Raw genomic sequence first — 70596 nt, 5'->3', positions numbered from 1 at the left:
ACAAATAAATGCCTCAGGAGAACAGGGTGTCACGTGGGCCAGGAGTGGGTCGGAGCAGGGGGTGTTGGAGGCAGGAGTTTGTGCAAGTGGAGCTGTGAGGAGAAAACTAAACAGATGTAGGGCAAAGATGGGGTGGAGGCGGGGAGAAGAGGGTCTGAGGGCTTGGGGGCTCTCATTTTTGGGGTGCTAAAAGCAGAGCCACTGGCAGGTGGGTTGATGTGGGAGGAGTTGTTGGTGGGCGCCTGGGGGTTGTCAAGGTGGGGAACAAAGGAACAAACATCCTCTGGCAGATGGATGACTCGGTGCATGTCCCTCTCACTCGTAAAAACGTTATTATCAGAGATAGGGACACTCCATTTGGTCCCCCACCTGACATCTTCGCTGACCTAGGAAGGGCCTCTCTTCCACATCTTTACAGCATTTGCTTTCTTTCTTTCAGATAACACTGCCCCCAACTTTCAACTCACAAGCACTAGGAATTTAGTTGCTTTTGCCTCTTCCTCTTTCTCTAGAATCTAAATAGATCCTTCTGGACTGATTCTGGCCATCCCATCCATTCTTCCTCAGGTGAAACTGAGCAAAGATGGGTTAGATAGAGGGCAATCATACTGTTCATTGTTTGAATGGGGATACTATTGAGGGTGAAAGATAAGATACTGGGACAAGAAGAGTAAACCAGGATTGTCCTGACAAACCAGGACACATGGCCACTCCAGTTAAAGGTGCTCAGAGGGAGTTTCTGAGACCAGAGCCATTCACGGAATGGGAAGCACTAAAGCGATTCCTCACTGGCCTGGGCCTGTTGACCTATCCCAATCACAAGGCTAATCTAAGATTCATCCCATTAAGGAAATCTGTGGGCAGAATGTAGCCTAGGGGCAAACTCCGCAAGCAACAAACAGTGCAAGGGGCAAAGCATGCTTACTGACTGAAGAGACGTAGAAGCCAGGCATCTCTAAAAGGATGCTGTGGTCCCCCAAGTTCTCGCCATTCCAAGGGGCACAGCTGGATTCATGAGTAGCTCTCCAGGAGAGGAACCTCAACCCTGTGACCTTTAGAGTCTTATTTGGAAATTAGGAGGGGAAAGGAAGCATTCAGGTGGTCATGTTGGGTGAAGTCCTAGTGAGAGAATGGGACTCCTGTGGGGAAGGGCTGCTCCAGTCACTGTCACTTGCCTGGAAGAAGAATGTTTCAATGATCATCAATATCCATTAAAGACTTGCAAACTTTCCTACTGCACAGCTCGTGGCCAGGCTACGTAAGGTTGGGTGATGGAGATGAGGGTGGGCAGCAGAGAATGTTGAGACCATCCGAGAGACAAAGACTTTTCCTCTCTTAACTAAGTGATTATGAAAGAGCAAGGGAACGAACAATGGGGCGGGGGGATGGATTTTAGAATAAGAGAGGTTGGCATTAGAGCAATGGCTCTTGATAGATACTATCTCCATTTCCTGCTCTGAGTGATTTCCCTGTTTTTCTTCTTTCCCAATGACCCAGAGAAGGGCATTAACTTGGTTGACATCAGCCCCTAACAGTGTGTGTGACACACAGTCCCCTATAGGAGATGCTGTGTGAGGCTGATCTGCTTAAGGATGGGTGTAGGAATGAAGGATTGGTACTTGAGATCGCTCTTGAAGCTATACGTGTACAACAAAAAGATGCTCACACCTAGATGTATCTCGTATAGGGATGTTAGGAGAAGCTGGTGTAGATCAAGGAGTGGCTGAAGACTCCAGATCAGTTCTTAGCATTGCCACTGACCTGTGGCCAATTCTGTCATCTGCAATCCCGCTGACCTCTTCTTAAACTCTCATCACCAAGTTCCCTTTTTCTGTGTCCGTGGGAATTACTCTATGGCCATCTAAGAAGACTCACAGTACAGAAGGCCACCAAGCCTGGACAACAATTGTTAACTCTAGTTCATTGTCGTCACTGATGGGAGACTCCCACAGGTGATCTCCAGGCCTTGAGACCCCATAATGTGAGACGTCACCCATCCCATCCTGGCCCCAAACAAAAAAGCATTTCGGGCCTCGGTCTAGGGTTGGATATCCTCCCCTCCCGTCCTGAGGACTTTCTGCCCTTTCTCTGTGTCTGTGGATCTGAAACCACTGGGCTCATAGCACCCGTGCCACTCTGCCTCTGCTGGGGATTTGCTGTGACGTGCTTGGCTGCGCCCTGAATCACCTCCCTCCAACAGATGACGTAGTCTCTGCTCACCACATCCTCCCCTTTGGTCCCAGCTGCATGTCTTTCTCCTCCATTGCCATCCATCGTTACGCCTGGACTCCTAGGAGGGCTTCTTGGAGGACATGGTGTCCCAGAGATGAGTGGATGGATCAGTAGTACTTCCGTAAAAAAAAAAAAAAAAGAGCTGAAAACAAGCCAACAACTGTGACTATTTCCATAGAAGTTTCATCTCACTTATCTCTGCTGTAACTCATCTCAACTGTCCTCACTCAGTATGAGGGGTGGTCTTGACAGGCAGACTGCATCCCAGGGCTTCCGTGGACCCAGTCCCCTACTGCATTCTGACCAGATTCTCTGAAATAAGGAAGTGGGTTTTAAAATAGTGACTTGATGGTGATCCTGCATGACCCCTCCTGGCCAAGTTCAAGGCCACTCCAGCAGTTACAACTCAGCTGCCTGTACCCTCACTCCCACAGTGGGATTTGACCTTGACTGGATCTTGGAAACCTAGACACTCTAGGTGGTAAGGCAGCATAATTTGCAAAATCTTGAATTCCCCCATAACTAGGGTCTGTCCTGAGACAAGAGTAAACTCTTGACTTGTCTGGGTAGGCCATTTCATCCCTGGACAGCACTGTGAAGAATCTTGTCCTCTTTCGATATCCATAAATCACATCCTAGTGCCCCACATTGGTCCTAATTCTACTCCTGAGAGCCAGTCTTAAGACAGTTAATGTGCCCACCTCCAGCCCAGGGTCCACAAATCTATGAGAGATAGATTGTTCTACAAGCAGAACCTTTAAAAGCTCAACTTTGCAGAATAGAAAAAGCATGCCATAGATAGATGAGAACATTATGGTAACAAAGAACATGGACTTAAAGGCAAAGAGATCTGTTTCAAGCCTTAGATCGACCCTTCTCGCCTAAGGGACCTTGGGCAAGTGACCGCCTCTGACACCCTGCTTTCCTTGCTGAAAAACAGCCTCAGTCACAACCTCGACTTCATAGTGGTTTCATCTTATTTAACCCACACAACATATAAAGCTGTTATCATAGCGTCAGGAGATATCAGCTGCTCTAATAATCATTATTATTCACCTACAGATTTGTTTTCAGGCTAAACATTTCTGGTTCTCTCAACTGCTGTCTCACGTAGCACTGTTCTGAGCACTTCCTGCTCTCCACAGCCCAGCCACTCTCTTCTGAACATTTGTGTCAGTTTTTACCTTGCTACTTTTCTAAAAGTGTGCTGTTCAGAATAGGACAGGGCACCGGGTGGGTTCTGACCTGGAAGAGGGAGCTTTGGCCCCTGTTCTCAGCACCTTCTACACTGGTCTCATGAGGACAACTTTCCAGTGTCTGCACCCACATCACCCCATTGACTCATTGAGGTCACTTTTGACTCAAACCCTGGGTCTTTTTCATATGCATCGCTTGGGAGCCAAGAAGTCCTCTTCCTGTGTTCATACAGTTGGTTTTCTCTCTTTTCTGGGGCGTAGGGTAGGTGTTGGGGAGTACTTGTTTAATTTTATCATGGCTCTTCAGCTCATCTCTCCAACTCTCTAGATTCTGCAGAATTCTAATTCTGGGGTTCTTCCTAGTTACCCCTCCATCCTCTGCCACCTCAGATCTGATCCTTGTGACTTGTTTATTCTTATACAAGTGGTTCATACAATTCATAGCAAAATCGCAACTCAACCTACAGCCCACGTTGCCCTCAGCTTTGCCTGAGATTCCAGGAGCTGCTAAAACACAGAGAATTGGCTTCTGGTCCTCCTCTATCCACAGCTGCATAGCCCTGGGCAACTCACTTTTCTTCTCTGGTGCTATATCCTCTTCTGTGAAGTGAAGGGACTGGGTAAAGTGGTGTCTAAGGAATGGTCAGTCTCTGCTCTTCTGATTCAGTAATTCAAATCCTGCAGGCCCCAAATCACCATGAGGAAGGTAACTCGGGAAATCTAAACTCTTTCCAGATGCAAACAATTCACCCCTGTGGTGTAGCCTCAAAGGCTGTCTATGGTGTAAGGGGGATGGTGCTGAGCCCAAATCCTACAGTTAACAAGAGGCATCTGGAGCCCTGGCACCTGGAAAGAGGTCCAGGGCCTTGAATGAGGAGAAGAAAATAGTGTTTAAAGGAGCGTGGCCTTGACTCAAAGGCCAAGAAGTAAAGAGAAGCAGGTTGCAGTCTTTTAGAAGACAATTAGGAAAGAGATGGGGGTGTCTGAGCCCCGTGCTGGCTCTCAGCTGTTTATCTCTGAGTAACATCAGCACAAGTAGCAACAGCCACGCACCTGCCCCCTGCACCATCTCGGAGTCTCACAACAGGATGTGGTTTGACATTTACTAGGTCTTGCATCTGGGGCGACTGTGAAAGTCCCTCCCCCCTACCCATCTTCTGAGCTCCGCGAACACCACGTTCACCACATCCTGCCCATCCTCTTCCCATGCTGTTCTTTCTATCTGGGCCTCTGGTGAGCACCCTGGCAGTGGAAATAGAACCACAGCGGGAGAGGAGAAGGTCTCTGGAGGGGGATCCAGGCACCCTAGCTGCAGGTGCAGAGCTCGCCACCCCCAACATAACTCCTACACCTGCTGGAGTTTACGCCCAAGATCAGAGGCTGCAGGGAGCACCTTGGAGATAGAGAAGAATGCAGAACATCTGCTCTAACTGCTATGACCCCATTAGGGTCCCTTCTCACCCCACATCACTCAGGCAACTCCCTCCCCCAACCTGCCCCTAAAAGCCCTCCCCCCCACCTTCCACTGTCTCCCACTTCCTTCCACTCATCTAATGAGTGGGTGCTAATGAGTCACAGTAAAGTGAGCCCTAGATAATCAACAGGCTGAGAAACGGACAGTCCCCAGATGTCGGAGCTGGTGTCTGTGTGCTGCACTGACTGGGTTTCTGTAAGCGTCGTCCCTGCCACTGAGGCCTGTGAGGTCCATGTGCTGGGTATCTTCTATCCCACCTGGGCAAGAGGAGGTGGGAGAACACAATGCAAAGAGAATAGAAAAGCAGAGAGCCAGGATAAACACCTCCAAGGAGGGAGCAGAAGATAACAGGACAGATAACAGGGCAAGTCTGCTTTGCAGCCACTCAAAGGGCTGTAGCATCCTCAACCCAAAGCACATAAGCCCGGGCACAACTATGAGGTCGTGCAAATTCAGTGTCCCCGGCTTCCTCAAGCCACCTAGAGGCCCCAGCTTCTCTCCCTATAAATCCCTTGAGTGGCTAAGATCCCGGCCTGAAGGGAGTTCTGGCCACCAGCATGTGGCCCTGGATCTACCACGTGCCAGTGGCCAGGGAATGACAGGTATGGTAGGGAAGAGTTGTCCGAGCACACCTACAAAGCCAGAGCCAGGAATCGGGTCCTGGAAGGTCTCCTAGAGAAGAGATGGCCGCATCTCTCCAAAGAGGTGAGTGAGATTGATGAATTCCTGGCAAGAGACAGCCCATCTGAGCAGTATCTGCCATCCTGATTACGATGATTGTAGATTTTCGATTCCTAGACACTGTGGAAGCAGTCATGAGAATAGGACCCTTATTTATAAATAGGCAGATATCATGGAGGGTATTAATTTGTTCTGATGAATTTAGACGGCTTTCAAGCCTTTCCTTAACTATCCTCTCCTCACCTAGTAATGGCCCCTGGCTCTCTACTGCCCTGTGCAATGATCAAGAACTGTTTCCTCACTGCTTTTCTGGAACTCCCAACAGAAAAGATTAATATCTGAACAAGCACAACATAGGGGACAAGATTCATGGGTTTGTCATCCAAGTATATTTAGTGTTTTAAAATATTGACTACATAGTTTAAATTTTAATATTTTTTAAAAAATAAGTCTTTCTTTTGGGGAAGTTGTAATCAAAATACCTTGGGAACTTAGGAAAATAATATCTGTTGAAAATTAGACCCCGTAATAGGGCTTTATAACATAAACACCATCTAATTGAATACATTTAACGATCCAGTAAGGGAAGTTCCATAGGTGAGGAAAATGAGTTCTAGAGAGATTAGGTAATTAACCCGAGGTCGCAACAGCTAGTAAGTTTGGGCTCAAAAAAGCAAATGCCTTAGATATACAGAGGCAGTAAGATATCAGTTGTTGGCCAGGTTTGCAGGGAAAGAGGAGAGAAATTCATAGGTAAAGAACTGGGCATCTGTAGGGCAGTGAAATTCTGCATGACATTGTAATAGTTAATATAAGACATGGTACATTTGTCAGAAACTAGAGAAATGTACAACACAAAGAGTAAATTTTAATGTGACTCATAGACTTTAGTTAATAATAATATATCAATAATAGTTCAAAAATAAACATACCACACCCAAGTAAGATGTTAATAATAGGGAAGGCTGGGGAGGAGACATGCATGAGAGCATTATTATCTGCTCACTTTTTATATTAATCTGAAACTGTTCTAAATACTGAAGTCTATTGACTAAAAATAGCCTGACAGTACTGCATCAGGGAGAAATCTATTTCTGCTTATGTTCAATAACCAGCTAACATCTAAACATTAGCTTGAGACGTTGCTTACTGTTAAATGTGAACCAAACTTGAGTTGTAAAGCCATCTTTACTTCTATGGTTGTAACACTGCTGATTGTCTTAGTAAATCTAAACTTTCACACCTGGAACAAAACCAAGTGCCTTGATTAAACCGTGTTGGGACTGTGCCCAGAAATGTCTTGTGTATACTTCATTTTTCTTTTTAGCCCTGTGATGGCCCAGAATGCCCAGCACGTAATAGCTGCTTAATAAACAGTCAACGTTAAGGTGCAACAGGGACCCTGCGGCTTTATTCAGTACTGTCTTGATTGCTTTGTGTCTCCATCTCAGATTTTCCTCTGCAGATTAAATGATACTGAAAATAAACAAATGTCTGAATTGTCCTAAATGAAATGATGCCAGGAACAGAGTATTTTAAGACTTCTTGTGCCCCCTCGTGGAACAGAAGGGACATTAGAAAAGAAAATCTTTTTAGGAATAAGGAGGAGGAGGGAGGGATGAGGGCCTGAGGGATGAAGAAGGAAGCCTGGTTGCCAAGGTAACTGAGGCATCCCTTCCCAGCCATCCCCATAAGTCTCTTTCTCTCCTTCGTTCCCATCCAAGTACTTCCTCTTTTTTAGGGTTTTCCCATTACGTATGCATGCCCTCTTTATCCTGTCTCTTGTATCTCTTTGATCACCATCTGTTTCTCTGCTCCCTCTGTTGCTACAAAGGAAGAGAGGAGACACAGTAGAAGAGGAATAAAAAAAATCTAAAACCCAAAACAATAATCAACTTTCCTAAGTGCATGTTTCTGATACTAACAAAGCCATATTTGTAGCCCCTACGAGAACAGCCCACTTTGCCCCTTCCCTAGCTCAAAGCCTCATCCAAACCTCCACGAGATGTCTAGTTTCTGCAGAAAGATCAATGACAGGAGACTTTCCAGGTGATCAGTAGTAACCCGGGTTGACGTCCTCATATTTGCTCACCAGTCCACCACCCCACCGCATCCCCCTGCAGGTGCACCCTGCCCCTCTCGCCAGCATGTGCATAACCCCACTCTCCAATGTAGACCCACAAGAATGCGGGAGAAAGGGTTAGACCAGGTATAGAACACTTGGGGGGCTGAAGTACGACAGCCTAGGACTAGACATCCACATGTCGGGAGCTTGACTGGGTGTATGCAGTACAGATTCTACACACATATCTTTTTTGTTCTTCCTGAGAGCCTAGTAAAGTTCTTTTGGAGACCCTGGCTTGATTCAGTTGCCCTCACATTGGCTGACAGTCAGAAACCCGATGACAGTCATCCTTCACCCAGCCCCTGAGCCTGGGCTCCTGGAGAGGGCGGCGAGGACTCCGGAGAGGGTGGGGTTTTTGCACATTTGCCTGCCCCAGCCGGCTCAGTGTGAGGCTCCAGGCGCAGAGGTAGAAGCCAGAGTTATTGAGCAGGAGCTTCTTAGAACTCAGGATGAACGAGCCATCCTGGGATACGGAGGCTTCGAAGTTCTGGGGCTCCTCAGAGTCTACCTGGTCAGCACTAAAGGAGTAGAAGAGCAGCTGGAGGGCCCCTCCTGCCGCCTGCCGGTACCAGTACAGGCTGGGGTTTGATGTCCCCTTCACGGTGCACTCCAGGGAGAGTGAGCTGCCCATAGGCTGCACCATGGTAGGCGGCCTTTGATGGATGGTCTGAGCTCTGACACCTGCAGGGAGTGTAAAAGGCCATTTAGAGGGAAGAACCCCAGCCCAGCCCATCTTCCATCCTGAGAGAGGGATGGCTCAAGCCCGCCCGTGGCTCAGGCATGTAAGAACCAACACATGGCAGGTAGCCTGGGGACGGCCAAGGGCGCAGAGGGTCAATGGGCAAGGGGAGACCAAGAGAGCAGACTCCTTCCTGGGGATGGAGAAAACCAGCTCAACGGCCACTAAGATTAAACTCCCATGTTCATTCCTGACAACTGAGGAAGTGTACCAAAGAGAGTCAAACTGACGGCTGAGGCTCTAGATTCAGAGGGTGGTGGTGAGAGTGAGGACTTGAGAGGAGGACCCACCTAAGAAAGTGCCCAGGAGAAGAGCAAGGAGACAGCAGGGCATGGTTCCAGCCAGGCTTCAGTTCAGCTAGTGTGGGTGACACCGCCTCATTTGGGCCGGAGAGGTGGCCAGGCTCCGCCCTCTTGGAGATCCGCCGTCAGTAAAGCCATGTATCTATCCCCTCAAGCTGGGGAGGAAATGAGGCTTGTCTTTTCTTAAGTGTGTGATGAATCACACCCGTCCTCCCTGGGAACCAGCTTTACCAGCACTAGTTATCTTTATTGAAATCCTGCTGAAGTCCTGGTATGTAAATCTATTTAATGATTCATTATTTACCTGTAAACAAGAGAGGGAGCTCTGGCTCCCCCAGGAGACCATCTCTGTAACCGTCAGAGAAACTGATACTGGCAGGATGATGAAAAGGGATTTTAGTCTGTCTGAAGCTGGAAACCAGCTATAGGACCTGTCACCTGGGTAGCTGAAAAGGAGATCAGAGCACATCAAGGCTCAAGCGATTTAGGTCTTCCGGGGATTCAAAGCAAAAAATCTCAGTTCTCAGACAACATAGCTGTCCTGACAGCCAGTCAAGGGACCTGCACCCTCTTCATCCCTGGCAGACAGGATCTGAGACCGGGACAGGCAGAACCAACCACTGAACTGATCAAAGTTGCCCTCTGTGTCCATGTGCCTCTAACTAGATCTAATTTATCCTCTAAATGCAACCTAGGGTAAAGGAAACTTGGATCCTTGGAATCAAACAGATCTGTGTTCTTAACACAGCTCTGCTTCTTAGGAACCCTTAGCAAACTCTCATCCTCAACTTTTTCACCTGTAAAATGAAAAGAAGGATTGTAATACCTACAGATGGTTGAAGATGCATTTTGCCTTGTGCATTACATTTGTAAGTGTTGACTGTTTGGGGGGCCCTAGGGAAAGCCTGTACCTGGAGTAAAGGGTGGAAGATGTACCATGGGATGGGAAGGAGGGTGAGGCTGGGGGATGACAGAGGCACAGGAAGCATTGCCAAGCCATCAATTCGTAATTGCTAAGGATAAGAATCTGCTAGGCAGCTGGTATAACCTCATTTTGTTGAAATGAGACAGAAGACCCCAAGATGTCTGGAGGATGGCCAGTGGGTTCCTGGGAACCTTTCCTTCTCTCTGCCTTTGTCAAGCCCTGTCCTCTGAAGGATTCATTTTCAAGACAATTATTCGGTTGGGGTTGGATGTGGTGAGTGCTTTAAGGTGAGTACCTGGGAAAGGAAGCAGTAGGAGTGGCCGAACAGGGAGAATGAGCCTGAAGCAAATGCGGCATTTGCAATGCTTTCCCATTTCATCAAGGTCTGGCGATGTAAGATCTTTGTCATTGTTGCTGACGCTGCAGGAACACAATTCAAAGTTAAGGCTGGGGTTCTTGCTCCTAAGAGAGGTTTGGCGGCAGCACGAGTTTTTTGTTTGCATGTGAGCGCACTGTGTTTGGGGGAGAGTGCTTTGATTTTTGATCCTTTCCAAATTTAATGAATTCCTTTTATGCTATTGACTTAAATGATGAATCAAGTGGTAAGCATAGTGTGCATTCCATGAACATTTCGAACATATGATGAAAAATAGCTATAGCCAACTACTGCTATTCAATCTGTTTTTATGAACCTGTTAATAGGACTCAATATGCCTCTGTCTCGTCAGATTGGAGGGATTGAACCCAAGATGGATACGTGCCCACACGCACACACACCGCCTCTTTTCTCCTTTTCTTTCCCTTTCTGTCCTCCATCTTTGCTCTTAGAATTTTTAGCAAGTTAGCCCTGAGTGGGGATGCGGGCGGAGGGAGGGTAGACGGACGGTGGCAGCAGAGGGAGGAGGGCATTGCTCTTGCTCTTGATGGGAACACGTCACGCTCTCATCCGACTGGCAGGCTCTCACACCGGCCAACAGCCGTGTGGGTCCTGCAGGACGCATGAGAGCAGATGTAACTCATGGCTGTGTTGGCCCAGCGCCACCACCAAGCTTAGAAAGTGATGTGGTCTTCCTCCCTGGCGATGGCACAGCAGATTGGAGAGTGAAGAGACTTATCAGTTGGATCAGAGTAGCCAGCTGGCTTCTGACTCTCTAATCATTGTCACAGCTCAGTAGCTTGGAGCTCCTTCCATATGGCTGATGCCACAGAAAAATATCTCCTCACTCTCCACTCCCATCTGCAATATCGCTTATTCATTCAGTTCATTCGAGTCATTCATATACTGGGATGTGGATGAGGATACGTCCCTCTAGTCTGTGACAGCCGATCTCCAAGAGCGGGGAGCTGTATCTCTGGCCCAGATGAGGAGGTGTCAACGAGACAGGATGGGCGGCAGGCCAGGATGAACCATGTCAGCTCTCTCCTTGCCCTTCTCCTGGGCGCCCTCTTAGGTGGGTGCTCCCCTCTCTGGCAAGCCTCCCTCAAATCCTTTGGTTACCATGTTGAGTTTCTCTCTCCACACTGAATTCTTAATGATTCACTACTGACAAGAGAAAGCTTTATACATGAAGGGAGTGGTGATAAATTTAACTCTTCTCTTTTTAATTTAAAAACTGAAATCTGTCCCTTAACAATAGACTCAGAAGATAATTTCAGGGTCTATTTGTTCCTCTGCAGAAGAGTTAAAAATTACCTGGACTGATAGGAAGAGAGGTGAGTCCATCAAGGAGATGTTTCTGAATTTCCCCAGTCTCTGCCCTCTCTGTGTCCTGCCCCAGCCTGGGTACATATTGATCAGGGGAAGAGATGAGAGAGAGGTAGAGAGGGCAGAATCAAAAGCTCAGATGTTTGGAGGGTAGAGAATTGTGCTAACTTCCAAGATGGTAAGAACAAAACTCTGGGTCCCTATGTGCCACCCCAGAGACCACTAAATAGCAATGGCTTGTTTTAAGCAGAATAATGTCTCCCGAAGATGTTGACATCCTGCTCCCCAGAACCTGTCACTATTATGGGTTACATAGCGAAGCAGAATTAAGGTTGAAGGTGAAATTAAGGTTTTTAATCAACTGGGTTTAAAACACAAAAACTGATTAACATACAGAAATCAGTTGCATTTCTTTACAAAATAGGGAAATTAGCTTGGATTATCCAGGTGTGCCCAGTGTAATCACAGACGTCCTCACACGTGGAAGGGGAAAGGAAATGAGAGTGAGGAAGAGATGTAGCAATGGAAGCAGACCCAGAGAGATGCTGCGTTTCTGGTTTTGAAGATAACGGAGTCACGAGCCAAGGGATGCAGACGACCTCTAGAAGCTGCAAAGGGATTCTCTCCAAGAACCTCCAGAAAGGAATACAGCCCAGCTGACACCTTGGCTTTAGCTCAATGAAACCTGTTTCAAACTTCTGAATTTTAGAACTGTAAGGTACTAAATGTGTGTTGTTCTAAGCCACTACTTTTGTAGTAATCCACTACAGCAGCAATGGAAAACCAATACGTGGCTTTAGAAAGTTTCTTGACAGAGGGACCCAAGGTAGTCTGCAGAAATCCCCGGGGAACTCTGGATAATCGGGAGTAGCCACTTTCTCATTCATCTGAAAACAAATGAGCTAAGAGAAGCAATCAAGCCTCCTGGTTGAGACACAGAAGACACAGAGCATCCTGAGTGGACCAACAGGGACTGAAGGACAGACACACACCAAGGAGGCAGTAGGGACCAGTGGGGACAGATGCTGAAAACCAGTACCAATGAAGATTCTGAAGGAAAGGAAAACAATGACCACAGACTGAGTACCCTCCCCAACACGGCCTTGACCTTTGGTGAGCTCCCCAGAACTTAGACACCACCAGGAGGAAAGGGACATGAGGAAAAGCGTGACCTGTCCAAGAAACTCCTGAGTTCACCGTGTGTACCCCAGAGGAATGAGGACTTGGGTATCAGATGATTTTAATTACAGAAATAAAATTATTTTATCCATCTATATTGGAAGCCATAAACTTCATATCCAACTTACAGTGCATATTAAATTCAAGGTTAAATAGGTGCTTTGGAAAACACAGAAATAATTAAGATGTTATACTTGCCTTCCACGAACTATTATCTATGAAGGAAAGGAAGGGTAGAAAAGTCACCCAGATAGCTGAAATGCTCAAAGAGTTTGGAACTTCTGCTTCGAGCTTAGATGGAGAAACTGGTGTCCAACTAGACCTCTGTACTGGTTTCCTTGAGCTGTTGTAAGAGCATACGACAGACTGGTAGCTTAAAAGAACAGAAATATATTGTCTCACACTTCTGGAGTCTAGAAGTCCAAAATTAAAGGGACAGTACAGCCATGTGCCGTCTGAAACTTGAAGGGGAAATCCTTTCCTGTTTGTTCCTAGCTTCTGATGATTTTCTGACGAAACTTGGCATTCCGTGGTTTGTAGCTGCTTAATTCCAGTCTCTGCCTTCATCATCACAAGATGTTCTCTCTGAATGTGTCTGTGTCCCCGTGGCTGTCTTCTTATAAGAACACCAGTCCTTATTAGTACTGTGAGAGCCCACAGTTCTCCAGCATGTTCTCATCTTAACTCAACGAATCACAACTGCAGTGAACCCATTCCCCAAATGAGGTCACATTCTGAAGCACTGGGGGTTAGGACTTTGACATGTCTTTTTTGAGGGGGACACAATTCAACCCATTACACCCTCCAGCCATAAACAACTAGAAAACTGGGTAATATACATGAAACAAGTGTCTTCTGACGTTGGACAATCGACAGTTCAGGACTGTGATTCATAGGATGGGAAACAAATGAAGTGAGTCCCACAATCGTCCCAGTTTCCTGCCTAGCATTTTCTGGGCTGCTTTTCGGGGAGAAGGAACCCCAGCAGAGCACTGCAGTATTACTCAGCTCAGAGAGAGCAGGGAAGAGCCACAGAAATCCACAGGGGGTTCTCCTCAAGTCTTTGGTCGAACACTAAGCTGTGTGCACAGGGTGAAACTCCACAAAGCCAAGCAAGGAAAAACTACTGGGGAATTCACCACCACTGGTGAAATACAGGGCGAACAATTGGCAGCGATTGCACAAGGCTGAGAGATGTTTACGCTCTGCCCAACCAGAATAGACACGTTATATAAGCTTGATCCCTTCTGATGTTATCCTCTCACCGAGCCCCCTCCACAGGAGGTGACTCATCAAAGTATTTGGTAGACAAAGTCTCTATCTAGGGAGGATTCTGCTGCCTAAAAACTATTTTCTTCCTCTTGTTACCTACAAACATTGGTAAGATCACAAGGATTGGTTTAGGAGAGAGAGGAAAGATGTGGAATTTAGCGCTCTGATCTTGCGGTCACAGTGGTCCCTTTCAAATGGAAGGGCGCTAGTGAAAAACTGGATTTTTAATGAGACATCGGGACGGGTGGTAGTGATTTGGGAGTCGTTTACGTGGAGATAACACATAAACTTTCAGGAACGGATGAGATCTCTAAAGTAACAGGTGAAGGAAAAGAACAAAGGTCCAAAATCAGGAACTGCTAAAAATCCATGCTTTTTGGCTAGGAAAGGAAAAAGTGCTTGAGAAAAAAAGAAGGTAATCCTAGAGGGGAGAAGAGACATGGGAAGGGGACTTGGGAATTAAGAGAAGACACTGACTAAAAAGAGATGACAAAGAGATTTAAATTTTTTTAAATCCTTTTAAGGCTATAACAAGGTCAAACAAATTAGGACGGAGTGAACCCCTTGGTATCATTGATTGGAAGAGCAGATGTGGAGCTTCATCTGTCAAGTCCAGGGATGGAGAGAATAAGGAAGGAGTTAAAGGAAATAGTACAGCTGAGTAAAATCTCTTATCCTAGAATAATTATATCTTATTAAGCTTGAAAGCCAAGAGGAATAAACCTGTGAAGACAGGAAAATTCAAGATGCTAAAGAGAGAAGTTAATTGAGAAACAAGGGAAGCCTGAAGAAATTAATTCTTGGCCATCAAGAGAGAGGGATTTCTTCCTCGGAAACAGAAGGAAAAGAATTTTTTTTTAAGGATAAAGGATAGAACTTGCAATGAAGAAGGTCAAAAAACATTGAAAGATGCTTAATCTAAAGTTCAGCGAAATGTAAATTTTTAAAAAATACACCGTTTCACTCATCAGATTGGCAAAATTAAAAGAATCAATGATGTCTGATGCTGGGGAGCACGTGGGGAAATACAGACACTCGTACATAGTTGGAATGTAAACTCAGGCAGTCTTTGTGGTGGGCCATTTGGCAACATTTATTCAAAATGCACATAACATTTTACTCAACGATTCACTTCAAAGAAAGAGTTGCATAAAAATACATGTACATGTAGGCAGAAATTTTTGCCAGGATATATGTGATGGCATTGCTTGTGAATGGTAAAATATAGGAAACCTGTAACTACCCATCAATCAAGGATGGACAAATAAATATCCACGAAGTACCATTCTATGCAGCAGGAGTATTGAATGAAGTGGAGCAGTATGTGGTGCCATGGAAATATGCCCAAGATATACTGTTAAGTAAAAAAATAAAGCTGCCAAATAATATGTATAAAGCAATATGATTTATATCAAAACACATTCACAAACACATATGCAAAGCAGTTTATGTGTGTATATGTGTATACACACACATTCATTCATTCAACGGTAGTAATTGGGTGCCCGCTATACATTCACACACAGCTCATTTTGGTAAGGGATGCAAATATATAAAGGGGAAAAAGGCTGGAAAATGCACACTGGATTGATAATAGTGGCTATTTATGAGAAATAAAGCAGGAGAGGGAAGTGTCAAGAGAGTGTTTGGCCCTGTTTTATTTTTGAGGTAGACGTATTTGTATGATGTGTATTGAGTACCGTCAAATAAGCCTGACTCTCACTCAGCTTACTCTGAGCAGGTAACTAAGTGAATGACGGTCATTAGGCTCAGCTCCATGTGTTTTTTTTTTTCCCTTTCAGTTCATAGCAAATAACTTCTTGAGAAGAAAATCAAAAAAGGTGCAGGAATAGATCAGACTGATAGCGAGTCAAGATGCCCCGTGAGGGATAAATCCGTGAAAGACAGAGAAAGAATGGGCGCACAGATGACCCAGCAGAGGGAGGGGACTGTGTGCACTGGAAATGCTGACGGAAAAGATGTTGAGGAGGAACTGTCTGTGTTTGGCCCAAGTGGTGGAAGATCGAAGGTCTTGAGGGATGACTCAATAGACAGACTGAGCTCATTAACGAGTGCCAGAGGGGGGACTAGAGAAAAGAACATGAATCTGTTACTGAATCATCTTTGGATGTGAAAATGGGTCAGCAGAGGATGCCAAGCTATAGATTTCAGGAGGGCTGTGGACCTAAAGGACAAAGACTTCAAATAATGAGGAGCAGATGAAGGGTGGTAGAAATGGCCCCACATATGGTCAGTCCCACCGCCGCCTGCCTCTTACGATGCTGGTTTTGGAGAACTCTCAATGGGAGGGAAGCGTAGGAAGAGTAATGTTGAAAGAGGAGGACTGGATAGGGCAGGGATGTGAATTTAGGAAAAAGTTGAGAAAAAAAACAGTGTGTACAACAGGGCAGACACTAACCGCATAATGTGAACACAGTGAGGATGGGACCGGGGCTACCAACTGGATGGCTATTAAGAGCCAAGTCAAAGCAGCCAGGGAGAAAGGGTGGTGCCCTGAGCTCTGGGTGTGGGTAACTGGGATAATGGAAACACCTGGGCAGATGGCAAAAAGGAGCGCCATTCAGGGGAAAGTCAGAACAAGAACCAGGGTGTCTAGTTGCTGTCACTCCCCAAGGTGCCCCAAAGTGGGAAAATCAAGTTCAGGAGGGGAGAGGCCAATGACCACACATAGACACACACACACTCTCTCTCTCATACACACACCCTAAGATTCCAAATGCAAAACTTGTAATGAGTCATATCAATAGCAACAATGATTTGACCTGACAGGTATGTTTATTTTTGATGACATTACTAAGAGCAGTGAGGCTGTGAGAAAGCTCCATTTATATCTCTGTTTAAAAATCTTGCGGTGCTCTGTTAAAAGGTATGTGCTAGATTAAAATTGTGTTATCTTTTATTAAGGGAAGTTGAGACCAAAGTACTTTGGAAAAGTTCCAGGAGAGCAAAGAGTTGCTACAGAAAGTGTCTGATGAAAACACAGTAAACTTCATATACCAATTGAAAATAAATGACAAAGAAATTCCCAAAGCAAGTTTAAAACATTAGTGGACTAAAGAGATAGAAAGGATGGGTAATTTCTTTTTTCTAATAGATAATGTATTATGAGAATTTGCTGTGTCCAGGTGCAACTGAGTGGTTTTCACATCTTATCACCCTTGAGATAAAGTGCCACCATCCTGACAGGTGGTTGGGATTTGCCTCATTTAATAAATGAAAGCATTGAGGTTTGGAAAGACTAAGCCACGTGCCCTGGGTCACACCACAAGGCAACACCTGGGCTCCATCTAGCACTGACCGACTGTAAAACTCCTGTGTTCGATCGTCTACGTTATTTCTCATCACAGCAAGAGAGCAGCAGAGATTTGCGTTGCCGCTACGCAGAGGTATGGCACTTCCCCCTAATGTCTATCCAGGCTTACCCTTCCTCAGGCGCTGTTCTGAGTGCTGAAACGTTTAACAGCTTGATCCTGACAGAGACCCTACGCTGCAGGAGCTTTCTTATCCAACACCCTCCACTCCGCAGATAAGTAAGCCCAGGCACAGAGGAGTTAGATCATTCCGCCCACGGTCACAAGATTAGTAAGTCGTTGAGCCAAGAGACCAACCCAGGCAGTCTGCTCTCAACCGAGGCTCTTAGAGGTGGTGGTGCGCCGTTGCAGGGTAGGTGGCTGGCTTTGCTTCCCCCCGGGCTACAGAAACAAGACAAAGCTAGGACCCAGGCAAGTGATGAAATTTTTTTTTTAATTTTCCCCTTCGCAAGAGTGTTGAGTGGATAAAAGAACAACAAAACTGGCTTTTCGGTTAGCATATACATTTGCAGTCTTAAGAATTTCAGATATTGGAAAGACACAGGATTTCACAGAAACAGAATTTCAGGATTCCCAAATGATTCCGTGAACTGAGGGTCTCTAAGCAAAGTTAAATATGCTCAAAGGAAAAGTTGTGACGGTATCTGGGAAGGTGAGAAAGAGAAGGACCATCCAAGGTAGGTTGAGCCAAAGGACAAAAATTCTGTTACTAATAGTAGTAATAAACATCTACTGAGTGTTTGTTCTGCCAGACATTGTTGTAGATACATTTCTCCCCCGGGCTGCATGATCAGCAAAGGCCCTCAGAACCTCCTCCAGAACATGGACTCACCCACCGGTGGGTGAGTGGGTGAGGGGAGGGTATAGCTCAGGGACAGAGCCCTTCCTTAGCATGCCCACGGTCCTGGGTTCAATCCCCAGTACCTCCATTAAAAAATAAATAAAAAAACAAACCTAATGACCCCTCCCCCCCAAAAAAACAACCAGTGGGTGGAAGGCTGGATTACATGATCAATAATATCTCTGCAAAGTCAGTTCATTTAAAATGGCTTCTAAGTAAATACAGGCCTACCCTTTGATCTTAGATTCTGTGATTCTAGAAATAAAACAAGATGCAAAGAACATAACCAGAGAAACAAATTCCTTGAGGAGTGATTATAATAAACTCAGACAAGCAAACACAAACACACACGCACACATCTAGATAGAAGATATCCACTGTGTGCGTGCTTATGTAGAATTTAGGGAAAAAACATATGGTCAGGGTCACGCAAAGGAGAGAAAACACAATCTCTAGGAACATTGTCCAAGGAATACCAGCTGATCTAACGGAGCGTACGATGCAGCTAGAAGCCAGTCACAGATCAACTCAGGGCTCAGAAAGGGCCTAGGGACATGTGCTTTGATAGAGAACCTTCTTCCACTTTTTTTTCCCTTAAAGTCTCCTAAAAATGTCATTACTTCATTTGATCACAGTGGTAAAAAAAATGAGCATAATATCTAAGTGTATCTGTGACATCTCACTCATTAAAATATCTATATTAAAATGTTAAAAAAAATAAATAAATAAAAATGAAATAAAATAAAATACACTTCCAAAAGTTTAAAGCATAAAAAAACTATCTATATTAGAAATACGTTTCATTATAATATCTATGTAATATAGACATAAATATTACATTTAATATGACCCAGTGCTTGATGGAGCAAAATGTAGAGCATTTAGAGTAACCTAGGAGTTCCCACATAGCTAGGGCGTGGGCTTTGGAGGAGTAAAGCTCCATCCTTTCCTAAAGATTTTGAAAGGTAAGCAGCTAAGGTGAGGCGAGGTCCCCTAATGGGTGAATAAAGCAATCAATAAGATGCTAGTGATAAGGTCTCCCTCCTCCAGTTCTCCTCCGAACCATCCCTCAGGTCCTGGGTGAAACAGCTGAGGCAAGCTCTGCAGTAGAAGGCTGTGTCATCATGTGGAAACACACACACACACAGACACACACCCAAGAGAGAAAGAGAGAGATGGCTTCTGCATGTTTCATAAAAGCCCTAGGTGTGGCCACTACCTCCAGGTTTAATGAAGCTGTAATTAGAAAAAGAAAAAACAGTAAGAAGCCCCGACTGTGGTATTTTCACTAATAGCAGAAGATTGTCTAGGTCAGGTGAACTCCCATATTTCTTCCTAACAATGGCCCAAATCCAAGGAAAGTCAAGGATGAAAAGATAAAGATGGAAGGAAGAAGCTGTTACTGTACGGTACTGGTCTAGACGTCACATTTTTCAATGTCATGAAAAACCAAGAGAAAAGGAATTTAAAAATATTTCTAATGTGCATATTACTTACACATGGCATATATCCAAGATTTATACGTGTTACAAATCTGACATTATGAGAATGTTCGTATCTGTTATAGAGACAAGAAAACAAATAAAGAGGGGAAAGAAACTTAGGGTAGAGGCAAGTGGCTTGTGAGACATCGGCAGCATTCCTAAGATGTGCTAAATACAGATAAATAAGTCAGTAATCTCTGAGACACAGACGACTAGATAAAAAGCAGCCAGAATGTGCCAAATGTGGATAGAAAGGGATAGGGAACGAGGGGAAGGAAAGAAGGGAGAGAGGGAGGATGAGAAGGAGGGAGGAGGGGAGGGAGGAGGGGAGGGAGGGAGGGAGGAGCTGGTGTGTCGTTGACCACATCAGCAGAGGTCGGGAGCCAGGCCTTGGGAGCAGTTTCCAGCTAAAGACAAGGCAGCAGACACAGGCATATAGATGAAAGAAGTCTAGGGAGGGTGAGTGATTATGAGCGTCTCATTAAAGGAGTGGCCCTGGTCAACAGAGCTTGAAAGAGGGAGCGCACTTGGCTCTTAACAAAGGAAATTATTACAAAGCAATAGAATTAATTATTGCCTCTAGACTGAATAAATAAAACAATTACTATCATTTTTGAACTCTTGAATTGTATTTATGTAAAAAATAAAATCATATTATTCTAAATCTGGAATCTAAAAAGAAAAGATACAAATGAACTTATTTACAAAACACAAATAGATTCACAGACATAGGAAACAAACTCATGGTTACCAAAGGGAAAAGTGGAGGATGGGGAGGGATAAATTAGGAGTTTGGGATTAACATATACATACTACTACATATAAAATAGATAAACAACAAGGACCTACTGTAGAGCACAAGGAACTATATTCAATATCTTGTAATAACCTATAATGGAAAAAAAATCTGAAAAAGAATGTGTGTGTGTCTGTGTGTGTATGTAATACTGATCACTTTGCTGTACACCTGAAACTAACACAACAATGTAAATTAACTATACATCAATTTTTTTACTTCTTTTTTTAAATCATTTCTTTAGTTGATTACATTGGGAACTATTGGTCTAATCTTTTCAGTTTACCCATGAATGCATTCATTCATTCTCCCAATGGGAAGTCCTGGTAGTTAATTAAAGTCAACCCATTATACTTATAGATGAAAATAATGAGTTCCAAAGTTGTTAAATAATTGTCCTCACTTGACACTGAAAGCTTGGCAGTGGTAGAGTCAGGATTTGAACCCAAGCACTCACAGAGTGAGAAAATAGGACTTAAGAACCGAGTAGGAGGATAGTTGGGACAGGAGTGGGTGACAGTGAGGAAGGAACAACGTTCCTCCTTGGAAGGAAGCTCTGGATATAAAGAAGCACGAGGGGGAACCACGAAATGTCCAAGAAGCACAGCTAAGTAGAGGGATCAGCCAGTCAATGGCAGAAGACGACTTCAATGAAGCCCAGCTTTCCCCAGTTTCATGAGAGTAAGGTTTAAGCCCCTTTGAGAAAAAAAATAAACAGTATATAGATGAGAGGAAGGCAAGTCATGAGGCAGGGATGTCTGCAGGTCACCTGCTGTGCTGGCCACCAAAAGATTCCTCTGCGGTGCCGCATACCTTAGTCAAGGTATATGGGCCAAGCTGCCATCTCAGCCTTCTAGGCTCATAAACCTGTACCATTACAGAAAAGGTGGTGCAGCCTCCCATGGTCTATTTAAGTTCTAAGAAAAAGTTGCTCTATAAATTAGAATGCCAATTTATAAATTTAAAATTCCATAATGAAAAATGTGATTGTCATAGGTTCTGAGGAGCTTTATATTTATATCCTGCACATCCTTTCCCTTGGGAGAAGGCATACGCGAAGGCAAATGATGACTGGAAGTTCACTTGGTGAGTGGTGGCTCCGGCTGTTTTATTACATCACACTGGGTTAAGATGAAGCATGTACTTGAGCAGTAGGAACTGTCCTGTGTTGAGGACCACAAATTCATTTCTGTGTGCATTCATCTAGTCCTCCAGAGTGTGCCTTTTATATTAGCTACTCATGTCACAGCAACATCCTAGCTGTCTCCCAGATCCCCAGAAGCTCCCCCTACAACCCTGCAGTCACATTAAACATCCCTCCCCGGGAAGAGGAAGCTAATCAGTGTGCGGTGGCATCGTCTTGATAATGAGCGCTCAGGCCGCTTACTCCTTCTGAGTAAGCCCAACACTCCCACATAATTATGTCTCTATTGCTTACTTCTGTGCCTCTAAGCAATATTCACACTCCACACATCCTTATATCTTTGTTTCTTTATCCTTTAAAAAATTCATTCTTCACCTGATATGATATTGGTATCCTAAATCTTTCCTTTGTTTCCTCTCCCTCCTTCCATGCACTGAATTTATCGTAATTTTACTTCTACGTTGTCAAGGTTGATATCATTTACATTCTGTTTTGTAGCATCATCAAGTGTTTTGTGCCTTGTCTATAAGTCGACTCTAAAAGTTGAAAATTGAAATGGTGTTTATATTATGACTTCATAAATAAATTATTCACTGCAAAGTCATACAAGTACAATTATAGTTACTCTCTTGGATAACCTTTATTGATTTCCCTGGAGTTAAAATTCTGTTTTCTTTCAAGTAGTTGACTTTATCATATCCCTAATTTATTTTTCCATGCTCTCTACCAAATAAAATATATTGTGGCAGAAGCTGCTAATTGTCCCCCAGTATCTATTCTCTGCTTCTTCTACTCTAACAAACCACAATTAAATTTAGTTGAGTGCATGGAAATTTGGAATAAAAATTTTTTCCCCAGATTTGCTTATTTATCTAGCAAGGCATAGGCAAGTAATTCAGCTCTGGTCGTGGGATGTAAGGTCTAGTTTGTGTGCAGTTTTCACTGAAAGTCCTAAAAGGAAGTCGGCATGTCCTTTCTTTCCCTCTTCCTCCATTCTGCTCCTTGGTACTTGAACAGGATGGCTTTTGCTCACTTTTAGGCTGTTAGAACATGAGGGAGCAGAAAGCAGAAAGCTGGTCTGGTCCTACATCATTGTGCAGTTTCTATAACTACTCTGAACTACTTACGTTCATGCTTTCATGTGAAAAAGAAATAAACTTCTATTCTGCCAAAACCACCAAGCTCTAGACTGCCTCATTCCGGGCTTCTCTTATGTAAATTTTTTTAATTGTTTTTTTTTTTTAAACCGTGATTATTTAACGTTTCTTACCAGCAGAAGAAGGCATAACCTGATTGATAAAAGCTCAGGAAGGACATCATTGTTTTAGACACTTGTCTTGCTCATTTACTTCATAAGACAACACATGGACTCCACTCAGAGTTGGTTTCAGGGCACAGATGTAGGATACAAAGCAGGACACAAGGACTGCTTGCGTGGGTCTAGTGACAATTACTCCTAATCAAATACCATAGAGCTGAACGTCAATGTAAGACAATGGCTACATTGAACTGACTAGAGTGCACTCCAGGACAGGAAGAACAGAGGGAAAAGGGAAAAAAAGAGGAAGAAGAGAATAAGGCTCCTAATATAAAATATTCTGTCCAGCCACATTTTATCCTAAAGATGCCAAATTTATAGAAAAGGTCAAGGCAGAGGCACATCTGGACAACTGTTTCACTTGTTCAACCCAAGTTGTCCTATAATTTCTGGACCTAACTTTCCAATAATTGTAATATTCACCTTCTCATATCCAAGATTATCTGTTTAAATACCCACAGTATTTACTAAGCTAATTCTTTCCTTTTTTATTCTTTTCAAAGCTCTGTCCTTTCCTGCCTGCCAACTTGTTATCAAAACCCCCAGAGCTCTTGAGTGAACCAGAAATGTGTCCTCTCTGTACTTGGGTTGTATTCATATAAAGAATACATAGGAGGGAGTCGGGGTGAGCAGAAAATGACTTAGCCACAGGGATGGTGTACAAGGAGGAGATAATGGCAGTCTTGTGGTTAAATTGCTTACACGCAGATGCTCAGATAAATCCGTAATTAAAAGGAAATCTGAATGCTTGGCCAAGGGGAAGTAAATTCCCTGGGGCCAGTCCTTTGTTGGTTTCTTTGATCTTCTTCAGTAATGGGTCAATCAGGCCACATGCCCGAAGCTCAGATGCTGTCCACGTGACATACTTGCTTTCCACGCGTCCTCGCTAGGGCCTTGGGATTTAGATTACTCCTGCATTCAAGAGGCCTGGATTAGCAGACAGAACAGTAATATCTAACACTTATATGCTACATGTATACCGCATAGGGGAGGAAATCTTTTCCCTTCTTCTATGCAAGGCTCTTTGGCTGGTCTAATAGTTAAACTGACATAAGACAGATTAACAGGAGAAAAAACAAATTTCATAATACGGAAACCTCTAAGACAGATCAGCAGCTGAGGCGTTCATGCCATCCTGAGCGAAGGAGAAGGGGTGGGGATGTGGGGATGTGGGGACTTCCAAGGGGAAGACAATTCACAGAAAGATGGATGGGAACAGCAAATGTTTGGTAAACAGATGTTTACCACGTCCCCCACCCTGCAGATAAGCCTTTCTGATATAAAAGTTATCTCTGATACAGGCCCCCTATCTGAATTCTTTCAGGCAGTTAAGGGAGAGAGCAAACAAACAAACAAACAAGAACATCGCTTCCTGATTCTTTTAGGCCTTGATTTTCATCAGCTCAAAACAATCCACATGACAAAGTGGCATATTTTGGCGTCATGTAATCCACTCCCCCTCAGCCACTTCAATGTATTTTCACATATATTATTTCATTTAATCCTCACAATGATCCTGAGAGATAGCCAGCTGGTTCTTTAATTTTTTAAATCGTTTATTATTTTTAAAACAAAATTTTCTATATATTTAGGTTGTGATAGGCATGTATGAAGTATGTGTTTAATCTTTACAAGACTTCAATACGTAGATCATGTTTTACAGTTGAGGAAATGAAGGCACCCAGTTAGTAAGTGCTGGTGGTATAAATACATTGATAAAGGTTTTCTTAAAATGATAACACCTACTGTTGTTGGGCTTATAAGACAGTCTAGTATTTCAAGAGGGCAATTTTCTACACATACATAAAGTCATAAACAAGCAAAAGACCTTTGGGTCAGCAATTACACTTCAAGGAATTTGATCTATGAAAATCATCAGATATTTAACATCCCAAGTACAAAAATGTCAATTGCAGAATTGTTTGTAACTGTCAAAAACAATACCGAAATAAGCTACATATTCAGCCAGAGGAAGTTAGTTGGTAACTAAAGGTATCCTACAAAATGGAATATTTTTCACATTTCATAACTTGTTTTAGGAGATTATTTAATAATAAAGAAAATATAGACACGGAAAATCATTTATTGCTAAGCGAAAAACATACAGCTTTTAGTTTAAGATGGTAAGTTGAAGAAAATTATCTCTCCTAATTCCAAAAAAAAAAAAAGCAACAAACTATTGAAAATAGCGAAGAACATAAAAGAGGAGAAAATCATGACTGCTGAATACTGGAAGGGAAATACTAGCGAAACAAGATTTTATAAGTTTCTTAAAGATCAAAGATGATTATGGCCAAAGTGATACATAAATGAGAGCAGACAGGGCCACAGCTCAGCACAGGCAGAGGAGATAAGCAGAGCAGAGACAGGGCCACAGCGGCTGTGGACAGAGTTCCTTAAGTCCACAGGGATGCAGTCAGAGTATGAGAAACAACTTAATACAAGACAATTGGTGTAAGAGCTGTATGTTCCATGGCTGCTCTGTCAGACCCTCCTTTCCGACCTCCACCCGTATGAATGTGTTTAAGGAAAATGTCTATATAACATGAAGCTGGAAAAATACCTTTCAAAGGAATCAAACTGTCAACCTAAAAGGGTCAATGGCTTCCAGAGAAAAGGTTGCCAGCTTCTTATCTGCGAGTAAAGCCTGCCAGTCCACACACCACACTCACAAACAGAGCGTATGCAGTCAGTCTTCTCATGCAGGGAAGTGGCCGATACTATCAGAGGAAATATAATCAGTTACAGGTACTTTTACACATTATTCATAAACATAATTGGACAACTGAGTATCAGCAGATGTTGGTTTAAAAACAAAAAAAAAAAAACCAGCTGTGGCAAAGACAATGCTATAGATGTATCAAACCATTTTATTAGCCCCTCAGGAGTCCAGGAAAATTATGTCTCCCAGTCCCCTTGCACCGAAATGCAGCCAGGTAACTAGTTCTGAACAGTAGAACGGGGCCAGGAGTGTATGCCATTTCCAGGCTTGGCCCCAAACACTAGAGCTGTTCAGGTGAGCTTCCCGAACAAGAAGACATGCATTGGCCTTTATGTGAAAAGGAAACTAAACAAAACTTCTATCAGCTTAAATCAGTACTAAAAATTGAGAGATTGTTTGTTATATCAGGTATTATGAATTACTCTTACTGACGGAATAACATAAAGGAAAAGACCAAAGTCATCAAAACAAAACATTGACTCCAGAGGAAACAGAGGTGATTCAGGGTGTTAACACAAACCATCAATAAACAGTCTATAATGAGAACAGAAGAGAGTTTTATCCGAGCTACACTGAGGACCATAGCGTAGGAAACAGCCTCTCAGCAGCATGGAGGGGACCTCTCCAAAGAGGTAGGGGGAGGGCCAGTATGCACATGAATTCTTTTGCCTGGGAAATATGTACACCTTGGTAAAAGATTACTGCTAATCACAAAGAACAGATATTTGAAGTTAATGATTTTAGTGTTTTTCTATGTATGGGAAGATGCAAGAATCTGAGGTCATTGAAATTCTTCCTGAGATACGCATCTTAACTATGCGGGAGCCGATATATCCAAACAGAATGATTCATCCTGTTCACTGTTGATGGGTGACTGCAGCGGGTGGCGACTTAACTCTGTATAACTGGATGAGTGACACTCTTTAATGATTAAAGCAGATGTACAATGTCTGTTTAACAGGCCATAAGATAGGTTGTTTTACTTAGCATAAAATTCAAGCCAAAATATGTATAAACCAGAAAGACTTCCCCATACCTCAATATGTGAACATTTCTTCCATCAAGGGCAAAGACAAGGACCTTAGATGAATTCCAAGTCTCTGTTTTTTCTTTTCAGAAAATTTTGAGCATATATTAATTCATTGATTAACAAAAGGATAAAGTAAAAACAAAAATCGAAGAGTAGGAGAGTCATGAAGTTAAAAATGATTGCTTAAATGGAAATTTCAGGAGAAAAGCAGAAAAAATATAGACCTCCCCCCAAAATAAACAAACACACAAAAAGATGGAAAATATGAGGAGAAAATTTAAGCAATGGGTAAATATTTTTGATATATATTCATGAAGTGGTCATTAGCCTGAGCGAGTGATCCCCAGGACCAAAGGGAAATCTGTTGGCCATTGCAAAATGGTATCAAGCAGACCTAATGCCTAGAACCCAGAGCATCCCCATGCCTAGAACCCAGAGCATCCCCTGGGGTGCCTCTTAGTGTTCTTCTGTCCAATATTTCTAGATAGTGAAAACTGCAGTATCTCAGTGAAGTCAGGAGCCCAGACTCAGATCCTCTGGGAATGAAGGCATGATTCATCCAACCAAAAAAAGAACTCGGTCTTGCTAAGACGCTAGAGGAGGGTAGAGGGAAAGTGGAATGGCTGGGGGGTGCAGTGTAAGAAAGGTGCGATGACTATTCATTTAGACCCCATAACCGCTGTAGAAGCAAGGACTGAAGCAGTTACGTTTTGTGTTATTTAATGCTTTCTTTTCCTCTTTTCCCTGTAACATAGCCTAATAGGAGGTGCCCTAGAATAATGGCTAACATTTTAGTTTTCAGGTAGGTCCCATTCAAACCACCATTCCATCTGCTAACAATCAGATAACTGCTTTCTCTGATCCTTGGACTCTTGCATCCAGACGAACAACCTGTTTCCTCCATACACAGACAGAATTTATCAGTTAGAGTAATGCTAGCAGTTGTAACAAGCAAGCTCTAAATTTCATAATGGCAAAACCATGCTAGAAGTTTATTTCTTGCTCATGTAAAGTCCTAAATGGTTGCTCCTGGTTGATGGCAATCACCTCTCCAGGGAATAATTCAGAGATTTAAGGAGTTGTTATTTTTCCCACTTGCTTTTTAAAAAAATGTAATTTCCAAGATCCTTCTACTCATCTATATCAAATTGGTAAAAAAAAAAAAAAAAAGAAGAAGAGACCATAGACAAAGCACAGCTGCTTATTAAGCTTCTTGACCTGGAGGTGACACAGGTTACATCTAGTATTTGCAAATACTTGGTGGGGGCGTTACTCATCACATGCCCCCCCTGCCGCGATTCTCTTTCCCTAGCTTTACTGTGTCTTTTCTGCTTCCCCAGATCCTCCTGCTTCTGTCTCAGAGTCCACATGAAAATCTCCAAGTGGCCCTCAAGGAAAAGTCATATGGTGATTTTTACATTTTAGGAAGAAGAAACATAGGTACAAACAGATTATGGCCCTCATCTAAAGAAAGGTAACTCAGGGTCCTTGCGTCCTTTTCTTAAAGATACATGCCTGCCTGTACTATGAACAATAAGCCATAGCCACCAAGTATTTTCTTAAGGAATCTGGTTTACTTAACACCTTTGCTTCATTAGTAGATTAGAAAGAAAGTTAGCCTTTAATATCTTAAATAAGACAAAAATAAATGTTAATGGATTTTCCCACAAGACTCCTGGGAAACAAACATAAAGGACTTGCCCCAGGGAAAGTAACATTTATGACCATGATATACCCACTTTTTGGTAGAATAGGGTCTTGTGGAGATCCAGTCCTGGGGCCAACACCTCTGCTGCCATTACCCACCCCGCCCCCACTGATGAAGCCGGAGACCAGACGTCCTGTTGCTGACAGCTGCGCTGTTTTTGATCAGTACATTTTGAGAAGAAAGTGTGATTTCCTTTGACTGCTCTCCTTCTCTCTTGGTATCCTGAAATTTCCATCCAATTGCTATTTAAAAATTAATTAAACACAACCCCCCAAACACCCCTTTATTATGTAAAGCAATTTCAGCCCTGCTCTTGCCACATACCCAAATTTATAATTGCATACAAAAAAAAAAAAAAAAAAAGTGGCAGTCCACTTGATTTAAGCCCTGGATTTAGAGGGCAGTTTGGGAGCAACCTGCAGAACTTGAGCCTTGCACTTGCAAATGCTCGTGCCCATGATAGCTTATCCACACGTTTCCTCCAAACACAACACAACATAACAACTTTCCCCAGGGAGAGTTTTCAAACCAGCTACTAAGAGGGGGAAAAAAATTCCCAAAACATTCTCTATGATACTAACTTCTACTGCTTGAGTGTTGTCTCTCTGCCAACTAGTTTCTAAGCAGCCTTTTTTTTGGAAACTATTCAATGGCATTTAGCAGATGGAAAAACCGTAGATTGCAGAGAAAGACACACAACATAAGCATACACAAACTTATCAGAGTCCCAACAAAAACAGTCTTAAAAGTCTTAATCATTTATTTACAAAGACACGAAATTGTTTCCGTTTGGAAAATTAGACTGAGCAACACAACTGGAGAATACGCTTATTAATAACAAGGCAGATTAGAAAGGAATGGGTACATAATAAAATAACTTCAATGTAATTAATGTCAACCGTACAATTTTTCCATTTTAAGTAGCATTGAGTCCACTATCTTCCCACCACTATCATTACCACTAAAAAAACAAGAAGAAAGAAAGAAAAACGTTTGTCTGGAAGGAGAATTGTTTCGTCAATATGCTTACAGGATAAATTTTGTCAATATTCTGCCAGGTATTCAGAATCAAAAGTGTTCACCGAAGAAGCTCTTCTAAAATTTTAAACTTGAGAAAAGAAAAAGAAAAACCTCACTTTTTGGTTGTTCATCCCTTGAACTATTAACAATTGCTGAAACGTTATCGTGAATTATTGGATATAAAAATCCATAATACTTCCCACTCTGTTCATTTCTTTGCAGCCCGTTACGAGATACGTAGATTCTCATGGGAAACTTTGTTTACTTACCATGATTATCAGTTGTCAGGTGAATTACCTAAAAATCAGAACATGTTGCCATACCTCTTCCTAATCAGCCTCTACCAAATTCAGATGAAAGGAAATGATGGCTCTCAGAGACCATTAGGAATAATCACTCCTTCTAGTCTATAATTCGATTGTGGATAATTACGTGATGTAACAATAGAATAATTAGACTTGTTTCTCCATCTGTGTTTGTGTGTGGCCTAGTCATGCCACACATTTGCTAAATTATATTTTTCAGTGAACTATTAAAATTAGTCAGCTCTATAAATGTCATGGCTAGGAAAGATTCAGATAATTACAAGGCATGTGGTTCTCAAGATTGTACTTTAGTTTTCTTCCTTAATACTGGAAGCTTTTTATGCCAAATTATTTGAGTGGGCTGGACACTGTTGGGTGATATGTAAGCAAACCTGACACTGGAATCATTATGGATCACACAGTTCTGGGGACGAGAAAGACATTCCTCAAAAATCACACACACACACACACACACAAAATACACATTTACAAACTAGGATAAATACAAAGAAGGAAAAGCAGAGTCTTCTGGGAGTGAGTACAATAGGATTTCAGTTGTTTTCCCTGAAACAGCCATCCGTGAGCTGAGAGTTTTTTATTGTGATAAAATATACATAACTTCACATTTATCATTTTAACCACAATTCAGTGGCATTAAATACATTCATAGTGCTGTGTAACCATCACCACTATCTATACCCAAAACTTTTTCATCTTCCCCAATAAAAACTCTATACCCATTAAACAATAATTCTCCTTCCCTCCCCCCAACCCCTGGCAGCCTCTATTCTATATTCTGGCCTTAAGAATTTGCCTTTTCTAGATACCTCATAGAGCCAGAATTATACAACATTTGTCCTTCTATATCTAGCTTATTTCACTTAGCATAATATTTTCAAGGTCCATCCATGTAGCATATACCAAAATGCCATTCCTTTTCCTGGCTGAATAATATTTCATTATATGTTTATACCACCTTTTGTTTATCTGTTCATCTGTTGATGGACACTTGGATTAGTCCCACCTTTTGGCTATTGTGAATAACGCTGCTATGAACATCAGTGTACAAACATGTGTTCTAGTCCCTGCTTTCAATCCTTCTGGATACATACCTAGGAGTGAAATTGCTGGGTCATGTGGTAGTTCTATGTGTAACTTTTTAGAAAACCATCAAACTCTTTTCCACAGCTGCTTCAGCATTTGACATTCCCCCTAGAAATACACAAGAGGTCTAATTTGTCCACATCCTCACCAACACCTGTTGTTTTCCATTTTTTTAATTCTAGCCATCTTAGTGTGAGGTGGTATCTCATTGTGGTTTTGATTTGCATTTCCCTAATGGCAAATGCTGTTAAGTGTCTTTTCATGTGCTTATTGGACATCTGTGTATCTTCTTCAGATAACTGTCTATCAAGTCCCTTGCCCATTTTTGAATTGGGCTGTTGGTTTTACGTTGTTGAGTTTTAGACCTTTATATATTTGGGATATTAAACACTATCAGATATATAATTTGCAAATATCGTCTCCCATTCTTTACATGGTCATTTTGGTTTCTTGATGTTATCCGTTGATGTACAAAAGTTCTTAATATGGATGAAGTCCAGTTTATCTTTTACGTGTGTGTGCCTGGGCTTCTGTCATCATGCCCATGAGACACTGCCAAATCCAACGTCTCAAAAATCCTCCCCAATGTTTTCTTCTAAAAAGCCTTCTTCAAAGTTTTAGCTCTTCAGTTTAGTTCTTTGATCTATTTTGAGCCAATTTTTGTATCTAGTGTAAGATAACGGTCCAACTTCAGTCTTTCACATGAAGATATCCCATTTTCCCAAGACCATTTGTTGAAAAGGTTGTCCTTTCCTCATTCAGTGGCCTTGGCACACTTCTCAAAAATCAATTGACCATATAGGTGAGGGTTTATTTCTGGGCTGTGAGCTGAGATTTTAAGAATGAATAAGAGTTAACTAGATGACAGAAGAGGGGGAAATCCCTCTAAGTAGAAAGATTCGTTTGAGCAACAGTTAAGTATTGCCTTTGTTTTCAAGGAATGTGGGATTGCTGTCTCATTTTTCTGTTCCTCTCAGACATACTGCATTAGATTAATCTGGCATCTAAAATCTCTTCTAGAAGAGATTGTGAGTTATTTACTCTGGGGTCTCCAGCAGAATAATACAGGGCAGCACTAAATCCACTCTACTTCTTCATCTTGCAACAAACGTGAGTCATAAATATGCCATTTTTTCCCTCCTAGTATCCAACAGGTAGTGGTGATTCAGAAAAGCATACCTCACAAGACCAAACATTAGTTCTCATAAAAAGCACAGAACAAAATTATGAGGAAGAACCTAATTATCTAACAATCAGTAAAACCCACCTTGCCCGTAATAAAATTAGTAATTACGCTATTACTAAGGGCAGTGTTAGAAAAGCTCCTTTTAGGTAACTAAAAAATTTGTGGGCAGGAAGAAAGGGGATGTTGGTGTTGTCGGTATGTATTTAATGAGAGTTAACATGGGAAATTTCTGTAATTTACACTAGTTTCATTTAGCATTTTCCATTATCTGTCAGATGTCTCTACCTCACTCATCTATTTTGCATGAAATGAATGAATGTGATCCAGTTAAGAAATGTACTCTGTTTTCCAGTATGGAAATAAACAATTTCATGTTTTCATTTAAAATGATTAAAGTCTTGAAGCCTATATTTTTGTTGAATTTGAATATGACTATCCCATGATTTTTTAAAATCATCTCTCACTTTCCCATTGCATCCTCTTGGGTTTATAATAAATAAGAAGTGAGCTCATTTCTAAGTTTTATCATTTTTCATGATTGCTGCTTTAGCGACACAAAGACTCAGATGAAGCTTTGAAATTATTGCCTGTAAGAGCCTAATCCATTTTGTTGACAAGTCAATATCATTTTGCATCTCTCCTTCCGTTGTGAAGGTGCGTAGAAAGAGAGGTATGGGTTGGAGACGTGGGAAATGGGAAGGATCACAGTGTTCTTCTGTGTGTGTGTGTGTGTGAGAGAGAGAGAGAGAGAGAGAGAGAGTGTATGTATTTAGACTCCATGGTCTAAATATTTCAAAATTATATATTTAATTTGACACTATTATTTTGTACTGTTACTGATGGTTCCATTTTTATTTGAGAAATTAAAGGGTTACATGCGCCCCAAATACCGTCTCCATCATATAAACATTTCTAGAGGTGCAAAGGACAACAACTCATTTACGTATATTACAAAATGTGAAAGAGACTTTTGTTACATGCTACATGCAGAAATTTCACAATGTGCTTATTTCACTGACTTACCGTAGAAATTGTTCTAGAATATTATGCTTATTAGGACATTGTACTTGGTTTGACATCTGTCACTTCAATTATGTTTCCTATATTTTAATGCTTCCTTATTACCTTTTACATATTTTCCCTTTGCATGGAGAAACTATATGCATTTGCTTTTATCTATGATTTGTAAGGTTAACACCCTATTTTAAAGATAATCTTACATGATTATCTTACAACATTAAAATTCCTTTTATCTAATTATGCCAACAATAACTGTTGACTTCCTTTGATGATGTCAGGGAAGTTAACACTCATGACAGCCCCATCTTTGTTATTTCCCTTTCATACTTTGCATTATGCTAATCTGGAGTTTAAAATCTCCTTTCAAAAAACCTTTTTTTATATTTACATTGTTCCCATAATTACTCTCAATTACTTAATTTTCCTCTTTTTATTGCTTACTGATTTGCAGGTTCCTTTTTGTTTTATATTTTACTTATCCTACAATTTTAGATAGTTTCAGTGATTATAACCCCTTTTTCTCAATCACAACTTCCCTAATGAAGAATACAATTGCTTATTCATCTCTTAATTGTTCAGAGTACGTTTGCAGTGTGTCTTGCTGGCAAACAGACTTGAGCGGTAAATGTTCTAAGAATTTGCAGATCTGAGGATGACCTTATCTTGCCTTTTGAAAAGAATAAGCCCTTGGCTAGGGATTTAATATTTGAGTCTATATTCAATAGAGAAGTATGAAGCTGCAGATAACAAAAAAAAAAAAAATCACAGTTACAGGTGTTTATTTTTCTCAGGCAACAGGAAGTTTATGTGGTTGCTGGCTTTGGCTCAGCTGCCAATATGGTTGCTGCAGTTCCAGCCATCATGTCTGTGGTAGGCAGAATAATGGTCCCCAAAGATATCCACATCCCAGTCCTTGGAATCTGTTTTATGAGTGTACATGGCAACCAGAAATTAAGGTTACAGGTAGAATTAAGTTTGCTGATTACCTGGCCTTTAAATGGAGAAAATTATCCTGGATTATCTGGGTAGATCCAATATAATCACACCAGTCCTTATAAGTAGAAGAGAGAGACAGAAGAGAGTCAGCATGAGAAGGACTCAGCCCATCACTGCTGGCGCTAAAGACAGAGAAGATTATGAGTGAAGTAACACAGTGGCCTCTAGACATCACACTAGAAAAATCAAGGAAACATTCTCCCCAGCTCCTCTAGAAGGAACACAGACCTGCCTACATCTTGATTTTTTTTTTTTAAGCCCATTTAGACCTATTTCAGATGTCTGACCTCCAGAACTGTAAAATAACGCCTTTGTGTTGTTTTCAGCTAAGATTTTTGTGGCATTTGATAGGAAACCGGTACAACCGAGGGATGATTTCAAAGCGAGACCAAGGAGAAAGGGCCACATCAGCCATATCTGTGTCTTTTTATCCCAAACCCAAAAGCTCTCTCAGAAGTGCCCCTAGCAGAATTCTATTTTCTTCTCATGAACCAGAATTCGGTCTGAGTATCTGCTCAGAACTGTAAGAAAGACTAGCAGGGCAATTATTTAAGGTTTTCAGCCTCAACATTTCACATCGCTAAGAAGAAGAGTTGGAAATGCCTTTTTAGAGGCTGATCAATAGTGTTTCATCCTTTCTTCTGAACACTCCATGGGTATTACTCTACGACCTTCTCATTAATCAGTGGTCCAGAGAAGAAATATGAACATATCTTGACTTTGACTCTTGTTATAAGTAAACTCTCTGTGTATGTATGGTGTATGTGTGTGTGTAAATTTATAAGGTACTGATGGGAAATTTTTTACTAGAATATCAGAATATATCTTGGCATTGATTTCTACTTATCACTTTTGCTTAGAAGATGGCAAAATCTCTAAATGTTCAATCTCGTGACTTTTTTAAGGTAATTCAACTATTTGATAAATATTTGTTAAGTACTTAATATGTGCCGTATACTAAAATAAATTTCATTAATTTTGTCTTTGGTTTTTTTTTTCCCTCTTGTATATTTGATCTGTCTTCTCATTCCGGAATTATTGTCATTTTAAGGTTAGACTCCCCTGTTGTATTTTCCAGACATTTCACCTTCTCTGTTATTTAAAAAATAATCTATTTATGTCTCACGTTGAATATCTTCCCAGGTTCCTGTTATATTTCAATGGGTTGTGTTTCCTGGAGTTTTAAGTCACTTTTTTCCTTTTTGCATGACTGAGATTTTATTTTGGTTATTGTGCTTTTCCTTTTTTTTTTCCCCCTACCTTCTTTTCATCCCAACCTTTAAAATAGTTTCCGTATCTGTTTTTAACTCACTAAGAATACAAGGTGAAAACTTTTTCTTTAAACACTTGCACTGTTACTCCTTTTTCATTTGGCCTCAGATTTTTAAAAGATCTCAAGTTTACTCATTCTTACTACTGACTTGCTCCCTTTGTTACTGGTGCTTAAAGGTCTGACAGGATAGATTCCCAGAATCCCATATGCATGGAGAGAGAGAGATCTGTCGTCAATGACAAAGGAACATCCAGCACCCTGAGATCCAGGAAATGCTCCAGCCTCATCTACAGCTAAAGGCAGATCTTGCAGCAACTGTCAGAGAAGACTGTCTGGGACCAGAGCTAGAGGACAAGACTGCATTTGACTGGTAGAGTGGACCATGGACCATCCGCTACATGCTGCAGATTGTCTCATCTCCTAGACCCAAAGGGAGGAGAGACACAGCACACACAAGGGAAGGGGCAGAGCGGTGAGGCGCGCTTGTCAATCCTGTCCTGCACATGGGGACTGCCCACATTCTTACTGAAATCTAGAATTCTTTCAACTCTTATTGTTTATATGAGTAACTGCAGAGAATTTTTCTTCTGAGATAGTGTCATAGTTATTCTAGCAAGAGGAGGCTCTGAGCATTTCTATTCACTCCATTAACTTCCTCAGAATCATCTTTGAACATTAAAAATATGTATTAAAGATGATGGTGGGGGTAGGGTGCAAGGATGTGCTGTGGAAAGCCTCCATCCTCACTGATGGCGGAAAACATGGGTAATTGTGAGCATCTAGGCTCACTTGTGTTGGAGGCTGCTGGTTGCTTGCCAAACATTCTTTCTCCTCTCCCCTCTCACTAGCAGAACTTTATTTCTATTTGGTGCACATGCAATACACAGCCCCTTGCATGTAGGGGTGCTCAGGTGACACAGTCTTGGCCAACAATATATAAGGAGAAGTCACTGGGTGGAGTGCCCAGAAAGGTTCTTTAGAGAGTGCTAACACAGCTAAAGCTATGCCCTTTCTTCTGTGTCCATCTTCTTTCTCTTGGCTGAAACTAATAGACATTATAACTGGCGCTCTGGCTGACATGCTGAGAACAAGTCCTCACCCTAAAGATGGAGGGGCAGAATCCCAAGTCTCATTGATCTGAGGCTATCATAGCATCCCTGGATTCCTCGATTTGTCTAAAGCACTGCTGTATCATTACAACTTTTCCCTTACACGCAACGGACATTAATCTCTAATGGATTAAGCATCCTATTAGGAGAGGAGACCCTTTCTCTTTCTGTCTGTTCTCTAATACCTCTGAACATCTTTTTATTAATGCTTGGTTAAAGTAATGCCCAAATGTAAGACTCTGATGGGTAAACGTTGAGGACCACTCACACTGAATTCAGGTTATCAATCAATTTAGGTAACCAATCACCGCTGGTGCACAAATTGGTTGCAAACAGACCAGCGCTGCAGGTTTGCTCTAGAAGTTACTAAACAGAAAAAAAAAAAAAATCACAAAATAGACAGACAACAAGGTCCTACTGTATCGCACAGGGAACTATATTCAATAGCTTGTAATAAATAACCTATAAAGAAAAAGAACATGAAAAAGAGCATGTAAATGTATAGCTGAATCACTATGCTATATACCAGAAACTAACACAACATTATAAATCAACTATACTTCAACTGAAAAACCAAAAAGTTTAGTTGCATAAATTGGGCATTTGACACTTTTATTTGGGTGAAATGTCTGGAGAACAGACTCCAGCTTTGGGGAAGACTGCCTGTAGAGGCCACGGGGCGTGGAGACAGTTCAGAGAAGTGCCTGAGACCCTGTGAAGTTGTGCATCGGGAACTGTAAGTAATGTCTTGGAATAAGAGATCTGGGGGCTCAGCAAGTTCCTTCATTGCTTTTTTTTTTTTTTTTTAACTAGAACTCTTATCACTGAAATTACTTATAAAGCTCTTGTTTATAATAACATCAGCTTGCATTAGCTGTTCTAAAGGGAAATAAGAAAGGAGAAAATTGCACATCCTTGGGGAGTGATAGATGTTGGAGAGAGAAAAACCCAAGAAGGAGGCAAAAACAGGGGGAAAAAAAAAAAAGGCAGAACTAATCAAAAAGCCATCCCAGACCAGCTGGAGTTTTCTCCTCAGGACCTTCTTTTGGCTCCAGATTCACATTGTAGATGCCTGCGTCCCAAGATAATGAATTCTGTGAGTCACAGACTTCATTAAGTCCTGCCCTTCAGCACAGAACAAACTTAAATACTGTTACTTGTTATTCACTTATTCTAAAATACTTCTAAGCCCCTCATGATCAAGCACTGAACAAATTATGGAAAGGATTTATGTCCAGCTTTGAAAAGGAATTTATTCCTTTGCTTTGTAATAGCTGCAGATGGCAGCATAACTTAACAATGCATTCTGCGCTTTCCACCTGCTTTTAAAATTTCATTTAATAACACATAGGAGATTATAACACAGGGCCAATTGTAATCACAAATTTAAGCCCCTTTGCCTCCAGGGTACAATGATGCTTTCTTTGAACACTGGATGCCTCTCAAATTTTATGAACAAAAGAAAAATAACTAATTACATAAGCCTCAAACAACAAAAACTTGATTTCATATTCTAGGCACCTCATGAGCAGTGTAAACAATGTGATACATCAGACAATAGAAAGGAATGTTTTACTATAATGTCAATACATGATGTAAGTTACCACTGGAATTTCTGGGTTTTATCAAGTAACTTCTCTGTTTTTGGTTTGATTGATACTTCCTTTTTTTAACCTAATTTAATTATATGCTTTTTTGAAAAGTTTCCAATATACCCATAGCTCTCTGACAATCAGTCAAATTGTTACTATATCTAGGATCATGAGTTATGTAATAGTGCATATAATATAAAGTCAGGTTTCTTCACAAAAGTCTTTCAAGGCCTTGGAGAGAACGGATTTCGAAGTGATGGCAATTCTCTACCACTGGGTTTCAGGGCAAAGGGAAGACACAAACTCACCAGTGCCAGTGGACTTATTATTTGAATGTCCCTCATGCAGAGTCCCTCAACATCATTAGGTTTATTAATTGACTCAGATACTGAGAGTGAACGACCCCCTTGCCCAGCAGGGACTAGTTCAGTGGCCTTTATCTTTCTTTCGATCACTCATTCCACCGATTCATTAAAGCCAGTTTGTTTCTCCCAGGTGCCTCCTAGTGAGTTTCACCGTTCTAGTTGCTGCGCTTGTTGGCTCACAGATCGCTTTCACAATTTCCCTTGGTTTCTGAATGCTTCTTAAGTACCAGTTTTGACCAGCCCACTTGCGGCTAGTGCTTTAATAAAGATGTTTTGAATAAATGAAGAACGTAGGAGAATAACCTAGGACTGGGTGATATGGAGGTGGGGGGTGGCGGGGGGAGAGGTCAGATTCCCCCAGATGCCTGCGTTCCTGGAAAAGCGGCAGCAGGTGGTAGCAACACTTCGCTGTAAGGACCCGAACAATAGACCCCTACTGGGTGTGAGAGGAGGCTACCGGGTAGGCGGAAACGCTTTTGTGGCGGCGCCCCTCCGTTCCTGAACCCTTCCAGGCACCCGCTGCGAGTATTTTCCACCGCCTCTCAAACGTGTGGGGTGGTTCTCTCTGGGGAGCGGGTAAGGGAGGGGGCGCCCAGAGGTGCAGTGACTTGCCCTGCAGCGTCAGCGCCTGGCACCGACCTCAGAACTTCCCCTTTCAGACCCAGCCTCCCAAGCCCTTTGGGGTGGAAGGAGGGAGGGAGCATGGAGTCAGAAGCCCTGCCGCTGAGCAAGACCTAGGGTCACAAACGCGGAGAAGTTTAAGGCTAGATCGGAGCCACTTTCATACCCTGACTGCCGATCCACCCCCACCCCACCCCCGCACCCTCCAGATTTCTCAGTTTGTCTTTCCCTCCACCCTCTTCTCCTCTTTTTCTCAGCTCACGCCCACCCAGTTCAAATCTGAGTAGGAACTAAAACAGTAGGTTTAGTTCCTAGAGTTGAAGCAGAAAGGCAAGGGAGGCGAGGGCGCGCGGCTGCCCTGCGCTGGGCACCAGCCCTCGGGCCAGTCGCGCTGTTCTCCGGGGGCGGGAGCCCGCGCCCGCCCAGGGGGCTTTCAACGCCGCTCCCAGGCGCCCGGTGGGCCGCCTAACCCCGGGCCCCGCACGCGTGCCACCCTCCGCGCCCACGTCCCCCGGCCCCGCTCCCAGGCGGGCCCCGGGCGAGCCCCGCGCCGCCACCCCGCTCTCCCCCGCGCGCCGGGGCCGCGGAGCGAGCGCCGCGCACTCGCCGCCGAGGCCGGGAGGGCGGGCTCGGCTCCCCGGAAGAGGGGAGAGGGAGGGCGGCCGAAGGGGCCGGAGAGGGGCGGGCCGGGCTGGGAGGGACGCGGAGGGGGCGGGCCGGGCTGAGCTCGCTCCAGCCGCTGCTCCCGAACACAGCGGCGGCCGGCGGGACCCGCGACCCAGCACGGCGACGGCGAGCGCGACGCGGACCCCGCGCGACCCCCCAGCGCCCCGCCTCCCGAGCAGCCCCTGGCGTCCGCCACCGCCCCCCGGCCGCCCCAACCCCTGAGACCCGCGGCGCCGCGCGGGCCCGGGCCGCGGGGAGGGGGGCTCCCGCACCCCAGCGGAGACGCGGGCGGCGCTGCGCGAGCGCCGGGAGCCGCAGCTCCAGCGCGGGGCCTCGGGGAGCGCAGACCTGCGGAGCCTGCGGCCGGCGCCAAGGTGAGCCCTGGGGTCGCAGGCGGTGTTTGGGGGTCGGGGACCGGCGCGCCTGGGGACAGAGGGATTAAGGTCTGCAGAAGTGGAAGGGCCCGCCAGACAGGGCCTCTGCAAATCCGGGGAGTCCTCCTAGCAGAGTGCTTAGTATCTATCCCTCCCCAAGGCGAGAGCAGGGTTCGTGATGGATGCGGAACAGGCCATCCTGGCTCCCATCCGCCCCCGCCTCTGACCAGTCATCCGTGACACCCCGATTGTCCTGCTGCTGCGATCCCCCACTGTGTTTTCAGAGATACTCCGTTGGCTCTGATACAGGGAGTCCTGATCTAGGGGGTCCTCGCAGAGGCTGGTCTCCAAGCCTTCTGAAGAGGATTGCCCACCCCTCTGACTCCAGTGGCATCTCTCCAATCCCGGTGGAGCTGGGAGGAGCAAGGAGGTTGATGGCACACCTGCCCCCAGTTCCCCGCAGCCTGTCCTCTCCCCCACCTCCATCACCACACCTGGAGTGGAGCGAAGGCTTGGTTCCTGCTCCCCAGCCATGACCCCCAACTTGCAACCAAAGTCTACTGCTTGCTGCTGCCCCAGCTCCACCCCCTCTCGTTACATCTGGGTGCTTGGCCCTGCCTGCCCGACACCCCCACCCACCAATCTTGGCTGTCTGGCACCGTCTCTCCTCCCATCCCTGGGGGAACTGGCACAGGCCCAGCATAGCCGATGTTGTAATGTCCCTGGCAGTGCCCATGGAGAGAAGCGGCTGGGCCTGTTCCCAATCAGTTAACCCCAGGCCCTCTGCCCGCCTGGGAGCTTGACTCAGGCTGTAGACAGGGAGATGCTGGTTCGGTGGGAAAGGAGATGTGGGACTTTGGCAGTCCACGGAAACTGCCCAAGTGGTGGGCACTGGGGCATTGAGACTTGCCAGGTGCTGTTCAGAGGGATCTTTCAGGGCACTGGACCTTTTCTGTAGCAGGAAGATTAGCGTGAGGGCTCCTATGTACCTACCTAGTGGCCTAGGGAACAGGACTCCTTTAGAGTCTATTGGTTCATTCAGGGTGCAGGAAGATGGCTGGCTGTGGCCACTCTGTCATCAGAATGCTGGGGAGCAACAGGCGGCGATGTGCTCAGTGTGGGAAGGGCCAGACCATTCCTCCACTGAGCAGGGCCAGCTGCTCTCCAGCTCATCCCCATCTCCTGAGCCGGACCCTAGACCCCGTGTCCCAACCACATTCCTCACTAGGTAGGAGGGGGACGGTGGCGTTTGGGGGGATTTGCGCCTGAGGTTTCCCAGTCTCTACTTCCCGGCTTACCTCCCCCTCCCATGTGTTTCTGCAGAAGCAACTCCCAGGGCAGAGAGCAGCTTACAGCCTGACTGGGGGTGGAGTAGGGGCAGACCAGGGTGAGGGAGAAGGACTCACAGGCGTCTGCCACCAGCATGAGGACCACGTCGGATCTGTGCTAATGTGCATGCTGTCACACACACACACACACACACAGCCCAGCACGCACTCTCCTGCCCCACACCCACCTCACCTCGTCACACTCCCTTACACACTCTCACACTCGCTCTCATGGGCATGGGTTGGCACTCATGGGCTTTTCCACAATCTGCCACTTCCTCATCTCTCCTGCATATGTTTCAACTGCCCCAGCCCCCTCCCTTGTGCCCTCTTCCACAGCCGCACTTGTCCCCTATCTGTGCACAGCCAGAGTGGCTCATTCTAAGTGGTTGTCTGGCTAGATCCAGACACTGCCTGCATCTTAAAAGCCTCCCCCAGCTCCACAGCCAGCCGGGGAGTGAGAGGCGCATTTGTCTGCATCTGCGTGCTCTGGGGGACATGCTCAGGGGCTGGAGGCCTCCAGGGACACAGGGCTGTCCTCAGCTAGGTGATCCACAAATTGGCTTCTGCAGCCAGGACAGCTGGGGCTAGAAGCACCAGAAGAAAACCACCTCCTCACTGTCTGCTGGCTGCTCTCCTTAAAGGCCAGTGGGATCCTTTTTAAGGTGGGTGGCCAGAGGGTGAAGAGAGAGCTACTGAGACTGTATCCAAGGTAGAGATTAAAGGGTAGCATTCAGCTGAGCAAGGATTATACTGGAATTTCCTGGGCGTTTAACAGCTGCAGAACAGGACGGAGGTCAGGGCCTATGTGCTGACCCCTCCCACGCTGACCCTGTGGCTAACAGGTGTGAGGACCAGCTCAGCAACCACACCAGGCACATGAGACATTTAAAACCATCGACCCCTTTGCCCTTGGGAGCGTCCTTGGCCCTGCTGGCCCCCGCGGGCTGCTCTGCCTCCCCATCTGAGCTCCCTTTGCAGCGATGCCTCACGTGTGTTTCAAGTGTACAGCCTCCTCTGTTCCCCTCTTTCCTTGTGGAGTTGCAGGCCTTTGCTTGACAGCTCGTAAGAGAAGCATGATGTCATTAGTGGGACAGTTCTCAGGGGCTGAACTTCTTAGGAGAGACGCTTAAAGAATGCCCAGAGATAAAGGGTATTTTGCTTTTACTGTTGACATTATTTCACTCATTCATTTCCAGCTCCTACTGCCTCGATATCTCTCCTTTCTTCTTATAGATGAAAATTTCTAAATATTTGGGGGCAAAGAGGGGAGGGATAAAATGTACCCATGCTATGCTAGTCTAGGTTTTACATTTTCCTTTTTCTGTTTAGATTTTAATAATGAGATTTTGTCTTAATTATAACAATAAGATATGCTCATTATAACATAAAAAAATTCAAATTTGTATAAGACAAAGTTAATAACTCCTGCATGCTCCAGCTCTACCCACTACAGGTTTTAGCTTCATAGCCCAATATATCTTTTTACATACTTTCCTCCAAGCTTATTTGGCTTATATTTTTTAATGTTTAAAAAATTCACTTTGTGGACGAGGTGCATAAATTATATTAAGTCAGCTTGGTTTGCTCATAAATTATCATATTTAGCATTTTAATTTGAGCCCTGTTAACTTTTAAAATTCTTACAGATTTACTCATTTATTTTTAAAGCTTTCATTTTTATAGCTACCAGGACTCATAAGCTATGATTTATAAGCTTAGATTCTACACATCTTTAATCTTTGCCAGTTTGTGAAAACAAAATACAATCCTTATACCCACGAAACTGTCATATTTTTGTAAACTAAAGAAATGTAGCAAGCTTGCAGGTGTAGTGTCTCTACTGTATCAAAAAAATATAAAATGATAAAGCCAGAAAAGGGGCTGAAAAAAAAAAAGCTAGTGATAGAATGCAATTTTTATCACATGAAACTTTCTCTAATCAGTCTCATTTTCTGAGCTCTGATTTTACATCCACATTTCTGCTGCTGCTGGTGTCTTATATTTTTAAAACCATATACACATCTGAAATGTGAATGTTTTCCTGATGGAGATAAGTTTTCTACTTTTTCATAGGTTAGAGGATTTCTAAACCCTGACGGATTCCTTTCATGAGCTGGAGAAGAGAGGACTCTCCAGCAGGCCTCAGGGAGGAGGATGAGGGGCCTCGCCCTACAGAGGTTGGTCCCCCTCTGAGTGGCGGCAGAGATGTGACTGGTTGCTCCCAGGGCAGACTCCTGGACCAAATGCGGAAAGATGTCCTAGTCCTCAGCCATTGAAGGCACCTTTGAAAATCAAGTTCTAAGTCCTGCTTGTTTTGTAGTCCAGGCATACGATGGAGCTGCGTGTTCTTGTCACTTACATTTCTGCCTTTGAATCTTCTCTCAAAAGAACCTGCAGGGGTAGGAATTAATTGACAGCAATTTCTTCCATATCTTAATAAAATTTCCTTATATCCTTGTTTTTGTCCTTGCCACAGACATACACTCAGTTTCTTTTTATACATTAAAAAATAAAGACTTGGATTTATCTGGTTTGTTTGATACGCAAGAACTGACCTAACTTCGTAGTCTTACTCAGCAACACTTTTTTTTTTCTGAAGAAATATGTTTATAACCTTCAGTCTTCTGGATCCAAATCTATAAGAGGTTCTCATCAAACAGCAGAAGTACACGTCTGGATACTTGAAGACCCTCTAACCTCTTCAATGAGTATCTTTGCCCTTAGTAAAATTTCAAAAAATTACTCCTGGCAATCCACATGCAATGTCTCTATTTTATCACTTTCTACTTGATTCCTCCTGACAACAGAAGCTGAGTGGCTTAGCATGTTTTAGAATTGCTTTGGCTCCTTTCTGGAGCTTCTGGAGAGAGGCCAGCTTCATGTTGTCCTCTAGATGCACACTAAGGATGTTCATGCACGCCCTGGGGTAGCCGCGAGCCACCATGTTACTTGTAGCGTGGGTCATCAAAGCATATGCTTTGCCTTCATCTTCTAGAATGTTCCATATTGCACAGCCGATGTGATCTGCAGTGCATCTTTTTCTCTCATGATTCGCTGTCTCTCAAAAAAATTCACTGAGATTTTTCCACGGTGTTCCTCATTCCTTCTCCAGGATTATTCATCTAGTTAGAAGTTTAGGAAGACATACGACTTAGAGTTTCTTCTTTGTACAGATTCCAGAATCCATCCATGTTCTGACTGAAAGAGGCTATTCTAAAGAATATCTGCTGGGCAAATGGTATAATAGGCTTCATTGTTTAAAGATGTTTTGCGGGCATTTTTGGTTCTTGATAAGACCCTGTGACTCTGGCCAGAAGCTGGTCTGCTTTGGTGTAGAAGCATGTCTCCAAACTGAGCCACTGAGAGTCTGGGGGGTGGGGGGTCCACCTACAACGTGAATTACTTCAGGATATTTCCTAAACAGCCATTGTTGTTGGGGCCATGCTTTTGACTTCACTGTCTCCTCATTCTTCTTTGAAACATTTATTTAATCTGTGAATGGTTCTAGTAGAATTTGGGACAGTATTTGCAAAGAACCTCTGTTTCTTATGAATAATTTCCCATGTAGAAATGCTTCTTTTTTTCCCCAGCTGTATTGAGATACAATTGACATATGATATTGTGTAAGTTTAAGGGGTACAACGTGATGATTTGGAAATTCTCCTTACTTGCCTCCACACGCTATAAGTTGAATTCTCTATTCCACAAATCAGGCTCTAGAGGCATGAAAGGTAAATTTCAGTGGCTAGTTGGCAGACATCCCCTACACAGCAGCCCACACGGACGTCGAAACGGTGTCTTTTCATGATAACCACATGGAGAGAATGCTGAAGCCTTTATCTTACAGTACAGCCGGCATTACCAGAAAATGTAGTAGACATCAAATCATGATTTTCATATTTAGCAAAGTTAAATATAGTTTAATGGTTTGGTTTCAGCTTCATTGTATACAGTGTAATTTTTAAGTTCCAACTTCCAAGTTTTTTTTTTCCCACTCTTAGTCTCGTGTCTTTCAACCCAACAGGAAAATCTACTGCTCTTGACCATGCAACTTCCAGATTTCTGAGATTCAGTCATGAGGAGACAGCTCGCTCACCACTAATCTTAGACTAACAAGCAGCCCTGTTCGTCTTCACCTTGACCCTGGGAGCAGCCGTGCCTCCTGGTCCCATGCTTGTGAGCTGCGGTGCTCTGCTTCTAAAGGTTGGGGAATGTTTTGTATCAAGGGGTAGCTTATCACATAGTCCCGAGATGTCATTTTGAGGGCATGAACACTATCTGGATTCATTTACTAAACAGTTATTATTGACTGATTTAAGTGAAATTTTAGTGATTTAATTTAAAAAATAATATAGAGGCAAGATTTTTAAAATATAAAAATTAAAGAGCATATAGTGAGAGCACTTCTCCCTTGTGCTAGCCCCAGTCCTCTTCCTCCACCTTTCTCCCCAGCTTGTGTCTACCCTTCATGAAGATCCTATTTACATAACACGTATATGTACGGTCCTTAGTGAGTTCCCAGTAGGGAGCATACTGTACACGGCTCTGCAAAGGACAGTGTACTTTTACTTGGAGTTATTTTCATATCAGCACATAAACATTAGCCCTTATTCCTCTTTAAGTTGTGCCATAATTTTTTAACCACCTTCCCCTTGCTGAACAGTTACTTTACAGCCTTTTCCCTTGCAAACAATTCTGCAATAAATATTCTTGTTTGAACATCCATGCGAAAGAATCCAAGTATATGATCCATCAAGGACAAATTCTCAGAGGTGAAGATAGACATTGCCAACTGTCCTTCTAAGAGGATTCACCAATTTGAACTCGAAAGCACAGTGACTCTTAGAGAGCCTATTTCTCATACCTTCTCCAACCCAGTGCGTTGTTAATCTCAGGACAAAATGACATGTCACTGTTGTTTCAACATGCGTGCCTTTCATTGTGAGCAGAGGAGGAAGCATCTTTTCACATACAAGACATAAGTTTATTTTTCTGTAAGCCAGAGAAAAAACGTGCCCCTTGTGGAGAGAGGACCTTTGTTCACAAAATGTAGCTATGCCAGACCCGCAGAGCTCCATCTCTTCTCTATCCTTGCTCCTTTTTCAGACGGAATCTTTCCGCCTGTGTTCCTTTGTGCGTCTGTTCTTGCCCCCTCCCTCCCACCATACCCCACAGCTCTCCTTCTGTGGTCCCTCTCGCTTCACTGCCTCTCTGAAATGTCTAGAGGGTCCAAGCCTGATGGGGGTTGGGAGGTGATGGGGAGGGGAGACCGTGTGTCCCCAGGGAAGGAGTAGCTTCTAACTTGTCTGCTTTTAATGAAAAAAAAATTCTGACTTTCATTTCAATACCGGGTGACTGTAGGGAGAAGAGAGAGTAAATGAAGAGAAAGAACTTGATTAGCTCTTTCCAGAAGAAAAGGGTAAGACTGGCCCAGAACTGCCCTCTGCTCTAAGTGTGAAGGCCGTGAGAAACAGATGCTCAGAGGTGGGTCACCTGCGGAGAGTAGGCAGGAAGCGCCGACCGGGCCCACAGCCCTCCACGATGGTGGGCTTGACAGAGATCAGGAGTCAGCTTTCTGCTGGCCCTCACCCATGGTTGGTGCTGGGGCAGTTTGAGAGATACAGGGGGAGATACAGGGCCAGATTTTGGAGGCTGGGCCATATATGAAGCAATGCAGTTACCTCCCAGCGGCCTCTTCTGGTCCTTTGTGTCTCCCTAGGAAGCAAGCTTGGCTGCAGACCCCAGTCTGGCAAAGCAGCAGCCCCACCTGGGAGCTGGGCAGTGGCCAGGGCAATGGTGGGAGCCCTGAAGATGCCTGATGGCTGCTGAGGGGGCTGCCCAGTCAGGGAGCAGAGTGGCGGGCATGGTGGGCGGCCTGTGGGCCCTGGTGCTGGTGTCCTCAGTCCTGGCTCTGGAAGGTAAGAGGGAGGGGAGACCGGAGAACCCCCACCTGCCAGTAGAGACCCAGCATAGGTGAGAAATGGGAAAAGATTCAGAAAAGGCAGGAAACAGTGAAGATACCCAAAGTGGGAAAGGAATGGGTAGGGTTTCAGCGACAGGTTCCTGACAGACAGCTGTGCTCCTGCAAATCAGTTAAATGAAGCTGGGAGGGAAATGCTTTCTTTTCCTAATGGGAGTGGGGTGGGGTTTGTCGTGGGGGCTGAAGGCCTGGTCACTGAGCGCCTCTTATCTCTGGACAGAGGTATTGCTGGACACCACTGGAGAGACATCTGAGATTGGCTGGCTCACTTACCCGCCAGGTGGGGTGAGTGTCACTCTTTCCTTCTGAGCCCCCTACCCTTCCCCTCTTCCCCCACCCTGCTTGCTCTTGAGAGCGTTGTCTTAGGAGAACGTTGCATTTGAGAAGGAAGCACTGGGTAGAGATTGATGGGATAAGACATCTTCCCTCCAGAGAAACAAGACTTCCGGGTGGCCTTACCTGCTTCGCCTGTCATCAATTTTAAGTCTCACTAGAAGAGAAACACCCCCACTTCCCTTCACCCTCCCAGCCCAGAGCAGATAATGCCATCTCTGATCCTCCCTGCAGTGGGACGAGGTGAGTGTCCTGGACGACCAGCGACGCCTGACCCGGACCTTCGAGGCATGCCACGTGGCTGGGGCCCCTGCAGGCCCCGGGCAGGACAACTGGCTGCAGACCCACTTTGTGGAGCGGCGAGGGGCCCAGAGGGCACACATCCGACTCCACTTCTCCGTGCGGGCGTGCTCCAGCCTGGGCGTGGCCGGGGGCACCTGCCGGGAGACCTTCACGCTTTATTACCGCCAGGCCGAGGAGCCTGACAGCGCCGACGGCATTTCCGCCTGGCACCTCAAACGCTGGACCAAGGTGGACACGATCGCGGCGGATGAGAGCTTCCCCGCCTCCTCGGCGTGGGCCGTGGGCCCACGTGGGGCGGGGCAGCGGGCCGGGCTGCAGCTGAACGTCAAGGAGCGGAGCTTCGGGCCCCTGACCCAGCGCGGCTTCTACGTGGCCTTCCAGGACACCGGGGCCTGCCTGGCCCTCGTGGCGGTCAAGCTCTTCTTCTACGCCTGCCCCTCCGTGCTCCGCGCCTTCGCCGCCTTTCCCGAGACGCAGGCCAGTGGGGCCGGGGGCGCCTCCCTGGTGGCCGCCATGGGCACCTGTGTGGCTCATGCAGAACCAGAGGAGGATGGAGGAGGGGGCCAGGCAGGGGGCAGTCCCCCCAGGCTGCACTGCAACGGGGAGGGCAAGTGGATGGTAGCCGTCGGGGGCTGCCGCTGCCAGCCTGGGCACCAGCCTGCGCGCGGAGACAAGGCCTGCCAAGGTGAGATCCCACTCCCTTGCACTTGCCCGAGATCCCCCACCTGCCTCCACCTTTGGGCTCCTCTTCTGAACGACCCAGACTTCATTCTGTCCCCAAAAGGTCAGGAATAAACTCTTTTAGGAAAGGATCATTGTTTTCTCCAGATTTATTTCCTAAAGCACATAGATTGCCGTTAGCCACTCCTCTGACACTTCTATAACCTTCTGGAGGCTCCCACAGCAATTGCTGGGGATTCTGAGGCTGCAGGCTGGAGAAGGAATGGGATGAAAAGAATTAAACTCCTGGGCTATCTTGGGATGGGAGTCCTTTGTCCACGTGGACGGATATCCCAGGGCCAGATGACCAGGAGGCAGGTGGAAGACATGTATACAGCGAAGCAGAATGATTCTGCTGCAGAGGGAGGTTATACAATCAAAGCCAGGCACCTACATCTGGTGCTTGTCCTCCCTGTAGCCTCCACCACACCTCACTTTTTCATCAATGGAATTATAATTCCACCCTAGCAAAATGGCAGAAGCAAGCTCTGCCTGAGGGAGGGAAGGAGGGAAGAGGGGGTGAGGAGTAGATCTCAGGAAGAAAGGAACGGAGGCTGTGAGGATGCCTGTGTGCAGGTGTGGGGGTCACAGGAGGTGATGGACAGAGGGGACCTGAGGCCTCTACCCTCCTCTGCCCCCTAGCCTGCCCCCAGGGGTCCTACAAGGCCTGGGCTGGAGATGCCCCCTGCTCACCGTGCCCTGCCCGCAGCCACGCCCCCGACCCTGCAGCCGCGGTTTGCCCCTGCCTGGAGGGCTTCTACCGGGCCAGTTCTGACCCCCCAGAGGCCCCCTGCACTGGTGAGTTCCCCACCTATCCAGGGTTGGACATGGGGATGGGGGTGGGACCAGGAGAGGGGGAGCCTGAGGGCAACACGGTGCAGCTGGTTTGCATTTGCAGTGATTTCTTTCTCCTGTGTCTTGGTTTTCCTATCCCGGTGCTCTTTCTCTGATCCCACCCCCACCTGGCCCACCCCGTTCCTCTCTCCTCCCACCTGCCTCCTCGGGCTTTCCCGCTGTCTCCTCCCCGCTGAGCCATCCACCCTCTCCTGCCTCCTTCCTTTCCCCATCATCCCCACACCTACAACTTCCTCCCTCGGGCCCTCCCCAGGCCCTCCGTCCGCCCCCCAGGAGCTGTGGTTCGAGGTGCAGGGCTCTGCGCTCATGCTGCACTGGCGCCTGCCGCAGGAGCTGGGGGGCCGAGGGGACCTGCTCTTCAACGTCGTGTGCAAGGAGTGCGGCGCGGGAGGCGCAGGCGCTTGTCGCCGCTGCCCGGATGAGGTGCATTTCGACCCCCGCCAGAGGGGCCTGACGGAGAGCCGCGTGCTAGTCGGGGGGCTCCGGGCACACGTGCCCTACGTCTTGGAGGTGCAGGCTGTCAACGGGGTGTCAGAGCTCAGCCCCGACCCACCCCAGGCTGCAGCCGTCAACGTCAGCACCAGCCACGCAGGTGAGCCTTACCCCGTCCCAGGCTTCCCCTCACCTCTTCCGGACCTCCTCCCCACTTCCGCTCTCCAGCCCCCCCGGAAATCCCGACTAACGCCCCGCGCCAGTTCCCTCCGCAGTTCCTGCGGTGCACCAGGTGAGCCGGGCCTCCAACAGCATCACCGTGTCCTGGCCGCAGCCTGACCAGACCAACGGCAACATCCTGGACTATCAGCTCCGCTATTATGACCAGGTGGGCAGGGGAGGCGAGGGGAATGGGCACCCCGCAGCGCTGGTGGGAGCTAGCAGCGCCCCACAGTGGCGCTGGAGGTAGGGGGCCGGGAGAGGGGCCTAGGAGCCCTGCAGCAGGGGCGTGGGGGGACCTTGGGGAGGAGCAGGGGTAAGAGGGGCCACCATGGCCAACAGGGAGTAGCTGTCACCCCCAGGCAGAAGATGAAGCCCACTCCTTCACCCTGACCAGCGAGACCAACACAGCCACCGTGACCCAGCTGAGCCCCGGCCACATCTATGGCTTCCAGGTGCGGGCTCGGACTGCCGCAGGCCACGGCCCCTACGGGGGCAAGGTCTATTTTCAGACACTGCCTCAAGGTGAGAGGAGGCCTGGATGGGGAGGGGGTGGCCCAGTAAGATGGTGAGGAGGGGTCCAGGGACCACCCAGGCCTTGAACCTTCACCCCAAACCCTCCAGACTAGGAGAGTGACTGCCCGCTGATCTTAGGGTCAGCATAGGGAGGGGGCGTGGGAGGGTGTGTGGGTGCACTGACGTGTGGGACTGTGCACACCTGTGACTCTGGGCCGCTGGTTCTCCAGGTGAGCTGTCCACGCAGCTTCCTGAGAGACTCTCCTTGGTGATCGGGTCTATCCTGGGGGCGCTGGCCTTTCTTCTGCTGGCAGCCATCACTGTGCTGGCCCTCATCTTCCAGAGGTGAGCCCCTCCATGCCATGGCCCAGCAGCCCCAAAGCCCCTGCAGAAACCCCCAGGAAGGCCCTTCTCCACCACCCAGCCCCTGCCCCTGGGCCCAGCCCCGCATGCCATTGATCCCTGGCAGGATGGACGTTGGCCTCCTCGGGGGCAGACAGGGGAGGAAGTGGGAGGGTCATCCCAGGACTCTGGTTTGTCCCTTAGGAAGCGGCGTGGAACTGGCTACATGGAGCAGCTGCAGCAGTACAGCAGCCCAGGTGGGGGTGGCTCTGGGAATTGGGGGCGCACAGACAGAAAGCTGGGAGATGGGGCCGGGAGCACATGGCACAGCTGGGCTTCCCAGGGTTGAGAGCAGCTCCTTGGCACCATCATTGGAAGTGAGAGAGCATGTCGGGTGTGGGGGCAGCCTGGCCTGCACCGCACCCTCACGCTGTGCCCCGCACGCCTGCAGGGCTTGGGGGGAAGTACTACATCGACCCCTCCACGTACGAGGACCCCTGCCAGGCCCTCCGAGAATTTGCACGGGAGGTCGATCCCACGTACATCAGGATCGAGGAGGTCATTGGGGCAGGTACCGCGGGGCAGAGGGAGGGCGTGGAAGGGGCCCCAGCAGGATACCTTCTAGAAGGAGCAGGATACCCACCTTGGGACCTTCCTGGACACCCCCCAGCCCACACCTGCTCTCCCAGGCTCCTTCGGGGAGGTGCGCCGGGGCCGCCTGCAGCCTCGGGGACGGCGGGAGCAGGCTGTGGCCATCCAGGCCCTGTGGACCGGAGGTGCCGAGAGTCTGCAGATGACCTTCCTAGGCCAGGCTGCAGTGCTGGGCCAGTTCCAGCACCCCAACATCCTGCGGCTGGAGGGCGTGGTCACCAAGAGCCGGCCCCTCATGGTGCTGACTGAACTCATGGAGCTGGGCCCCCTGGACAGCTTCCTTAGGGTCAGTCTGGCCTGAGGGTGAGGCAGGGTGGGGGCCGGCGGGGCGCGGGGCTTGGGTCCAGAAAAGTGGGAAGTGGGCAGTTCTCAGCAGTCCTGGAGACAGAGCTCTATGCCTTTGCTCCCTCCTGCCCCACCTCTGGGGTCTCCATCCTTCATTCTCAGACTATCTGATTCCCAGATCCCCTTGCTGTCTGGTGCCAGTGTCTGCTCTGCGATGTTGAGGTCCCCCCTCTTGGCTGACCTCTTCCGCACTTTGGCTGACCTCCTCCCCCCCTTGGCTGACCTCTTCCTCCCCTTGGCTGACCTCTCCCCCCTTGGCTGATCTCTTCCTCCCCTTGGCTGACCTCTCCCCCCTTGGCTGACCTCTTCCCGTCCTTGGCTGACCTCTTCCCGTCCTTGGCTGACCTCTTCCCATCCTTGGCTGACCTCTTCCCGTCCTTGGCTGACCTCTTCCCCACCTTTTGCTGACCTCTACCCCCGTCCCTCAGCAGCGGGAGGGCCAGTTCAGCAGCCTGCAGCTGGTGGCCATGCAGCGGGGTGTGGCCTCGGCCATGCAGTATCTGTCCAGCTTCGCCTTCGTCCACCGCGCGCTCTCTGCCCACAGCGTGCTGGTGAACAGCCACCTGGTGTGCAAAGTGGCTCGTCTTGGCCACAGGCCTCAGGTGAGAACACAGCCCTAGGGCTCCGTATCCCTCAGGGGTGCCAGAGGATGAGCTTCAACCTGGGGTGGGCGGATTCCACAGGTGCCGTCCCTTAGTGTCTGAAGGGACAGAGCTTTTCTGTGTGATGGAGGGAGGGGGCGTGGAGGGATTTCCAGGACCGGGGACACTGGGACCAAGAGGGCGGCAGACCTCCTAGAACCACCTCCTGTCCTTCCCTAATGTCTGACTCTAGAGTCAGGGCAGCTGGATACCAACTGTGAACGAACATGCCACCCTCAAGCTCTGTGACGTTGCACAAGTTTGTATTTCTGTGTGCCTCAGCCTCTGCATCTGTAAAACGGAGGTGGTGCCATCTCCCCTACTGGGTTATGCGATTAAACGAGGTGCCTTATGGGATGTGAAGTCCGTGACACATCTGAGCAGGTAGTATCTGCTCAATAAATATGGCCGCTGCCATGATGACTGCTGTTGTTACTTGCAACCTCCCCTCAGGGCCCAAGTTGCATGCTGCGCTGGGCAGCCCCAGAGGTCATTGCACACGGGAAACACACAATATCCAGTGACGTCTGGAGCTTTGGGATAGTAATGTGGGAAGTGATGAGTTATGGAGAACGGCCCTACTGGGACATGAGTGACCAGGAGGTGAGCTCTTGACCCAGACATCGCAGATTCCCCACTGCCATCCCCCCAACCCACCAGCCTCACACTTTCTAAGACCCCCATCCTATAATACATTCACGTTCTACAATCTCGTGGGTCTCCTTTTCCATATTTTTAAGTTCCTTCCCCACTCCAGCCTCATGCTCCACCTGATCCCAGGCCACCTCCTTACCTAACACTACATTCCTTTCTGCCAGCAATAGCCTCCAAGTACCATATTCTTCCTCTGACTCCCAGGTACTAAATGCAATAGAGCAGGAGTTCCGATTGCCCCCACCTCCTGGCTGCCCGCCTGGACTACATCTGCTGATGCTGGACACTTGGCAGAAGGATCGTACCCAGCGACCTCACTTTGACCAGCTGGTGGCTGCATTTGACAAGATGATTCGCAAGCCAGACACTCTGCAGGCTGGCGGGAGCCCCGGGGACAGGTCTGGAGCTTGGGGCTAGAGCCTGGAAAAGCTCGGGAGGGGAGATACAAACCAAAAAGAAACTGAGGAGAGGGGGCTAGGATGAAGAGCGGACTTTGACCTGCCTGCCCCTCCCCCCCTCAGACCCTCCCAGGCCCTTCTGAACCCCGTGGCCCTGGACTTCCCCTCTCTGGATTCCCCACAGGCCTGGCTCTCAGCCATCGGCCTGGAGTGCTACCAGGACAACTTCTCCAAATGTGGCCTCTGCACCTTCAATGATGTGGCTCAGCTCAGTCTGGAGTAAGCAGGGAGCACGGGGGTGGGGGAGCCTAGGTCCCAGGCCAGGGGTCTTGCCTGGGATATTGGAGAGGCTGGCCCCAAGTTGATCCACTCCTCCCCCTCTGCTCCTGCCAGAGACCTGCCGGCCCTGGGCATCACCCTGGCCGGTCACCAGAAGAAGCTGCTCTACCACATCCAGCTCTTAAAGCAGCACCTGAGGCCACCGGGCTCCGTGGAGGTCTGAGTCCGGGCAGGAAGCTGTGAACGGACGGTGCCGCTGCCCTAGTCCTGGACGCCAGTCCAAGGAGGGACATTGGCGACGTGAGCCAGGCTCCACCTTGGCCTCTGAGAGGCGCCCACCACGCCAACCCTTCAGATGCCTCATTCCTCACCCCTCCACCGACCTCCCCGCATTAAAGGGAAAGAAGGGATTTGCAAGTTGGAGGTGTGATGAGGCCTGGAGCAGAGGGGTGGGACCGGGAGACCACACTGCCTTGCAGGCTGCACCAGAGACACAGAGCAATGAGCAGGAAATGACTTTATTGGAAGGGAGGAGGTGGCCTCCCCCCAAAGCAGTACCTGTGCCCTCATTCACACCCCTTTCCACAGCCTCCTCAACTGTCTGCAGGTGTGATACCACCGTAGAGACCGGTGTCCGAGGCAGCAAGCCTTTCTTAAAGTGCTTTGCTCAGTGCAGCCACCTTCAGTTTGGCCAGGGTGGGTGACACTGGGCCCTGTGCTCAGCTGAGGTGGGGGCCAGCTCCTCAGTTTCTGGTGCCTTGGAATGGAAGTAGAAGCCTGGGGGCAGTTGTTCCCAACTTGCATTCCTTGGGTTCACCCTACTCTAATCTTCCAGGTCAAGGGGGTAGAGGTCTAGGCAATTTTTTTTTTTTCCTGATGCTCTCAGGAGCCGATGTGAGAGGAGGCACTCAGATCTGGTACTCCCAGCCCTCCCCGTCTTCCAGAGCCTTGTTGACCACCCCCCTCAGAGTCTCCTGCCGAAGCCTCTCCCAGTTGGTGCTGCTGCGGGAGGTACTTCGAGACACTGAGGGGGTAGGAAGGGACAGGTGGGGGCCAAAGGGGTGGCCTAGCCACGTTTTTTCTGTCTTTTCCAAGTCTTTGTCCAAGTCATCCTCGGAGCCTGGGTTGTAGAAGGCATGCGCGTAGCGCTGGATGCGCTGCCGGTTGAACTCCTGTCTGTCCTCCACCCTGCGGGGACGGGGGACTCAATGGAAAGGCTGACCTTGGCCCAGCCCTTGGCTCCCAGCCCCTCCCCATCCCCACTGCTATCAGCCTTTTGCTTGTCTGCAGCCCCTGTGGACACAGGGGACGCCAGGCCTCAGGAAGCAGTACACTGGGGTCCAGCAGCTCTGTGGATGCTTTCAGGGCCTAGGAATCTAGCAGGTCCCTGCCCCCAGTGAGGCTTGAAGCTTAGGGAGCACAGGGATGCTGGCCTGTGCCGTCACTCACCGCAAGAACCAGCGATCTCCCAGCCCAAACTTGCACCCACAGATCCCAGAGCGAGGCCACAGGCAGCGAGGTAGCTTCCGTTCCAGCATCACTGTGGTGGCCACCACCTGCATGTGGGGACAGAAGGGGACCACATCAGAGGCAGGTGCAGACCGGGAGAGGAGAGGATGCTGGGCAGAGGGACAACAGTTTAGCAATGGCTGGGAGACTCATGGTTTCTTAGAGATGACAGGCACCACCCCTAAGCCGAGGATGGTGGTGTCAGCTTTGTCAACCCCCTTCTCCGGGAGAGAGTCAAGGAGCCTTGAGCCCACCGTGCTTCACCCAGCGACCTGACAGCCATGCCAAGCTGGTCCTGCAGAAGGTTGCGAGATCTTGCTCCCAGCACACAGGAAGGAGGGCAGAGCACAGAGAAAGGGTCCATGGGGCTACAGAATATTTTGACCCTTCAGGTATAAAGACTACTTAGAAATGCAACCATCCTCATGAGAAATCTCATATCAATACATTTGCATGGGAAAAATATTTTCATGAGCAAACCCTGTTTGGCCAGCTCAGGATTTTTTTTTAAACTCCATTTTCAATACAACACAGTTAAATACCATCCAATTTGAGGGATTTCCGTTTTTATTTTGCTGAAGTTTTGTTAAGATAAGTTATTTTCCAAGCCTATTTTTAAATGATGATTTGATGGCAATTAGTTCATTCTTTTGTCCCCATCATGATTATCTAGCTGGAAGATAGTTTCTGCTACTCTGGGGAGGTTTGGTGATATTATTTTTAACATGCCCAATTTTTCTGGGTCAAATTTTGAAGCCTTAACTCTTGCCCCCCCAAACGTTTGGTACTCTGGTTTTTATTCAGTAACAAAATTTACTGACTGCTGTTGTAGCCACTACCAAGCTTTACTTCTTGTTGATTATTCTAGAAATGACAGGTTTTAATTTTTGCAGAAACTGAGGAATTCTTTTCAGCTATTCCGGTATTGCTTGTGGTAATGCTAACCCAATTTTTCTGCACACTTTGCATTAGTTTTTCGTACCGTGCAATATCTGTTTAAACAGAGGGTAGGGTCAAAATATCCTGCTTCCAAGTTTGGCCCCATGACTTGCACTCACCCTCCCAGCCACCAGGGGGCTCACCTGGGCCCTCCAGAGCTCATCGCGTTCGTGGGCCACCCGCCAGTGGGTGTCGCCCATCATGGCAATAAGGAGGTTGAGCATGAGCAGAGCGGCAATGATGGCAAAGGCGGCGTAAGTGATGCCGTACATGAAGGGCAGGTCCACGTCATAGTTGGCAGGGCCATCGATGATGGTGAGGAACAGCTCAAAGGTGCTGAACAGCGCCATGGGGTAGTTGTAGAAATGGCCCAGGTCGTTGGGGTCCTCTGCCTGGAAGATGACGAAGAAGGCTGCTCCACACAAGGGGGTGAGAGTTACTATGGCAACCATATACGTGGCTAAACCACAGCCAGCTCTTTGCTGCCCATCTCAGTCCCGTCTCCTTCATCTCCAGGATCACCATCCCTGCACTGCATCACTCCATACTTCGGGTTCTTACAGACCCTCATTTTCCATATGGCTCACCCTCCTGATGCCAAGAGCCCCCTCTCACCTCCGCCTTCCTCCCCATCTTCCCCCCAAGTTTATCTAGAGGCATTCTGTGCTTTCTAATTTCCTCCAGCCTCTCCAGCCCACGGCCCCCATCTTAGATGATTTACCTGAGGCAAAGCCCAGGATGACCACAGCCATGAGCCAGCAGAATCGCATCAGATCACCAAAAATCATCTGGAGGGAAGAAGGGGAGGGAGGACATCTCCACACCGGTCCCTTGAGCAACTGTCCCTTACAGCCTCTAAGAGGGCTAACCCTGCGGCATCTAAGAGCACCACCCTCTAGGATAGAGTTGGCAAACTATGGCCTGCAGGCCAAAGCTACGTGGCCTGTTTTGGTATGGTCTCTAAACTAAAGGACCAAAAACTATCCTTTTTATAAAAAAGGATTGAGAAAATAATGAAGAGTTAAAAAAAAAAAAAAAAGAATATGCAACAGAGACCACATATGGCACACCAAGCCTGAGATGTCTGGATCAAGCCCTTTACAGAAATGTTTGCAGCTCTGCTCTGGGACATTTCTCTGGAAAGCTGAGGAGGAGGGACTGACCTTCTGGATCATGATGGTGAAGGGGCCCAGCATCTGGAATCCTCGGGCAAAGTACATGACGTTGCACCAGCCCAGCACCAGCGCAAAGGACATGGGCACCACCTCCCCGCTGGTGCTGGTGAGCCGCATCACCATGATCATCAGCACCGTGCAGGCGTAGGTGATGCTGGGGGGAGAGCGGGGAGTGAGAGGGAGACTGGGCTGATCTGGGGATCCAAGGGCAAGACAGTGGTGGAGACAGTTCCTCCAGACTCAGCCATCACAAGCTCGATACACAGGGTCACACACACATCGGAGAGGGAGGGGTCTCTGGAGTCAGGGTTGTCTGGGGGTCAGGAATCCAGGGAGTGAAACTAGAGCCTGAGGATGGGAGGAAGAAGACTCACAAGAGCACATGGAATGGCCCTCCGATGATGGTCTGTCCAAAGAAGCGGGTGACTCCTACCCGGAGGATGTCTGGAATCTGGAAAGAGGCCAGGAAGACCCAAAAGCACTTGTAGACTGAAGCTCAGGCTGGATCCCTGAGGCTGCCAGCCTCACACCTGGGTTCCCGACCACAGCGCACCTCTAAGAGCAGGATGATCACAGCTCCAAAGACAGACACCAGCTCCCCCACCAGTCGGAGGTGATCCTGGGGGGTCACGTAGGCCTCCTGAGGGGAGAAACACGGTCAGAGGACTCGGGGCTTCCCTGCATCGGCGCGGCCTGCCCCCTGGTGCAAGTCAGCGCCCCCTGATATACAAGGTCATCAGCCTGGTCAGATTCTTTTTAACCCATTTGGTTTGACCATCTGAAACTCTGCTCTGAGAGCATGTCTGTTTCTGTGTGCATGTCTTTTGAGTGTGCATGTCTTTGAGACCTGGGCAAGAGGAGAAAGGTGGGTTGGAAGACAGGAAAGCGATGACGTGTCTGAGAAAGGGCAGAGAACTGAATCCAGCCCAAAGCTCTGCTGCCCCTGAGGTCTCACCTCAAGCAGCTTCTGCTGGAGGAGGGTGTTGTCTCGGGGGCTGGTTTGGTTGCTGGTCCTGGGCTTGAGGGGGCGGTAGACACAGCACATGGTGAAGCAGACGATGTAGAGCAGGTAGATGGCGCCCAGCATACAGAAGTACGGCCGCCCGTGTCGCTTCCACTTGAGGCTCACCAGCTCCTTCACTGGCGTCTGGTCCAGGATCTGGCGAGCCTGCAGCAGCAGGAGGAAGCAGCTCAGAGACCCTGACCTCCCTCCCCAGCTGTGCCTGGCCCTGCAGACCACACCCCCATACCTCCCGCTTCTTGGAGGTGACGATCAGTTCCAGCAGGGATGGCTCCTCCCCCTGGGAGTCGATCTCCGTGAGGTCGTAGAGGGTGGAGGTCAGCGGCCCACACGTCCACTGGATGTGCTTCCACTTCTGCATCAGGTGCTGGAACATCTGAGGTGGAGGGTGGGGAGACGAGTGAGGAGGGGCAAGCAAAGGGGACTCTCATGTGTGGCTGGGAGGCTTGTCCAGAAGGACAGTGGTGCTCAAAGGGTGCCTGCTCTTCACCTAGAAACCACAGCCTCCTGGGCAGAAGAACCTGTCTTCACGCCAACCTCCTAAGCTCGTCCTCTTCCCTCGCCACTCCCTCCAGAGCTTGGAAAGAGGGGGTGAAAGGATTCAGGGCTGCTGCCCCGGGCGTGAAAGGGCAGGTGGACGGAGGCATTACACACCACTCCAGGGTGGACTCTAGGCTCTAGAAGCCTCCAATAACTCAGGGGAGAGAAAGTGGCCGAGAAAGGGGACAAGGAAGACAGGGGCCGAGAAAGAAATTTCAATCAAAGCTGAAAACAGGATCTCAGCATTTTAGGGAGGCCCACTCACATCTATTTCCTTTAAGGGCCAGACAGTGTAAGATGAAGGTCAGAGAGGGACATGGTGGCGCTGGGGGAGTGCCCCTCACCACAGTGTTGCCCTCCACTCCGGCCAGCTTGAAGGGGGTGAGGCCCTGGTGATTGGGCACGAGCTCCAGGGACTGCAGGCGGTCCCCACGCCTGTCGTAGGACAGCAGCAGGTTGTACATCTGGCAGGCAAAGGTTTTGTTGGGCTGGAGGACAAGGATGTGCAGCACTGTGTTTCCTAGGGGAGGACACGGGTGTCACATGGCCCCTGGGACCAAAGTCCCCGATGCTCCCCGTGACCCACTGGGTGGGCCTGGGGGCGGCCCGAGCCCCTCCCCTCACACCCCCAGCGTCCCCGCCCTCCTCAGCCCGGCTCTTACCCAGGGAGTCCTGGGCCCGGATGTCAGCTCCGTGCTCGATGAGCAGCCTCACGATCTCCTCGCTGCCCATGCAGGCAGCAAAGGACAAAGGGTGCTCCCCTGGGGGTGCAGAGGGCCCCACACCATGAGCATGCAGGCTGGGATGGGCAGTCTCTCCAAGTGACTGCCCCCTCCCCCATCTCAGCTCTGGGCCTGGGGACACTTGTCAGCAGAACCAGAGACAGGGGTGGTGCAGGGGCTGTGGGGTGGGGGGTTGGCTCTGGCCTTCAGCCCTGTGAGGGCTGACCCCTCCCAGCTTCACCAGGCGTGGAGCCTCCCCTGCCCTCCCTCCCTCTGCTCCTGCCCGCCTCCCCGCCCCCCGGCCCTGGCCCTGGCTCTCACCAAAGTAGATGAGGTTGCGGGGACTGAGGCGGAAAGCTGAGCCTAGAGCTCTTGCAGACACGCTGGCCCCATGGGCAAGCAGGGCTCTCACCAAGTTCATGTTCTGGTTCATGATGGCTATGTGCAGTGCCGTCTGACCTGGATCAGAGAGCCCTCAGTCATGGGGTCTGTCCCTAGGACCCTGCAGGTGGTCCCTCCCATATCTCCACCTGGTCCTCTTCACCAGGGCAGTGGGGGGAGGATGGTGGCAGTGGGGCATCCTGGATCTGGCAGGGTTCCCAGGGGATCCAGCTACTGCCCGCCTCTCCCCACTCTAGGCCTCTCCATTTCAGCGGGTGGTGCTCTAAGGAGGTGCACTGAGGATGCCAAGGAAGAAGGGAGGTGAAGAGGGGAGGAAAGAGTAGGGGGCTCAGATGCCCTCTTGGTTTCCCCAAATTATCCACCGCAAAGCTGACTTGAAAATTCTGCTGGACACCCCTCCCTCCGTCCCGGGCCCTTGTCCCTCACCTTCATACAGCTCAGATGTCATGGGCTCCTTGACCAGCTCCGGCGCGGCCTCCATCAGCACCATGGCGGCCTCCAGGTTGTCATAAAGAGCGGCTATGTGCAGGGCTGTGTCCCCCAGGGCTCCTGGCATTGACAAAGAGTCACACAGCTTCTCAGGAGCAGGGAATGGGGACCTTGGAGATTTCAGGGCCCACAGCAGAAGGTCCTGGGCTATCCTGGGGGAACTGACCCAGGAGGAGAGGTGTCCTGAGGGCTCTGCCCCTTACCTTTCTGGTGCACATCACAGGCCTCACTCTTGAGCAGCTTGTTGAGAGTCTGGACGTCATTCTCTCTGGCAGCTCGGAGGAGTGGGAACTCCCAGATCCTGCAAGAGAGTGGGCGTATGCCCAGTTGTGGATCAGGGGGTGATGGCTTTGCTCCATCATATACATCAGCGGCAATGATTGCCGAGTTCCCTCAGCCAGAGAAGGGGTGCCTCTGGGGCCCCCAGGGACAGAAAGGGCTGCCTGAGCTCTTTTTCTGACCAGTTTAGTCAGCCCAGCCAAACCAACTTTTCCCCTTTAAGCTTATGTGGAACACCAGAGACTGCTTCCCCTTCCCCTGGGTGCTGGGACCAGAGTGTGTGTGTGTGTGTGTGTGAGAGAGAGAGAGAGAGAGAGAGAAAGAGAGAGAGAGAGAGAGAGAAAGAGAGAGAGAGAGAGAGAGAGAGTCCTGTGTGTACTGGGTAGGGAAGGCGAAGTTTTAGTTAAATACTCATTCACCTCCTGACCTGTTGACTTCAAGAGCAACCCTGGTTTAGCTTCACTTAAAGTCCTGAGATTACCTTCTGAGATAAGCCTTGTTTTCATGGACTAAGGGTACAAGGCATTCCTCCCTCATATCTGTGGGGGAGGCCAACATGTAGAGGCTGGCAGGTTTTCTGTCGCGTGACGCTCCCCTTCCGAGCCCTACCTCAGCACAGCCCTCTGACCCTGGCGCTTTCCTCCATCAAACAGCATCTCTGGGGCTCAATCAAAAATCACCCATGGACCTTTTTTTTCCCCCTAGCTCCTAAATCAGTTTATGGTCTCTTCCATCTTCCTATCTGCTTCTCTCTTGTTTTAGGCAAAGAATCATCTTCTCTGACTTCCGAGTTTAAACCTATAACAAACTAAAAACCTTTTAAAATATCAAAAGTTACCCCCAACTAAGAGCCATGGGGTCCCTTTTATTTACTTTTCTTTCTTGGCCCAGAGCCACTGGGTCTTTCTACGGGAGTGAATGAAATAACACGGTTTATCAGAGATGGCCAGTTGTGGGCATAGGAGCTCATACACGGAAGGACTGGCAGCAGCAGGAATTCCGCCCCAAGAGCAGGGGGCGGGAGGGGGACCAGGAGAGCAAGGATGGCGCCCGCTCCTGCGTCATGCCACACAGGCGGCCACCAGCCCTGTCATTTCAGCATCTCTCTCCCTTCAGTCCCTACCTCCTCGTTCCTACCGACCCTCCTTAATCCACGTCCTCATTCTCTAGGCCAGAATTAGCAAAATGTTCTCCTAACTAGCTTCCTTCCAGCCGATTTACCCCCAATCCATTCTTCTTGACGCTGCCAAGATACTCTCTCTAAAGGGCAGAAGCAACCACAGTTTATAAAAATCCAATGGGCTCTTAAATGCCCAAGGAAAAGAAACTCAGAAGCCCTCTTCAGCCTTTGTGCAACGACTTTTCCATGCTCTCTTCCTCCCACTCACTCCTCCCACTCAGCACTTGGGCCTCACCGCCCCAGGGTTTACCATTCTTCCCATACCTGTGCTAAAACTCTCCCTCCACCTGGAATCCAGCCCCCCCACCCCGCCCGATTCCCGCTCTGTTCTGCGCTGCCCATGCCTGGGAATATGCCCCACGTGTGGCAGACGCTCACTACCACCACCTGTAGAATCAATGAATTGTAGCAATGCCAGAAGGCGGTTTGGCTTTCCTGTCCCTCCTCATTCTCTCCATCAGCCATCCCCCTGAGCCAACCCTAGGCAAACATATAATCTAAGTAAAAAATAGTATGCTTGGTATGCACACACAGCTGCAAAACAAGTTTGCTATGCTCCCCGCGCCCCCTACCCCCACCATTACCCCTAGTCGCTACCCCCACCCCCACCACCCCGACCATCACCATCATCACCCGCACCATCTCCACTACCTTTTCCAACAATTTGTCCAAACCCTTCCTTTATAGATATTCTAGAGCAAGCACTATTCCCCATCACACGCGCGTGCACACGCGCGCACACACACACACACACACCCGGGATGTTTTCCACCCTCTCCTCTGGCCTTACTATCACTTCAGCATTTTCCCTGTGTGCTGTGGTTAGTATCTGTCTCTTCCTCTACACTAGGGGTCCTTACACTTGGGGTCCCTGAAGGCAGATAGCTGCCACTTTCTCTCCTTTGTATCCTTTCTCAGCCCTCCTCCAACTAGCTTCTAGTTTTGTGCCTCATTTTGACTAAAAGCTAACAGTAAAGCTGGAAATGAGTCCCAGGGGGCTTCTGACCCAAGTGCAGAGTTCTGCTCCCTGCTTCCTAAGACATGAGTGGGGAGGCGAGTCAGTGGCAGACCCAGAGCTATCCCTCCTGGTCCCCACACATCTGTGACGCCCGTAAGTGTCCCTCACAAACCTCCATTCACCACGTATTCTGTTTCTTGTCTCTCCTGACTGCCCTGGTGGTCTGGGAAGGACAGGGAGCTACTCTTTGAACGGGGCTTACCAGATTTACCAACTACAAACATGAGGATGTTCAGTTAGAGGTTAATTTTAGATAAACAACAAATCATTTTTTAATACAAGTATGTCCCTTGCAATACTTGGAACATACTTATACTATAACAACGGATTTGTTGTTTATCTGAAATTCAGATTTAACCCAATGTCTTATACTTTATCTGGACACCCCAATCAGATCACACTCTGAGTGAAGAACCAGCTTATGACACAAATCAGTGAGGTTTACAGAGACATGGCCTCTTCTGGGTGGCCAACTCCAGAATCCAACAAAGAGGGAGGACAATGTGTGAACGAGTGGGTCCAGGGAAGCAAGCAAAGCCATCACTTGCAATAGCATCACAGGGCCACAAGGGGGCAGACGAGAAAGCCCTTGAGGGCATTCTTGGCAGTAAGGCAGATCCTCAGAACACCTATCTTTGGTCCCCCTAAAAAAAGGCACAAGAGCAGACCCCTCCAAAGATTCTTGTGTCTGGGGAATAAGTAGTTTCTTCCAAAGCAACCCAGCACAGAGGTTGAAATCTGGAGCGAAATCTAGACATCTTCACCAGACACCTCCCTGGCCAGGAAGACCATTGACAAAGGTCTTCCGATTTTAATGGTTAAATTACATGCACTCCCTTCCAGGGGAGAGTTTCACTTTGCTTAGTAGAATACACAACGTTACTACCAGAATCTCTTATTCACAAACGGTGGGTTAGAGCAGAGATGCTGCACCGGGGGGATTCCTGCCGCCTCCCAGGGAGTTGGCAATGTCTGCAGACGGTCTGGGTTGTCATGGTTGTTGGAGAGTGGGTGCTACTGGCATCGATTGGTTAGAGAGTAGGGATACTGCTCAGCTTCTGACAAAGGGCAGCCTCCCCGTCACAGAGAACTCTCTGCCCAACGTGCCGAAAGTGCCAAGGCAGAGAAACCCTGACCTCGAGGTATCATCATTCATAATCAATTTTTAAAGAAAGGATTTTTCACGTGAAAAAGAATGAGCAACTCCCTCTGCATGTTTTCTTACAAATCATTAAATACTCAACTAGAAGGGAACCAAAAAGGTGAAGCCTTTGAAGCAACCGCTGATTAAGTATTTAATAAAAGAATGTAATAGATTATAGAGCAGATAACAACATGAAAGGTGATTTCAGGATTTAGAATGTCTTGTTTTGCTGGACAACTACAAAACTGAACCATCTGTTCAATGCTGGACTGGTGGAAACCCTGCTATAACAGTTCCTGGCATAACCTAGCACACTTTGTATAGCATGAACAAAGCACTGATCTTCCCTGGGGGACACTCTGGGCCCTGGTGCAGGATCTGTCGTTTTCCCTCTGTCCCCGTTCCCTCCACCTCGTCCTCTCCGCCTCCATTCTTGTGGATGTGTACGCGTCTGTGTGTGCACTCATGTGTGTGGACGTGCACCTGTGTGTGCAGCGTGCACAGGCAAAGTTTCATGTTTCGTTGCTGGGAAACAAGGCAGGATCAAGAGTGTCTAGAGGAGAATTCCAGTCAGCCTTTAGAGCTTGAAAGCCCGTAGGAACCTCGTCTAATCCGTTCACGTAACAGATGGAGAAAGAGACCTGCGGTCCCAAGGAGATTTGTCCAGACATGTTGGAGGAAGCGCGGGGCGCTCATTGGCCATTTCTCTGTCCCTATTCTCTGTGTGAATCACGGGGGGCTGTATCCACACGCGTGGATCCCACTGGTGTCTCCACACTCTCCTCTCAGAGGAGCGTGCTCGCTGGGCAGGGGAGGGCACACACCATCTGGAAGCTCAGAGCCTGGTTCCCAGGTGGATACAGTTCTAACAGGAGAAAGTTCACAGCCCCTCCAACTCACTGGAGTTGCCTTTTGACTGTGGTGTTTTTCTAAATCACAGCGGTCCCGTGTTTTAAGTGTGCTTTTCAGCTTCCAAAGCAGCATCTCACTAGCACGTTTGTGCTTTACAACCCCATGACACAGGCTGAAAATTCTCTCATTTTTCTACAAAGGAAACTGAGGCAGCCTAGTTAGTTCATTGCCAGAAGATCAGAGTTAAAGGCAGAATGCTTGGCCAGGAACCTAGCCTCAGGCTCTCACCACTAAATTATGTGGTTCTTCTAGTTGTGTGGCTCTTCCCAATTTTTCTGGGGTTGGGGTTGCTGGCGAGGGTGGGGAGGGGGTGCAGCTGGAGCAGTGACCACAGATGAAGGATAGAGCAGCCATGAGTGGAGGAGGCACTGGCCACTCGGGGTGACCTCCCTCCAGCTCAAGTTCTTGGCTATGGGATGAGGAAGCCAAAGGTTGGGGAAGTGGCTAAGTCCAGACTTGGAGCTGGTCACCTTTCCAAGTGCCGGAGGTGTATCCTGCACATAGGAGACATAAGCGCCTGCAAGTTGCACACGTGTGCATGTAATTTACTGAAGCCTGGAGTCGCCACATGCTGCAGAGTCCCAGCACTTACCTTCAACAGACACAGCGGTTCACACATGTCATGACACAGGGATCTATCTAAACAGAAGAGATACGCTAGTGTTCCCTGCCTTCCGCCAGCTAGAGGGAGGGTGACCGTTCACACATGTCATGACACAGGGATCTATCTAAACAGAAGAGATACGCTAGTGTTCCCTGCCTTCCGCCAGCTAGAGGGAGGGTGACCGGGGGAGGGTCAGATGAGGCAGCCTCTGGAAGCCGCCCTGCGTGTCCCACACCAGCCACAATCAGAGCCCGCAGTGTCCTCCTCTAGGCTCCCATGATGCTTGTTCACAGCCTTCTTAGAACACTCGCCAGGCTCACTCTCAACCCAAGCTGACACCCATTGGTGCGTTTTGCCCATGAGAATGTATGTGTCTTGAAAGCAGAGGATGTGCTATGTTTGTTTCTGCAAACACAGCGGAGTGTTTTATGCTCAATGGTTAGTACATTGCATCTCAGTAAATAAGACAATTCAAGGCCAAGAGAGAGACGGTGCAGAAGACTGGAGAGCAAGGTGAGAGTTCAACTCAGATCCCAATGGTGTCAATTTAAGCAGAGGGGGTGGCAACTAAGACCCAAAGAAGTCTACCCGAGAGGGAAATGCTGGGTTCCCCGTATTCCTGGAGAGACCTGAACGCCTTCCCTTCTCATTGGACCATGCTCCACCCACTGGAATGCCCCCAACCCCACCCAGAGTCCCCCTCCTGGCCCAGATCCTGACTTCATCAGGCTCACTCTGGGTCTGCCCCAGTCATGGGGGTAACAGGCCCACAGCTGGTCTGGGGATGATAGGAGATAAGAAGGTGCTGGGCACATTGGTTGCTTCCTTCCGTCACTCCCTCCTCCCCTGGCCACACTGTCCTTATGTACATGGTCAGCTCATGTGGTCTAGTCACCCACAAATCTTCCCTGAGGCTGGTGGATGGCACAGCCTTGGACACTCTCCTTCCTGGCCCTTCCAGGTCCTTCTGGGGAGTACCCACCCAGAGGAGATTCAATAGTCCAGGCTCCTGGTATCTGGGAAGAAGGGGACCAAGAAAATTGTGCAGTCAGACAGGGGAGATCTGAGAGTGGTGGCGGTGGGGGGGAGTCCTTCAGAGCAGTGACAGAGGGACTTCCTAGCCCAAGCCCGCAAGAGGACATCCTGCCAGATGTTCTTAAGAAGAAACGGGGGCAGACAAGACAAAGAGAAGCCGCCCAGGGCCCCAACCCGGGTCCTTGGCTCTGTCTTTGTCACACACAGGCACCCAGGGAGCCTCTGCTGCCGCTGCCAAGCCCCCAGGCCTTTCTGTGCTCCTGCCTGGCTCCCCCCGCCCTGGGGTCCCGAGAGTGGGATGGGGATGAGTGGAACCAGTGATGGCCCAGTCACCAACAACAGTACCATTCTGTTGCCTCAAGATGTCATCAGCCAAACATGTGCTCGGCCCCCACTCTCCCAGGCCTGGCGGGGAGAGAGGTGGGTGGCTGGTGTGAGAGACCAGGGAAGCCAACACTCAAAAAAAGGCAGCACGTCCTCAGCCCTGAATCCTTGAGCAAAAGGAGGAAAAAACCACAGGGGCTCCAGGAAGCCCCCAGCCTCCCAGTCAGGCTCAGGGAGGCCCCTGCATTTGGAGATGGAGAAGGACCCTCAGATACAAAAACTTTGAACTTTCCCCTATGAATAGACATTGTCCCTGCTTTCTGATGGGCCCAGGAAAACCCCAAGAGGACTTCCTTCTAGCCTGCTGGTCCTTGGTGAGGAGATCCACGGGGACTGGAGACGAAACCGCCCATGGGGATGGCCTCAAGCTTCCTCGCCACCTCCGAACTCTAAGCCACCATGGAGGCGGGGGGAGCGGCACGTGAGCTGAGGGACGTTCCCAGAGGCTGGGAGCAGCCAGTGAGGTTTACTTCGGGCTCAACCTTTAGAGCTTCTCAAATTCTTCCAGCTGCATTCGATGGATTCTAAGCTCATCTGGTATTTTGGCTCCTTGCCCGTGCCCCTCTCTCCTAATAGAGGGTAATAAATTCCAGGGCTGGATCCCAGCTTCCTTTTCTCCAAAACATCCCCCCCATCCCACCGCAAGAGTCTGCCACAGAGAAGGGCCTTGGTCAAAGGCTGATGAGATAAGTGCGCAGGACTGATGATCACATTTTGTCTTCTTTTGTGGTTACTGGGGTCTGCGGTTCCCTGTTCCCTCTCTGCCTCGTTCATCCATTCATTCATTCCCACACGTGTCTCTATGTGTGCTGTGTGTTTCTGCCGAGACTGTTCTAGGGGCAGGGTGTGGAGATATAAGGCATTGTCCTGCCCCACCAGCACCTCTGGGGTCCAGGTATATGATGCCACCATCCTTCCAAGGCCCAGCAAGGTACCTGGCCTTCAGAGATGTACTCCCAAGAGGTTTGCATACTTGCTTGCATCTTAAAAATAGTGAACACCTGTGCTCATACTGGTCCCCTCCGCTTCCACCTGGGGCCCTGTGGAACTAGCCTTACAGGCCAAGACCCGAGGAGCCAGGCCTGGGAGAACAGTCTTCCCAGACGGAGGTGCCCAACAAGCTTGAGACGGGGCAGGGGGCACGAAAGGAAATAGTGGGGAGAGGCACAGGCCGGCCGGGGGTGCGGGGGGAGCAGGTTGAGGCTTACCTCTTCTGCTGCAGCAGATTCTGCTCATCTCGGCTCTGAGTGCATGACTCTCGTCGCTGCATCCACTTACAGAGCCTTCTCCATGGGCAGAGAGCGAGCCCCTTCTTCTTGGGCAACGACAACCCCATGGAGTGTAGGACCGGCTCCTTGGGGGGCTGGGGCCAAGGCCAGACCCCGGCTGGACTCAGCCCTGGGGCCACATCAGCAGCCCCTGGGGCCGGCCAGCCCTCTGCCCGTAGAGGTCCCGTCTCTGGCCTTCTTGACTCTGGAGGAGTCTCCCTGAGGTGCACCCTCCAGACTGAGAGGCCTCCGAGTTTGTTCCACTTGGCAGAGCTGGGACTCCCGCCACTGGGCTCCTCCGTCAGGAGCTCCTCCTGGGAGTGAGCAGACACTCCCTTCCTCCTCCCAAATTACCTGAGATTTAAAGAGACAGGCCAGCAGGTCTGCCTGCTGGCTGGGGCCTGGCTTAAGCTCCCTGTCTACCCAAGGTCTCCTGTCTCCAGCCAGGCCAGAGAAACTGGAGAGGCCTCCTTGGACTTTGGGACACTCGGTGACCTTTTATAGAAGGACCTGGAAAGGTCTAGCCTGAGATACTCAAGTCAGTGAGGGAGGATGGGGAGGAGTCAGGAAGCTCACCAAGTCTGAGAGGCCCCAGGGGTGCCCCGGGAGCCCGCTTTTCCCACAGAGCCTGTCTGGGCCTCCTTGTCCTGGAGACAGCTCTCCTGGACGCTCCCATTTAATTTCTTGCCCGGCCAAGAGAAGGTACATAAATATGGAAAACACTTAGTCCCCTCGCCAACTGCGGGTCAGTGGCTTTCTGTAAAGGGCCAGAGAGTAAATGTAAATATTTTATGCTTTGCAAGCTGCGCACAGGTCTGCAGAACCTGACACACCTACTTCTTGGTTTGTCTTTTGTAGCCCCTAAAAGATGTAACATCCATTCTGAGCTCACGGGCGAGGGCACAAAATGGCGCTGTGGGCAAGATCTGGCCCCCTGGGCAGAGTTTGCAGACCCCGACTCCAGAGCTCTCGAGGCTTGTTTCCAGCACGACAGAGAAGGATTGGGTTGCCAAATAAAATACAGAATGCTCAATGCAATCTGAATGTCAGGTAAACAACGAAGAAGTTTTTTTTATATAAATATGCCCCCAAATAATTGCAAATATTTTCTCTGGCAGCTTCTAGTGGACACAGCATTTATTTACCACTACTGCCTTCCGGGCCCTTAACGAAGTCTTCCCACGGCAACTCACATCAAACCTGCGAGGCAGGTATTATTATCTGCATCCTATCCATGGGGGGAAAAAACCCTCAAAGCTCAAAGTGGTCAGGAAAATCACCCAAGGTCTTCTAGATGATTAGGAGCGAAGGCCAGATTCAGGCCCACTTCCCTGAGGCCAAGTCAGCCTGTCTTTCTGTCCTGCCACACTCCCTCCATCCAATTGGCAAAGAGTGTCCCTGAGAGGTGACCGAAAGGACTTGCGTGGTGAGGACCTTTGGGAGCACAGCCCACCCTGGTCCCACGGTCCCACAGCACAGCACTCCGCCCAGAGGGAGCTGGGAGCCCCGTGAAGATCACTGTCCCGTCCAGGAGGAGCGGTGGGGGCCCTGGCTTCTGCCCTGCCCACTGCAAGCCGGGGACCAGCTGGCCTGGGGTGTGGGTGGCTGGGGTGTAGAGTCACAGGTATGTATGTGTCCCTCCCAAGCCTCAGAGTCTTTTTTCTCCACCTGTCTCTGCTTCAGAGGCCTGGAGGACACAGCCGGGAGTGAGTATGTGCGCACACCTGTGCGATCGCTGTGTGCAGGTGTGCAGGGGAGAAGGGAAGTTCCGTGCAGGGGTGGGGTTTCTCTGGGGGCGGGGTGGAGGAGGGTCACCCTCGAATCAAAAGAGAAAGCAGTGCTTCTGTTCCTGCTGTTGGGGCTGAGGCCAGGCCTTAGATCCTGAACAAACAGCGAGCTTCGATTAGCTGCTTTCCCCACCCACCCAGGGTCAGCAGGTTCGTGCTGGGTGGGGGGAAGGCGCCGGACCCAAACCTTGAACCCAGGACCTTTGTGCCCATTAAGCCTGTTTGTCTGCCTGCTGACCCACTCACCTCTCTGTCCTGCTGGGCTCCAGGCAGAGACCCCAGCTCAGGCCCTGGGGGGTGGGGGGAGGGGAGGATGAGGCACAGAGGTGTTTGTCCCGTGGGGGAGGAAAGCT

General features: G+C 48.0%; 2 protein-coding genes across 7 annotated transcripts; one reads left to right on the top strand and one right to left on the bottom strand.

Annotated features, from left to right (window-relative positions):
• Positions 1 to 39680: 39680 nt before the first annotated feature.
• On the top strand, positions 39681 to 54252 carry EPHB6 (EPH receptor B6). 6 transcript variants are annotated; one of them, XM_031455515.2, is made up of 19 exons: positions 39682 to 39836; positions 45192 to 45370; positions 46529 to 46586; positions 46887 to 47085; positions 47368 to 47432; positions 47715 to 48468; positions 49146 to 49301; positions 49612 to 49950; positions 50054 to 50178; positions 50372 to 50534; positions 50756 to 50870; positions 51072 to 51124; positions 51319 to 51438; positions 51557 to 51804; positions 52292 to 52465; positions 52958 to 53107; positions 53363 to 53556; positions 53680 to 53835; positions 53950 to 54252. In XM_031455515.2, the coding sequence occupies exons 4-19, from the start codon at positions 46986 to 46988 to the stop codon at positions 54056 to 54058; spliced, it is 3021 nt and encodes a 1006-aa protein (XP_031311375.1). In that variant the 5' UTR covers positions 39682 to 39836; positions 45192 to 45370; positions 46529 to 46586; positions 46887 to 46985; the 3' UTR covers positions 54059 to 54252. The 6 variants fall into 6 exon arrangements, with proteins under 6 accessions (XP_064343351.1, XP_064343352.1, XP_031311375.1 ...); XM_031455516.2 differs by having other exon boundaries at positions 46529 to 46651; XM_064487281.1 differs by having other exon boundaries at positions 39681 to 39836; positions 46529 to 47085; positions 52295 to 52465.
• A 407-nt stretch (positions 54253 to 54659) lies between these two features.
• On the bottom strand, positions 54660 to 68878 carry TRPV6 (transient receptor potential cation channel subfamily V member 6). Its single transcript, XM_064487283.1, has 15 exons — positions 68397 to 68878; positions 60836 to 60933; positions 60570 to 60692; positions 60063 to 60200; positions 59682 to 59780; positions 59364 to 59539; positions 58709 to 58855; positions 58414 to 58626; positions 58012 to 58098; positions 57833 to 57909; positions 57447 to 57612; positions 57005 to 57071; positions 56427 to 56695; positions 55285 to 55391; positions 54660 to 55023 (listed from the first exon to the last, which is right to left on the bottom strand). The coding sequence occupies exons 1-15, from the start codon at positions 68522 to 68524 to the stop codon at positions 54744 to 54746; spliced, it is 2175 nt and encodes a 724-aa protein (XP_064343353.1). The 5' UTR covers positions 68525 to 68878; the 3' UTR covers positions 54660 to 54743.
• Between the last annotated feature and the right edge of the window lie 1718 nt (positions 68879 to 70596).

Source organism: Camelus dromedarius, chromosome 7 (assembly GCF_036321535.1).
Source record: "Camelus dromedarius isolate mCamDro1 chromosome 7, mCamDro1.pat, whole genome shotgun sequence".
In the NCBI taxonomy this organism is placed as follows: Eukaryota; Metazoa; Chordata; class Mammalia; order Artiodactyla; family Camelidae; genus Camelus; species Camelus dromedarius.
Note: the sequence above shows the minus strand (reverse complement) of the source record. Positions and strands in the feature narration are given on the sequence as shown.

Bases quoted from the DNA above. Each gene is read 5' to 3' on its own strand.
- EPHB6 (XM_031455518.2), top strand. From the start codon at position 46,986: ATGGCTGCTGAGGGGGCTGCCCAGTCAGGGAGCAGAGTGGCGGGCATG. The intron at 47,433-47,714 runs GTGAGTGTCACT...TCCTCCCTGCAG, and splicing joins TCACTTACCCGCCAGGTGGG to TGGGACGAGGTGAGTGTCCT. The intron at 50,871-51,071 runs GTGAGCCCCTCC...TTTGTCCCTTAG, and splicing joins CTGGCCCTCATCTTCCAGAG to GAAGCGGCGTGGAACTGGCT.
- TRPV6 (XM_064487283.1), bottom strand. From the start codon at position 68,524: ATGGGGTTGTCGTTGCCCAAGAAGAAGGGGCTCGCTCTCTGCCCATGG. The intron at 58,627-58,708 runs GTATGGGGGTGT...CTGCTGCTGCAG, and splicing joins TCACCTCCAAGAAGCGGGAG to GCTCGCCAGATCCTGGACCA. The intron at 57,072-57,446 runs GTCAGTCCCTCC...TCTTCCCTCCAG, and splicing joins TCACCATCATGATCCAGAAG to ATGATTTTTGGTGATCTGAT.